The sequence below is a fragment of the Salmo salar genome, chromosome ssa09 (assembly GCF_905237065.1).
Source record: "Salmo salar chromosome ssa09, Ssal_v3.1, whole genome shotgun sequence".
NCBI classification, from domain to species: domain Eukaryota; kingdom Metazoa; phylum Chordata; class Actinopteri; order Salmoniformes; family Salmonidae; genus Salmo; species Salmo salar.
In genome coordinates this window covers 5,305,121-5,366,068 of record NC_059450.1, presented here as the reverse complement: position 1 = coordinate 5,366,068, position 60,948 = coordinate 5,305,121, and the positions used below count along the sequence as shown (strand labels likewise).

Genomic DNA, 60,948 nt, shown 5'->3' with positions numbered 1-60,948 from the left:
CCAAGGTAAGGATGGAAAGTGTAATTTAACAATTAGCAGGTCTATTGTTATCATGTTTGGTAACATTTGCCATTGGATTTATTTGAGTTAAAATAACTTTTAAAAATGTTTCAGAACTCTGCTGAATTCCCTCAATTGAAGGTCAGTTAACACAGGCTACTTAACGTTACCAGCTTGGTATTTTAAGTTATCATTAGTAGTCTATCAGGTAAAAACATGTTCTTTAATATTCATAATTTATCTAATATTTATAAGCTAATCATTCAGTCGAATACGCTATGCAACAGCCATTGAATCTGTCTTTAATCGTTAAGGGACGTTAATGTCTAGCTCTGTCCACGACATTGTTATTATATTTTTAAATACAAGGGCAAATGTTATTAATAATTGACTGACATTTCGCGCTACGTGGTATTTACTTCCGGACTTAGAGAGCGATGAAATCGTTGTACAACGCCTCTCTGAATAACGGGGCGTGATTTTGGCTGAACTGTGTTGGGAAAAGGGGAGACGTGGGTGGACTTGCGGCTATTTGCGAGTGTACCCATAGAAGCAACGCACGAAGTAAAATCGTAGAACCATAGAACTAGAAGCAGGAAGTATACCCATCAACCTGTAATGTGATTTGTTGAATGAACTCAATTGCCGTTACAAAAAATACATTCCATTGCATGAGCCACGTCAGTTAGCATCAATTGAATTGACATTCTACATTACCAGGCAGCCATTGAGAACGTATCCATGAGCTTACCGGTCAAATTGCCGTGGTTAGCGGTTCCATAACCGTTGGTTTCATTATATTTCTATAATTTTAACCACGCCCCAATTATCTCACAGTAACCAATGAAACTGATGCGCCAACGCGCCTGCTCGGTGGATGATAACACGTGGTTCTTGGCAAGTAACGCAGACGGACGCATTGCTTCAATAATGGCGGATGATGGATACAATTCTTCGTTACGTCTACCCTGCGTTTTCTCGCCAAAATCACGCCAATACCTAGCTTCATTTGCTCAAGATGGCAGACTCCGTATATGGAACACAGATAGTAAAGTACTACATCAAGAATACGTGCCTTCAGCCCACTTGAGTGCCACTTGTACCTGTATAGTTTGGGGACCATGCCGAATCGCAAAGGTATGTGTGGGGGAGGCATAGGCCCGGGTGAGCCTGCTAGGAAATAACTTTCTAATAAGTTGATCAAATGTATTTATGAGAATATTTACTTTATTAGCTGTATGCTTGTGAAGTATTATCTTTAGTCGTTTACCGTTATGTGGACTGCGTAGCAAAGTAATTACCGTGTTAGTTTCGTTAGCAACGAGCTAAAGTTAGTTACAGAAACTGTCCTGCAGGACGCACATGTTTTTCGCACATGGTGGTCGCCCCAAAAATTTGCCATAGGTCTCCTTTTGAAGGTGTCTTGATTATTACCAAAAAGGGACTTTTCAGTAAAACAAATGCGTATAGTGACCACCAGTAATAATGAGTTTATTTCAAATACGAACACGTTAAATGTAGCTAGCAATCTCCTTAGCGAACCGTAAAGGGTAACTACCTAGCTAGGTTAGCTCCTCTAGTTAGCTATTCACCGTAAATGACGCAGATTCAGATTTCCAAAGCCTTATTTTTACTACCTCAATGGTTTACTTTGTAGAAGTTAACCGTAACACAGAGCAATACACGACTGACTTAATTATTTTAATAGCATTGAGTTTTACTAAATACGTTTTTGAGTCCTCCACGTGTAAAAAGGGCTTTATAAATACATTTGATTGACAATTTCCTAGCCAACTAACGTTGTGACTTACGCACTGACAATTTACCTAACTAGGTAAGTATGACAAAGTGCATTGTACCCCCAATCAGCATTCCACGGCCAATGTTCCTAGTCTTAAATTGTCACAAACTCTAAGAACAACCTGTAGGAAAACCCTTTTTGGTTCGTTGTTTAACCTATAACCCAACTAATTGTTTGGTGAAAAGGGTTCCTGGAACCAGAAAGAACCAAATAACCCATTGTAGTTCTAGGTAGGATACATTTTAAAATCTAGAAGTGTAGCTAGATGCTAGCCAATTGTTTACATGTGAAATTGTGTGATTTGTGACCGTAAGTCTTTGACAACAGTATACTTTTGTGATTTAGCATGTACTTTTGATGTTAGTCTCATTATTTTGGGTTCTTGTCAATGCAAGGTTTAAACTTCAACACTATGGAAGTTCAGACCACCCATAGATGAGGCCGTCTAAACAGAAAAGGAAAACTGAAGTCCTGTGTCAAAGTCAATAAAAAACGTGATTGACTTAAACTGTATTCTTTTACTTCAGGAGGGACCTCGGAGGAAGAAGAGGAAATCAGAGGCAGGGCATGTGGAGGAGTTGGCGGATCTGTTGGCTCTGGGAACAGTGGCGGGCAGCATTATCATTTACAGTGCAGTGAAGGGGGCACTGCACTGCACACTGGTAATGACTGGGATGTAGCTTGACTTTCATTGACAATTTGGGAAGTACCAAAAATAATTTTCAGATGAATGTTGCTTGCTCAATGCACCTAAATGGTTGACTTTGTGGTTGAACATGGTACTTAAAAAAAATATGTATTATTGAAGACTGCAGTGACAAGTCACGGGTTCAAGTTCTGTCACCGCGATGGATTTCCATGAAATGCATTTTGGAGAGGTTATTTTTTTTTAGGTCAGTGTAGATCGGCAACAATTTCATTGTTCCCTTAAAATCAGGGACTGATTTAGACCTGGGACACAAGCTCTGTGCAATTAATTATTTGGTAGGACAGAACCAGCAGGCTCCTGACCTTGTAGGTTAAGAGTTGAATACCCCTGAAATAGCCCATGCGTGGTCCAATATGTTTAAAATAAGTGAAGCAGTTTAATAGTTAGTTTATTGGGCAACATTTCTGGAGGTGAAAGTTATATTTTAGATGGTGTCCGTATCCTTTTATTTGTTAGACATTCTACTCAAGTTATAAGTCACCAGAACTTAGCTTCTCACTCCTTCAACATATCAATTATCCTGCGGAGGACCCTGCATCTTCTAAGCAAGGGGACTGGAATTGGTCACACTCGCAGTTTAATACATGTACAAAATCATCCTTTTCCCTAAAAGCATGATGGTCATGACTCTTACATGAATGGGGAGGTTAACTTGGCCCCAGGCAATCGAGCTGAGATCGAGAGATCGCCAAAAACTCTTTTAGTATTTGTTTCATTTGTCCATTGTTGACACAGTCCCAAATTGTTTTGCTTGTCAGCCCTTAACTTTTCAAGAGATTTTAACTTTGAAAATACAGAAATCATCCCTGTATGATGCGTTCATTTCCAGTCATGGGATTTTTTTGGGTAATTTCACAATTACTTTTTGGTTATCAACCTTGCATCTCAGGTAATATAGAATTGTTATTGAAATGTCTGATACTATGTCTATCCAAACTATGAACCGTATGAATAATTTCCTTGGAGTGACATGTTCTCTCACATTATTAAAGCTCATATTTGACATCTGCTCCTTCCCAGGATGGAGGTCACAATGGTGGAGTGAACTGTGTTGAGTGGCACCCTGAGGATGGCCTGCTCTACAGCGGCTCAGACGACTCATACATCGTAGAGTGGGACCTGCAGACAAGCAAGACCCGCTGGTGGGTACCTTCCCTTTCTGTGTTTGTTGAAATCAATCAGTTAGTTAATGCCAGACTACATTCACAATCAAAGTGCATTTGAAATCTGTTATGGCGTGTCAACCAACAGACTGCTCACAAAGGCAAATGTCCCCGAGGAATCAAAGCATCAGGAAGAATAGTTACATTGTGCATCTGTGTCAATGCACTTGGTGACTTAGAATGTAGTAAACCTTTGTGTTGGGTGGTGTAGCTGTAATTGCCGCCGCCCCCCCCAGCACACATATACGCATGTTGGTTAAAACCTGTCCCGCTGCCCATTGACACTCCAATCCTATCTTTTTCTCTCTCCCACTCTCTTCAATAAACAATATGGGGGTAGGAATGGTTTCTTTATTTTATGGAAGACCCATTAATTGTCGCTTTTCTCAACAGTAAGTGGAAGGCGGACCGTGCGTCAGTGACCAGTCTGTGTGTGAGTCCTGATGGCAAACTGCTGCTCTCAGCGGGACAGACCATCAAGATGTGGGACCTCAAGACCAAGGAGGTGTACCGGGTAAGTTAGTGGGACCTGTCCAGCAGTGACATGGCCTACATTCACATGAATTCATCCTGCCAATATCCAGGGGAACTGACACAACAAGGGTCCTATCCTCACCTTTTAGTTAATTTACAGCGCATTTGGACAGTATTCAAACACCTAGACTTTATCCACATTTTGTTACATCCTTCAAAAATGGATAATTATTTTTTCCCCATCAGTCTACATACAATATCCCATAATGACAAAGGAAAAATGGGTTAAGGCATTTTTGCTTATGTAAAAAAATAAAGATTCAACTGTTCATGTTTTCAGACCCTTTACTCAGTACTTTGGCAGCGATTACAGCCACAAGTCTGCAGAATATTTTAGTATGTGTTACCACCCTAGTACTGTTCCAGCAGTGTCAGATTTGGGTCGTGTTCAGTAGGTAACAAAACAGAAACGCAGAGGTAGTACCTGGACTTGGCCAATAAGAAAGCCTCTTCTGTTGTGTCCTATTGAACATGATCCAGATTAGTGATTACCTCACGGAGGAGAAAATTATTCATATGCCCCCCTCCCCCCCGTCTTTAAGATGTCTAACTCCCACTTGTTTTCATCAGAAGTTCACAGGTCACTCCACAGCTGTGACGAACCTGCGCTTCGCCACCACTCGTCCCCCGGACAGCAATGGCCTCTACTTCGTGTCCGGGGCGGCCCACGACAGACTCATCAGCGTGTGGTGAGAACGGACCGCCATAATGCTTCTCTCAGTTGATCCGTTATACACAGGAATTGTGTTGCGTGTGATTTGAAGTGACTTGTTTGAAGGAGCTCTTTTGTAAAAGAGACCTGTCATTTCTCGACAGCCTGATTCTATAAAGAATAGGGCTGTCAAATTATCTAAAAATAATTAGTCACAAATAATTGCTTGACTTTCTGTATTTAATCGAGATCAATCGCTATTTTTGAATATGCTCGAATTTTGCCCAAAACATTTGGAAAGCAGTGCATTGGGTTACAGGCATGCTTTGTAAGGGGCATGGAAACAATAATCTGTATCAAAGTGCTCCCAATGTTTAAGTCTGCAGGTCCTTAAAGTCTTTGTTACACTCTGATTTAGAGGACTTAAGTTATTTATTTTCAAAGGTCTTTAAACATGCGAAGGAGATGATTAGTGCTTCCATTATATTGTGCCTCATCTTAATTGTTGCTCCTGCAGCAAAAAAATCGGCTAAATTTAACATATTGGCAATGGCAATAGTTACAAATATAAAAGTATAATTTTAGATTTGATTAACCATATGAAATTGATTTTGAGATACTTGAGGCGCACTTTCAAGATGTTAGCGCTATCGACATTTGCGCCTCTGTTTACGTCAAGTGCGTGTGCCAATGTGTGTCAGGCTGTTGCCCGAGGCGAGAACAAGGTGGCCTATACAGTTTGATAGACAACACCAACTACAGCTGGGTTGATGAATTGAAAATGACCTACAAAGACATTGCCCTCTTTCGGAAGCAATTTTCCTTATGTCAGTGATTAGGCTTCACAACGTTCCTGCAGATTTTCGGCTTTTAAAACCATTTTTTGGTCTACATTAATGTGCGTTAACCTGCTTCCTGCAATGACAATCTGCCCTGTCCCTGTTGCGCTGCTGGTTCTGTCTTGCTACTAGAGGTCGACCGATTTATGATTTTTCAACGCCGATACCGATTATTGGAGGACCAAAAAAAGCCGATACCAATTAATCGGTCGAATTGTTTATTTTATTATTTTTAATTCTTTGTAATAATGACAATTACAACAATACTGAATGAACACTTATTTTAACTTAATATAATACATACAGCCTCAAATAAATAATGAAACATGTTCAATTTGGTTTAAATAATGCAAAAACAAGGTGTTGGAGAAGAGAGTAAAAGTGCAATATGTGCCATGTAAGAAAGCAAACATTTAAGTTCCTTGCTCAGAACATGAGAACATATGAAAGCTGGTGGTTCCATTTAACATGCGTCTTCAATATTCCCAGGTAAGAAGTTTTAGGTTGTAGGAATTATAGGACTATTTCTCTCTGCGATTTGTATTTCATATACCTTTGACTATTGGATGTTCTTATAGGCACTTTAGTATTGCCAGTGTAACAGTATAGCTTCCGTCCCTCTCCTCGCTCCTACCTGGGCTCGAACCAGGAACACATCGACAACGGCCACCCTCGAAGCAGCGTTACCCATGCAGAGTAAGGGGAACAACTACTCCAAGTCTCAGAGCGAGTGACGTTTGATACGCTATTAGTGCGCACCCGGCCAACTAGCTAGCCATTTCACATCGCTTACACCAGCCTCATCTTGGGAGTTGACAGGCTTGAAGTCATAAACAGCGCAATGCATTGCGAAGAGCTGCTGGCAAAACGCACAAAAGTGCTATTTTGAATGAATGCTCATGAGCCTGCTGGTGCCTACCATTGCTCAGACTGCTCTATCAAATCATAGACTTAATTATAACATAACACAAACACGAACCTTAGTTTCCGGATTCAACTATATTAATGACCTATCACGTTTTATTCTTTCAGTGAAATATGGAACCGTTACGTATTTTATCTAACGGGTGGCATCCATAAGTCAAAATATTCCTGTTACATTGCACAACCTTCAATGTTATGTCATAATTACGTAAAATTCTGGCAAATTAGTTCGTAGCGAGCTGGGGGCCCAAACTGCTGCATATACCCTGACTCTGTTGCAGAGGTGACACATTTTCCCTAGTTAAAAGTAATTCATGTTAGCAGGCAATATTAACTAAATATACTTGTGTATTGATTTTAAGAAAGACATTGATGTTTATGGTTAGGTACAGGTTGGCGCAACGACAGACCTTTTTTAGCGAATGCGCACCGCATCGATTATATGCAACGCAGGACAGGCTAGATAAACTAGTAATATCATCAACCATGTGTAGTTAACTAGTGATTCTGATTGATTGTTTTTATAAGAAGTTTAATGCTAGCTAGCAACTTACCTTGGCTTCTTACTGCATTCGTGTAACAGGCAGGCTCCTCGTGGAGTGCAATGTAAAGCAGGTGGTTAGAGCATTGGACTTGTTAACCGTAAGGTTGCATCCCCAAGCTGACAAGGTAAAAATCTGTCGTTCTGCCCCTGAACAAGGCAGTTAACCCACCGTTCCTAGGCCGTCATTGAAATAAGAATGTGTTCTTAACTGACTTGCCTAGTTAAAAAAAAAGTTTTAGATAAATATTTTTTTTAATCGGCAAATCGGTGGCCAAAAATAATGATTGTTATGAAAACTTGAAATCGGCCCTAATTAATCGGCCATTCCGATTAATTGGTCGACCTCTACTTGCTACCCTTTCCATCCATGACTGCACCCCTGCCCAGTCATGTGAAATCTATGGATTGGGGCCTAATGAATTTACTTCAATTGACTGATTGTACTGTAAATCACAACAATTTTACTAAGTGTTGTATTTATATTTTTGTTCAGTATAACTGTTGGGAAGAGTTTTTAAAATAAGTACTGTTAATGTCAGCTTTGAGTATAGAGGCAATGATACCACTTTAGAGTATGTCATTGAGATGAAGCACTAGTGGAACTGAGCCGTGCACAGCATTTACGGTGAATCTAGTAGCCTATACAGTGCATTCGGAAGTATTCAGACCCTTCGACTTTTTACACATTTTGTTATGTTACAGCCTTATTCTAAAAACAATTAAATAGTTTCCCCCCCTCATCAATTTACACACAGTTACCTCATAATGACAAAGCAAAACAGGTTTTTAGAAATGTTTTCAAATGTATAAAAAATGTAATATCAGATCTACATAAGTATTCAGACACTTTACTCAGTACTTTGTTAAAGCACCTTTGGCAGCGATTACAGCCTCGTGCCTTCTTGGGTATGACGCTACAAGCTTGGCACAACTGTATTTGGGGAGTTTCTCCCATTCTTCTCTGCAGATTCTTGCAAGCTCTTTCAGGTTGGATGAAGAGCTTCACTGCGCAGCTGTTTTCAGGTCTCTCCAGAGATGGTCGATCGGGTTTGTGTCTGGTCTCTGGCTGGGCCACTCAAGGACATTCAGAGACTTGTCACGAAGCCACTGCTGCGTTGTCCTGGCTGTGTCCTTAGGGTTGTTGTCCTGTTTGTAGGTGAACCTTGACCCCCAGTCTGAGGTCCTGAGTGCTCTGGAGCAGGTTTTCATCAGGATCTCTCTACTTGACTCATCTTTCCCTCGGTCCTGACAAGTCTCCAGGTCCCTGCTTCTGAAAAACATCCCTACAGCATGACGCTGCCACCACCAGTCTTCACCGTAGGGATGGTGACAGGTTTCGTGACGCTTGGCATTCAGGCCAAAGAGCTCAATCTTGGTTTCATCAGACCAGAGAATCTTGTTTCTCATGGTCAGATTCCTTTAGGCGCCTTTCGGCAAACTCCAAGCGGGCGGTCATGTGCCTTTTACTGAGCAGAGGCTTGCGTCTGGCCACTCTACCATAAAGGCTGCAGAGATGGTTGTCCTTCTGCAAGGTTCTCCCATTGCCACAGAGGAATTCTGGCGCGTTGTCGGTGACCATCGGGTTCTTTGTCACCCTCCTGACCAAGACCCTTCTCCCCCTATTGCTTAGTTTGGCTGGACGGCCTACCTCTAGGTAGAGTCAAACTTCTTCCATTTGAAGAATGATTGAGGCCAATGTGTTCTTGGGGACCATCGATGCTACAGAGATGTTTTGGTACCCTTCCCCAGTTCTGTCTTGACACAATCCTGTCCAATCAATTGAATTTACCACATGTGGTAACAATGAAGTTGTTGAAACATCTCAAGGATGATCAATGAAAAGGATGAGCTCAATTTCAAGTCTCATAGCAAAGGGTGTGAATACTTATCCTCTTATGGAAGTGCGAATCCTGCTCAAATTCCATTAGCGGGATTGATTTGACATCATCCAGTGAAATTGTAGCGCGCTAAATTCAAACTACAGAAATATCAATATTCAACATTCACGAAAATATAAGTGTAATACATCAAAATTAAGCTTAACTTCTTGTTAATCTAGCCGCTGTGTCATATTTCAATAAGGCTTTGCAGCGAAACCAAACCATGCGATTATCTGAGGACAGCGCCCCGCATACAAACACATGAAAAACATATTTCAACCAGGCAGGTGCGACAAGAGTCAGAAATGGCGATATAATAAATGCCTTACCTTTGCAAAAAGATCTTCAATCTCAAATGTCTGTGACACAATGAATAGTCATTTTGTTCCATAAATTCCTTATCGAACAAAATGTTGATTTATTTGGTGCGTTTTGATTCAGAAATACACCGGTTCCAACTCGCCCAACATGACTACAAAGTATCTAATAAGTTACCTGTAAACTTGGTCCAAACATTTCAAACAACGTTCCTAATCCAACCTCAGGAATCCTAAAATGTAAATAAATGATCAAATTTAAGACTGAGTAAACTGTTTCTAATACCGGATAAAAACAATGTAAAGCGCGCTCCAGTTCACTCGCAACAAAAGACTAAAGCCCTTCATAGTGACACCAACAAAGAACAGCCCTACTTCATTTCTCAAAAGAAAAACAAACTATTTCTAAAGACTGTGACATCTAGTGGAAGCCATAGGAACTGCAATCTGGGCCCTAATAAATCAGGTCTCCCATAGAAAACCATTGGAAAACACTGACCTCAAATGTTTTCCCTGGATGGATTGTGCTTGGGGTTTTGCCTGCCAAATCAGTTCTGTTATACACAGACATTATTCAACGTGTGCGTGTACATATACGTGTGCGTGTGTGTGTGTGTGTGTGTGTGTGTACGTGTGTGTGTGTGTATACGTGTGTATACGTGTGTATGTGTGTGTATACGTGTGTATGTGTGTGTATACGTGTGTGTGTGTGTGTATACGTGTGTGTGTATACGTGTGTGTGTATACGTGTGTATGTGTGTGTATACGTGTGTATGTGTGTGTATACGTGTGTATGTGTGTGTATACGTGTGTATGTGTGTGTATGTGTGTGTATACGTGTGTGTGTGTGTATACGTGTGTGTGTGTGTGTATACGTGTGTGTGTGTGTGTATACGTGTGTGTGTGTGTGTATACGTGTGTGTGTGTATACGTGTGTGTGTATACGTGTGTGTGTGTATACGTATGTGTGTGTGTGTGTGTATACGTATGTGTGTGTGTGTGTGTATACGTGTGTGTGTGTGTGTGTGTATACGTGTGTGTGTGTGTGTATACGTGTGTGTGTGTATACGTGTGTGTGTATACGTGTGTGTGTATACGTGTGTGTGTGTATACGTGTGTGTGTGTGTGTATACGTGTGTGTATACGTGTGTGTATACACGTGTGTGTGTGTGTGTATACACGTGTGTGTGTGTATACACGTGTGTGTGTGTATACACGTGTGTGTGTGTATACACGTGTGTGTGTATACACGTGTGTGTGTATACACGTGTGTGTGTACGTGTGTGTATACGTGTGCGTGTGTGTATATATACGTATGTATATATACGTGTGCGTATGTATATATACGTATGTATGTATACGTGTGTGTATGTATACGTGTACGTGTGTGTATGTATACGTGTACGTGTGTATGTATATATATATCCTTTCATTCAGTGAATCAGATATCAAATAGCTATGGGACGCCCAATCACGGCAGGTTGTGATACAGCCTGGATTCAAACCAGGGTGTCTGTAGTGACGCCTCTATCACTGAGATGCAGTGCCATAGACTCTTAGACAGTGGCCTAGCTCCAGATGGCGAGTTGCCCATAGATTTGATACACTGAGTGTACAAAACATTAAGAACACCTTCCTAATATTGAGTTGCACCCCACCTTTGCCCTCAGAACAGCCTCAATTTGTTGGGGCAAGGACTCTACAAGGTGTCAAGTGTTCCACATGGACGTTGGCCCATGTTGAATCCAATGCTTCCCACAGTTGTCAAGTTGGCAGGATGTCTTTTGGGTGGTGGACTATTCATGATACACACGGGAAATGGTTGTGTGACAAACCCAGCAGTGTTGCAGATCTTAAATCAACCCGGTGTGCCTGGCACCTACAACCATACACCGCTCATAGGTGCTTAACTTTTGTCTTGCCCGTTCACCCTCTGAATGGCACACATTCACAATCCATATCTAAGTTGTCTGAAGGCTTTAAAATCCTTATTTAACCTGTCTCCCCTTAATCTACACTGATTTTGAAGTGGATTTAACAAGTGACATCAATAAGTATCGTGTCTTGCATCTGGATTCACCTGGTCAGTCTGTCATTGAAAGAGCAGGTTTTCATAATGTTCTGTACATTAAGTGCGGTATATATTACTATGGCATTTTTCAGTGTTATCTTTGTCTTATTGTGTCGTCATACTAAGCTAGTATTGATATTGAAACCCAAATTCTGAAATGTGTTTTTGATTAGCCCCTTAGGGTAGCCTTAACACATGCGTATGGCCAACCCCATGCTTTAGACATCTATAGCCTAGCCACAATGCTACTACAGCCTAGGGATGGGCATGGTTATCCGAACGCACGTTAGTATTCGATTAGTTGCGAGAGTATTAATTGGAGAAATAAGCCCACTTTTAATGAGGCTTTGTCTAAAATGTAAATCTGAAATTGCTACATAAGTCAGCGGTCACATTTAGCTTTCAGAAATCTGCATTTTCAAAAAGCAGACATAAAAAAACAATGTCACATGTTTTCTTTTTTTCTTCAATAGTGTTTAGGGGCATGTAACTGGTTTTTATTCACACAAAATACATTAGTGCTACACATTTGGCAGAAGGTAGTTCATCAGGTCACAACCGAAGTGCAACACTGTTTGGCTAGCAGCCACACATAAATAGGCGTACAATGAAAAGGCGAGGGATTTTTTGCCAAAATGATACATGGCCATATTTCTACATTTTATCGTAGGAAGACTGGGCCAGCTACATTCCTTATGTTTTGCTTGAAGTTAATCTTGCATTTTGGAAAGTACCGGAGAAAAGTTGCCTACGCATCAATCGGAGCGGAATCCCATGATCCAATAACGAGAGCAAATATTTTTTCATTTGGAGCAAACCGAGTGAAGCCAAGCAGAATTTACACTAAAAAGCCTTTTAGATCTGCGTTTCTTTCCTTTTCTGTGTTTGCAACGCGACCCCTGCAAGGATAGGTAATGACATTTGATATTTTTATTAAACAGTTGGGAATTTGAGTGCACCCCATAAAGGTAACATTAAAAAGGTGATTATTTTCTTCCCTGTCGTTAACTTTGACATCCCAAATTAACATTTTTTGTATTTTTTTTATCTTCAATTGATTTGTATTGGTCACTGCCAAATGGCTCGTCTTTGGGCTGGTGTGTGTGCGCTCTTCATCTTCATGTCTGTCTATCCACCCCTCAGGCAAGTCCAAGAGGACAGCAATGACAAGAACTCGGTGGTGTCCTTCACCCTGACGGACGACCCCCAGCACATTGACCTCTTTACTTCCAACAGCAAGGAAGAGGTGAGTCGACCTTGCCTCACTGGAGGTAGAGTAGGGGTCCGTTTTACTTAACAAGTTTCAGTTCACCAAACATCCCCCAGTGAAGGATCCAGGGGCACTGTCTGTGGAAGGTTATCTTCATCTCTCGCTCACTCTCCACCCTGCTCTCTCAATCTTCATCTTCTATTCCCTTCTTACCTCACTATGCCCTGACCTAATGGCCGTGAGATTGAGATCTGAGGGGATGTAGCGTATCCTCTGTAAATAATATAGGGGGTGTTGACGGAACTTGATTCACTGATTAGTGCCTACCTTGGTTCAAGACATTCCTTAGAAACTCTGGGTGTGCATTTCGGGTCTTAGGCAAGGTTGTGGTGGGTGATTTGGGACTGGACCTCTGACACATGCCTAATGTTATTTCTCCATCTCCTAGGCGGTGAGGCTGGCGGTTGTGTGTAAGGATGGGCAGCTTCATCTCTTTGAGCACTTTCTGAACGGGTTAGTCTCTAAAACCTTGTCCCTTCCTGTCACTGTGCAAGGCGGACTCTTCTTATTCCTCAACACAACTCAACTCAGCACAACAAGGATCATATTAATTTACAGCCACACATTAATTTACAACACACCTTTCCCCTGTCACTGGGCAAGGCGGAGTACTTAAATGGCACTGAGTCTTATACAGTATCTGGCAGGGAAAGAGAATGTTCAATGAGGGAAAAGGCTGGTTTCTGCTATGGGCACAGATGTATAGTAGTATGACAATTGCCAATTTCAGGGATGAAGTGATGTTAATAGGAGGGTAAAGAAAATCCTTTGGGATAAAGAGGCCATAAAACTGTTACATGGTAGTTAGACAGCGTAATTAGTGGTAGTTAGATTGTTATATAGTACTGACATTTTATTAACTCTACTTATAGTGCTGGTACACATTATCATGGTAAACCAGTGTTTTCCACAAACACACGGAGTAGCCAGCCAAATAGAAGAAGTAGCCAGCCAGATTCCCAAAATGTTTGCCGAAGAAGCTTTATTTTGGTGGCCTCTAGCACATTCTATTGCTAGATTGGTATTTTCAACTAGCAACCAGGGTTGGAAATTAACACCCTGCAAATGTGGGTAGATTTTGTCATTGGTGGCTAAGAATGTATATTTCACCAGCCACGTTGGGGGGTGGTTACACAGAGCAAATGTCCAAATCTCACATGGTTAAGTTGGTTAATTGACGAAGGCTATTAGTGTGACATTATCTTGTTTCCTGGCCAGTTACATCTTTCTGTTCACATGCTAGGTTGTTTTTCAATGTTTGAGTTTGCAACTGTTTGCTGCTGAAAAGACATCGCACTCTGAGATTTTTTTTTAATCAGACAAGCGTGTGCCCATGTTAGGACTGTAACGGTCCGTCCCTTAACCTCTATGGGCAGGTCCCACCTACTCAACATCCAGTGTAATCCCGTGGCGCGATATTCAAATACCTTAGAAATGCTATTACTTCAATTTCTCAAACATGACTATTTTACACCATTTTAAAGACAAGACTCTCGTTAATCTAACCACACTGTCCGATTTCAAAAAGGCTTTACAACGAAAGCAAAACATTAGATTATGTCAGCAGAGTACCCAGCCAGAAATAATCAGACACCCATTTTTCAAGCTAGCATATAATGTCACATAAACCCAAACCACAGCTAAATGCAGCACTAACCTTTGATGATCTTCATCAGATGACAACCCTAGGACATTATGTTATACAATACATGCATGTTTTGTTCAATCAAGTTCATATTTATATCAAAAACCAGCTTTTTACATTAGCATGTGACTAGCATGTGACTAGCATTCCCACCGAACACTGCCGGTGAATTTACTAAATTACTCACGATAAACGTTCACAAAAAGCATAACAATTATTTTAAGAATTATAGATACAGAACTCCTCTATGCACTCGATATGTCCGATTTTTAAAGTAGCTTTTCGGTGAAAGCACATTTTGCAATATTCTCAGTAGATAGCCCGGCATCACAGGGCTAGCTATTTTGACACCCAGCAGGTTTAGCACTCATCAGTCAGATTTACTATAAGAAAAATGTTCTTACCTTTGTTGTCTTCGTCAGAATGCACTCCCAGGACTTCTACTTCAATAACAAATGTTGGTTTGGTCCAAAATAATCCATCGTTATATCCAAACAGCGGCGTTTTGTTCGTGCGTTCTAGACACTATCCTAAAGGCTAAATAAGGGTGACGAGCATGGCGCAATTCGTGACAAAAGAATTCTAAATATTCCATTACCGTAATTCGAAGCATGTCAACCGCTGTTTAAAATAAATTTTTATGCCATTTTTCTCATAAAAAAGCGATAATATTCCGACCGGGAATCTGCGTTTAGATAAAAGGAAAAAAAAAACATTCGGTCGAAGCGGGCACGCGCCTAAGCCCATAGTACTCTGAGTGGCCACTTGCCAAAAGCGATAAAGGGTTTCAGCCAGAGCCTGCCTCGATATCGTTCAACGTTTTCCCGGGCTCTGAGACCCTATGGACGACGTAGGAAGTGTCACGTTATTGCACAGATCCTGAGTCTTCAATAAAAAGAGCCAAGATGAAACACTACTTCTCAGACGGGCCACTTCCTGCTCGAAATCTTCTCAGGTTTTGGCCTGCCATCGGAGTTCTGTTATACTCACAGACACCATTCAAACAGTTTTAGAAACTTTAGGGTGTTTTCTATCCAAAGCCAATAATTATATGCATATTCTAGTTACTGGGCAGGAGTAGTAACCAGATTAAATCGGGTACGTTTTTTTATCCAGCCGTGTCAATACTGCCCCCTATCCCCAACAGGTTAAAATCAATTTTTATGCCATTTTTCTCGTAAAAAAGCGATAATATTCCGACCGGGAAAGCGTGTTTACGTTCAAAGAGAAAATAAAAACATCTCGTGCACGAGCCCCAGTCTGATGGTCCTCTGACCGGCCACTATCCAAACGCGCTAATGTGTTTCAGCCTGGGGCTGCCTCGATATCATTCAGCTTTTTCCCGGGTTCTGAGAGCCTATGGGAGCCGTAGGAAGTGTCACGTTACAGCAAAGATCCTCAGTCTTCAATAAACAGAGCCAAGATGAACAAGAACTTGTCAGACAGGCCACTTCCTGTAAAGAATCTTCTCAGGTTTTTGCCTGCCATATGAGTTCTGTTATACTCACAGACACCATTCAAACAGTTTTAGAAACTTTAGGGTGTTTTCTATCCAAAGCCAATAATTATATGCATATTCTAGTTACTGGGCAGGAGTAGTAACCAGATTAAATCGGGTACGTTTTTTATCCGGCCGTGCAAATACTGCTCCCTATCCCCAACAGGTTAAAGGTCCCGCTGATCATATTTTCCTCTAGTAAGCAAACAAAATGCTCAACTAGAGGCAGCCCTCCTAGTGGCCAGTGATTTTATGCAGGTATACTAAACTCAGTTTTGGCTCATTTCTACCAGCATGTCACATGTTCAACAAGAGGCAAAACAACTCAAGATCACCTTTACTCCACACAAAGCTTTCTCTTGCCCTCCATTTATCAAATCTGACAATAATGCCATTCTCCTGATTCCTGCTTACATGCTAAAGCTGGAAGTACCAGTGACGGGCGCAATATGAAATTGGCCTGATGAAGCGGATGCTAAACTACAGGATTGTTTGCGATCACAGATGAGGATGTGTTCCGGGATTTGGCCTCCCGGGTGGCGCATTGGTCTAAGGCAGTGCAAGCTGTGCCACCAGAGATTCTGGGTTCGTGGCCATGCTCTGGGGCGGCGCGCAATTGGCACAGCGTTGTCCGGGTTAGAGAGGGTGTGGCCGGCAGGGATATCCTTGTCTCATCGTGCACTAGTGACTCCTGTGGCGGGCCGGGGGCAGTGCACGCTGACCAGGTGTACGATGTTTCCTCCGACACATTGTTGGCTTCCGGGTTGGATGGGCATTGTGTCAAGAAGCAGTGTGTCTTGGTTGGGTTGTGTTTCGGAGGACGCATGGCTCTCGACCTTCGCCTTTCCCGAGTCCATACGGGAGTTGCAGCGATGAGACAAGACTAACTACTACCAATTGGATACCACGAAATTGAAAGAAAAAAAAATGTTTTTCGGGGATCATCCAATGGCACATTAAGTGTATTGACAATGTTGTCCCAACTGATAGACGTTCATATCCCAACCTGAAGCCATGAATTACAGGCAACATCCGCACTGATCTAAAGGCTGGAGCTGCCGCTTTCAAGGAGCGGGTCCCTAATCCGTGCACATAAAAGAAATCCCACTACGCCCTCCGATGAACCATCAAACAGGCAAAGCGTCAATGCAGTATAAGATCGAATCCAACTACACCGGCTCCGACGCTTGTCGGATGTGGCAGGGCTTACAAACTATCAGTGATTACAAAGGGAAATCCAGGTGAGAGCTGCCCGGTAACTCAAGCCTAAAATATTAGATAAATGCCTTCTATGCTAGCTTTGAAGCAAGCAACACTGAACCATACGTGAGAGCACCAGCTGTTCCGGATGACTGAGATCATGCTCTCCGTAGCCGACGTGTGTAAGACAGGTTAACATTCACAAGGCCGCAGGGCCAGACGGATAACCAGGACACGTACTCTGATAATGCGCTGGCAAGTGGCTTCACTGACATTTTCAACCTCTCCCTGTCCGAGTCAGTAATACCAGCATGTTTTAAGCTGACCACCATAGTAGTCTGTGCCCAAGAAAGACAGGTTACCTTGGCATAGGTACTATCCTGTGCCCAAGAAAGACAGTACTTTTGCCAAGGTAACCAATTGTACCGTGCACTCACATCTGTAGCCGTGAAATGCCTCAAGGTTTGTCATGGCTCACAGCATCATCCCAGAAACCCTGGACCCGCTTCAATTAGCATACCGCTCAAACAGATCTACAGATGCAATCTCTATTGCACTACACACTGCCCTTTCCCACCTGGACAAAAGGAAAACTGAATGCTTGTCATTGACTACAGCTCAGCATTCAACTCCAATGTACCCTCCAAGCTCATCACTAAGGTGCATGGGACTGAATCCCTCCCTCTACAATTGGATCCTGTACTTCCTGATGGGCTGCCGCCAGGTGTTGAGGGTCAGTGTGGCGGAGGTGTTGCACATCCTCAACACCTGGCGGCAGCCCAACGGTAAGTACAGGATCCAATTGTAGAGGGAGGGATGAGGCCCCTCGGGTGCATGCCTAGTCCCCTCCTGTACTCTGCTCACCTACGACTGTGTGGCTGTGCACGACTCCCAACACCATGTTTGCCGATAACACGGTGGTGGTGGGCCTGAGCGACGATGAGACTGCTTATAGGGAGGAGGTTAGAGACCTGGCAGTGTTGTGACAGGACTACAACCTCTCCCTCAATGTGGGCAAGACAAAATATGGTTATAGTGGAATACAGGAAACTGAGGGTCCAACTTCCCCCCCCATTCACATCGACAGGGCTGTAGTGGAGCAGGTCGAGAGCTTCAAGCTCCTCGGCGTCCACGTCTAAGGCCCTATCATGGTCCAAACACACCAACATGGTTGGAATAACCTCTTACCCCTCAGGCTGAACATTTTGTCACGGGCGCTCGGATCTTAGTTCTACAGCTGCACCATTGAGAGCATCTTGGCTGGCTGCATCCCCGTTTGGCATAGCAACTGCTTGGCATTCGACCACAAGGCTCTACAGAGTAGTGTACGGCTCAGTACATCACTGGGGCCAAGCCCCCTGCCATCCAGGATCTCTATACCAGGCGGTGTCAGGAAGAGTCCAGCCACCCATACGGCAAATGCTACCCGAGCACTAAGTCCGGGACCAAAAGGCTCCTGAACAGCTTCTACCCCCAAGCCATAAGACTGCTAAATGGCTACGAGGACTGCAGTGACCCTTTTTGCACTCTTTTTGACTATGCCACACCCCATAATGACAAAGCAAATGTTGTAAATGTATTAAATAAACTGAAATGTGAAGTATTCACTCTTTTACTCGGCACATTTTGGCAGCGACTATAGCCTCAAGTCTTCATTTGGTAGGACGCTACAAGCTAGGCACACCTGTATTTTAGGGAGTTTCTCCCATTCTTCTCTGCAGATCCTCATGCTCTGTCAGGTTGGATGGGGAGCGTTGCTGCACAGCTATTTTCAGGTCTCTCCAGAGGTTGTCGATTCGGGTTTATGTCGGGGCTCTGGCTGGGCCCACTTTCAGTCGATCCTGACTAGTCTATCCAGTCCCTGCTACTGAGAAACATCCCCACAACATGATGCTGCAACCACCATGCTTCACAGTAGGGGTGGTGCCAGGTTTCCTCCAGACATGACGCTTGATATTCAGGCCAAAGAGTTCAATCTTGGTTTCATCAGACCAGAGGATCTTGTTTATCGATCAGTCCTCTAGTGCCTTTTACTGAAGAGTAGCCTCTGTCTGGCCACTACCATAAAGGCCTGATTGACAACCATCTCTGCACAACTCCACCATTCTGGAATGTTCTCCCATCTCCAGAGGAACTCTGTCAATGTGACCATTGGGTTCTTGGTCACCTCCCTCACCAAGGCCCTTCTCCCATGATTGCTCAGTTTGGCCGAGTGGCCAGCTCTAAGAAGTCTTGGTGGTTACAAAGTTCTACCATTTTAATAATGGCGACTGTTGTTGGATACCTTCAATGCTGATGCACTGTTTTGGTACCCTTCCCCAGATCTGTGGCACAACACAATCCTGTCTCGGAGCTCTACGGACAATTCCTTCCACCTCATGGCTTAGTTTTTGCTCTGACTTGCACTGTCAACTGTGGGACCTTTTATATAGACAGGTGTGTGCCTTTCCAAATCATGTCCAATCAATTGAATTTACCACAGGTGGACTCCAATCAAGTTGTAGAAACATCTCAAGGATGATCAATGGAAACAGGATGCACCTGAGCTCAATAATAACTGAACTTATTTACTTTATATTTTTTTCATTTGTAATAAATTAGCAAAAATGTTAACCTGTTTTCGCGTTCGCATTGAGGTAGTGTGTGAAGATTGAGGAAGACAGTTATTTTTTTATAAAAAATATATACTCCCCCCCCCCAATTTCGGGGTATCCAATTGGCCGTTAGTCTTGTCTCGTCGCTGCAACTCCTGTACAGTGTAGCTATTCCCGCCGTAAGTCAACAGTCAAAATGTTTATACAGAGAAGTGGAGTCGCAATTCAACGGCTCAGACACTAGACGTATGTGGCTGGGTCTACAGTTGTGGCCAAAAGTTTTGAGAATGACAAATATTAATTTTCAAAGTTTGCTGCTTCAGTGTCTTTAGATATTTTTGTCAGATGTTACTATGGATGTTATGAAGTATAATTACAAGCGTTTCATAAGTGTCAAAGGCTTTTATTGACAATTACATGAAGTTGATGCAAAGAGTCAATTTGCAGTGTTGACCCTTCTTTTTCAAGACCTCTGCAATCCGCCCTGGCTTGCTGTCAATTAACTTCTGGGCCACATATGACGGATGGCAGCCCATTCTTGCATAATCAGTTTGGAGTTTGTCAGAATTTATGGGGTTTTGTTTGTCCACCCGCCTCTTGAGGATTGACCACAAGTTCTCAATGGGATTAAGGTCTGGGGAGTTTCCTGGCCATGGACCCAAAATATCGATGTATTGTTCCCCAAGCCACTTAGTTATCACTTTTGCCTAATGGCAAGGTGCTCCATCAGGCTGGAAAAGGCATTGTTCGTCAAACTGTTCCTGGATGGTTGGGAGAAGTTGCTCTCGGAGGATGTGTTGGTACCATTCTTTATTCATGGATCTGTTCTTAGGTAAAATTGTGAGTGAGCCCACTCCCTTGGCTGAGAAGCAACCCCACACATGAATGGTCTCAGGATGCTTTACTGTTGGCATGACACAGGACTGATGGTAGCGCTTACCTTGTCTTCTCCGGACAAGCTTTTTTCCGGATGCCCCAAACAATCGGAAAGAGGATTCATCAAAGAATTACTTTACCCCAGTCTCGATCCCTGTACCTTTTACAGAATAGTAGTCTGTCCCTGATGTTTTTCCTGGAGAGAAGTGGCTTCTTTGTTGCCCTTCTTGACACCAGGCCATCCTAAAAGTCTTCGCCTCACTGTGCGTGCAGATGCACTCACACTTGCCCCCTGCCATTCCTGAGCAAGCTCTGTACTGGTGGTGCCCCGATCCCGCAGCTGAATCAACTTTAGGAGACGGTCCTGGCGATTGCTGGACTTTCTTGGGCGCCCTGAAGCCGCCTTCACAACATTTGAACCGCTCTCCTTGAAGTTCTTGATGATCCGATAAATGGTTGAATTAGGTGCAATCTTACTGGCAGCAATATCCTTGCCTGTGAAGCCCTTTTTGTGCAAATCAATGATGACGGCATGTGTTTCCTTGCAGGCAACCATAATTGACAGAGGAAGAACAGTGATTTCCAAGCACCCACCCTCCTTTTGAAGCTTCCAGTCTGTTATTTGAACTCAATCAGCATGACAGAGTGATCTCCAGCCTTGTCCACGTCAACACTCGCACCTGTGTTTACGAGAGAATCACTGACATGTCAGCTGGTCCTTTTGTGGCAGGGCTGAAATGCAGTGGAAATGTTTTTGGGAGTTCGTTCATTTTCATGGCAAAGAGGGACTTTATAATTAATTGCACTTCATCTGATCACTCTTCATAACATTCTGGAGTATATGCAAATTGCCATCATACAAACTGAGGCAGCAGACTTTGTGAAAATTAATATTTGTCTCATTCTCAACTTTTTGGCCACGACTGTATATTTAAAAAGAGGATCCCTTCAGCTTTTTTAGAGGCCATCACTCTGTTTCCTCACTCAATTGCATAGCCTATAGGAAAGTTGTGCAGCTCTCATGAAGTGTTTGATTAGGTTTTCGACTTGCATCGATGTCAGTGTTTTAGAGGAACACAATCGAGTGCTGGGCATGAGGAAGTTAGTAAGGTTGGTATGCTACTAATGACAATCAGCAGCAAGAACTTGGAGAATCCTAGTTACCGTTACTAAACGGTCATGTGGATTTTGACTGCGGTCATGACTTTTGACTGCCGGTGGCTGTAATACGGTCACCGTGACAGCCCTATCTGTGACCATCAGATACATTTCTGTATTCCCAGTCATGTGAAATCCATATATTAGTGCCTAATGAATGTATTTCAATTGACTGATTTCCTTAGTCCATAAAACTCAGTAAAATCTTCAGAAATTGTGCATATTTTGTTCAGTATATTAAAAAGCTGTGTAAACATCTACTAGCTTTGCAAGTCATTATTCTTTACAGTTGCGTTCATTAGTTTCAAAAGTATATAATTTTTTAGAAGTTCCAGACCGTGTTTTTACTTTCTGTAGGCCATCGTTAATGTCGGACCCTGCACACGATACAAAATACATTAATGTGCCGGGAAACAATAGGTTGAGTGGATTTTGACGTGTGACGTGTAAATTCACGTACAACTCCATGCTCTCTCCAGGGTAAAAAAAAATTTTTTCAATGTTATTTCCTGATATCCAATTGGTAGTAGTTAGTCATGTCCCATCGCTGCAACTCTCATATGGACACGGGAGAGGCGACGGTCAAGAGCCGGGTGTCCTCCGAAACACAACCCTGCCAAGCCGCACTGCTTCTTGACACACTTCCCGCTTAACCCGGAAGCCAGCCGCACCAATGTGTCGGAGGGAACACCATACAAGTAGTGACCGAAGACGGCGTGCATGCGCCTGGCCGGCCAAAGAGTCGCTAGAGCGCGATGAGCCTTAGACCGGTTTGCCACTTGGGAGGACCAGTGTAAAGAGATTCAAATGCAACAGCGCACACTCTTACCGAGAGGTGGTTCAGACGGGAGACTGTCAAACCAGCAGTGTTTCCATGTTAACCCACACTTTCACTGACAGGCGCCTGTCCTCTTGATAGATCGCTAGAATATGCATATTGTTCATTCTAGCTAGAGAGGGCTCGGCAGACTTATCTGACTAGCGAATTGCAAAGTAGCCTGCTTCATTTATGTAGAAAAGGTACCCGGTTGAAAATGATTTCTGTAATCTACTGTATTGCTGGCTAGTGGGAAAACACGTACACTTCCGATACCTAGGTTGTGTTCAGCAGGCATGAAATGGAAGGAAACGGGAGGGGCTCATCTGAACCTGTCCAATAAGAAACCATGTTGTTTTTCTGTTGCCCACTGGTTTGTTACGGTGTGCCCTTCTTAAAAGACCCTGTTTATTTGAAATGCCCTTCTCCACCTTTACTTTTCTGTAGGCCTTGTAAGAAGCCGCTGTCCCCCTCCTGTACAGTCCAGATGTCTGGGCTTGAGGACATCCCCGTGCCCGTTCCCCTGTTGTCCGCGGCCCTCACCGCAGACACACGCAGCCTCCTGCTTGCCTATGGCAGCTACCTGCAGCCCGTCATGGAGAGATTGGTGAGTGGTGCAGTTCATTTGAATAGTGTCTTCTCCAACACGCAACTGTAACCTGTCAAGTAGATGTTTACAGCTCAAGGTTGCAGTGCGGGTAGCTAATAAAGGACAGTCTTTATTAAGTCTAGGCTGATGATAATAGGCGAGCAATATTCCTGAGTTGAATATCGTATGTGCCGTGGCTTGTCAATGTACAGGTCTCACTTTGGTTTTTGCATTGGTTTCAGCAGAGCACTTTACTTTCTTCCCAGTTAGAAAATGTGAACATACTAAAAAAATTGAATGCAAAAGAAAATATGGACATCAATGAATTGCGACCACTATGAAGGAATATTCAGCAAACATGTTACCTGTGTTAATCTGTCAGTAAATCAGTCCGACACCATGCTCCCTTGCTAAGGGCACATGCTCTCCTGCGCCTCACCCAGTCAAGAAATGATTTATAGCACAGAAGATAAAATTCTACACATTTTTATTGTTCAGTGCATTCGGAAGGTATTCAGACACCTTGACACCTTACAAATCTTTTTTACGTTTCAGCCTTATTCTATAATGGATACAATAAATCTCAATCTACACATTTTAAATACAAAAAATATACCTTATTTACATGAGTATTCATACCCTCTGCTATGAGACTCGAAATTGTGCTCCGAATGCATCCTGATTCCGTTGATCATCCTTAAGATTTTTCCACAACTTGATTGGAGTCCACCTGTGGTAAATTGAATTGATTGAACATGTTTTGGAAAGGCACACAGCTGTCTATATAAGGTCCCACAGTTGACAGTGCATTTTAGAGCAAACACCAAGCCATGTCGAAGGAATTGTCGTAGAACTCCGAGACGGGATTGTGTGGATGCACAGATTTTGGTGAGGGTACCAAAACATTTCTGCAGCATTGAAGGTCCCCAAGGACACAGTGGCCTCCATCATTCTTAAATGGAAGAAGATTGGAACCACCAAGACCCTTCCTGGAGCTGGCCGCCCAGCCAAACTGAGCAATCGGGGAAGACCAAGAACCCGATGGTCACTGACAGAGCTCCAGAGTTCCTCTGTGGAGATGGGAGAACCTTCCAGAGGACAACCATCTCTGCAGCACTCCATCAATCAGCCCTTTATGGTAGCGTGGCCAGATGGAAGCCACTCCTCAGTAAAAGGCACATGACAGCCCACTTGGAGTTTGCCAAAGGGTATCTAAAGACAGTCAGACCATGAGAAACATTCCCTGGTCTGATGAAACCAAGATTACCCCTCTGGCTGGGGTGAAGGTTCACCTTCCAACAGGACAACAACCCTAAGCACACAGTCAAAACAACGCAGGGGTGGCTTCGGGACAAGTCTCTGAATGTCCTTGAGTGGCCCAGTCAGAGCCAGGACTTGAACCCGATCAAACATTTCTGGAGAGACCTGAAAATAGCTGTGCAGCAGCGCTCCCCATCCAACCTGACAGAGCATGAGAGGATCTGCAGAGAAGTATGGGAGAAACTCCCCAAATACAGATGTGCCAAGCTTGTAGCATCATACCCAAGAGGACTCGAGGCTGTAATCATAGCCAAAGGTGCTTCAAAGTACTGAGTAAAGGGTCTAAATACAAATGTAAATGTGATATTTCTGTTTAAAACATTTAAAAATAATCTAAACCCGTTCACTGTCAATATGGGGTATTGTGTAGATTGAGTAAAATAAACAATATATTCCCTTTTTAGAATAAGGCTATAATTTAAATGTGGAAAAAGTAGGTGTCTGAATACCTTCCGAATGCACTGTATATAAAAAGAGAACATGTTTATACAGTTACTGCCATTTTTGTCCCTTCCCTTGTCCCCCATATAGGATGTGAACACAGCAGACAGACACGTCTGCCTAACCCGAGATGTCCACACCACCCTCATCCTCGCCATGGAAACCACTGTTTCCAAGGTAATGCCCTGCGGATGCCATTACTCTGTTCTAAATGGCTCGTTTCTGGTATAAACGCAACGTGAAGTGTTTGTTTCATGATAATCCAGCTGAACTGCATGATCATTACACAAGTGCATCTTGTGCTTGGGACAGGCCTCTTTAAAATGTGCAGTTTTTTCACAATGCCACAGAAGTTGGAAGTTTTGAGGGAGCGTGCAATTGGCATGCTGACTGCAGGAATATCCACCAGACCTCTTTCCAGAGAATTTATTGTTAATTTCTCTACCATAAGCTGCCTCCAACATCTTATTAGAGAATTTGATAGTACGTCGAACTGGCTTCACAACCACAGACCACGTGTATGGCGTTGTGTGGGCGAGCAGTCTGCAGAGTGCCCCATTATGGCGGTGGGGTTATGGAATTGGCAAGGCATAAGCTACAGACAACGAACACAATTGCATTTTACCAATTGCAATTTGAATGCACAGGGATTCCGTGACAAATGATCACAATAGATACGGGCTGATTTTCTAATCATCAACCTAGCTAAAAAAAAAAAAACATTTTTGGGGGGAGGTATCTGACAAATATTCCCAGTCATGTGAAATCCATAGATTGGTTCTTAATACATTTATTTCAAATTGACTGATTTCCTTAAATTAATTGTAAGTCAGTAAAATCTTAAATTGTTGAGTGTTACCCTGTGTATTTTGTTCAATATACATGCTCTTGTCTTTCAGGTGAAAACCCCAGTAGTTAACGCCAAGAGCAAAGCTCTTTTCCCTGGTCTTCCCGGTCACCAAGCGCCGGTCAAAGCAGCTTTGGGATCCGAGAAGAGGAAAAAGGGCACAGACACCAAAGAGGTATGTCAACCTGCCCCTCTCAACTGTTGGTGATTGCAATAAAACCTCTACTTTTTTAAGATTTGTCTTAGAAACCCAGAACATGAATATTGTCTAGTTGTGTCAGATTTCTATTTTTATTTATTTAACCTTTATTTAACTAGGCAAGTCATTTAAGAACAAATTCTTATTTACAATGACGGCCTAGGAACAGTGGGTTAACTGCCTTGTTAAAGGGCAGAACGACAGACTTTTACCTTGTCAGCCCGGGGATTCGATCTAGCAACCTTTCGGTTACTGGCCCAACGCTCTAACCACTAGGCAACCTGCCACCCCAGATGCTTGACTTAGTTCTGTGGGCAGACATGTTAGAGAAGATGGTAGAATAAGGAGAGAGAATGTTTATTTGTATTTTTTTTTTTACTGAACATTGTACATATGTCATCAACATGCTGAATTGTGACTAACTCGCATTTAAATAAAAAAAATGGCAATACAAACTAAAATGCAATAAACAGCAGGTATAGGCAAAGTATGTTGCTTAAGCAGAGCGCTAGTTCCACTCTTGTCGATCTGCCAAATGTCCCTTTCTGAAATTTGAAAGATAAACACCTGCGAAATTGTAGTTTGATCAGTGTCATTCTGCGCACCAGAACAAAGTTTATCGTTAGTTCTCGCATCCCTGAGTCTGACAGACGCTACGATAAGTTATATTAGGTGCATCTGTCCACGAGAGATTCGATTTTAAGCGATGATCTGACGGCTTTTCACTCAGCATAATGTTTAAATAATATATGATTAGCAGACTCTTAACCAAAACTTAGACGTGTGCATACAACTTATAAGTGTCCCTAGGAATCAAACCCACTATCCTGGCGTTGCAAGCAATGTTCCCGCAAATTTCACTTCTGCTGTGCACAAACTTGAATGTTGTGAAATTTCTGTAACTTCCAGCGCACGTTTACTATGAACACTGAGGCTGTACCCGCTTTAAGTTAGTTTCAGACAGTGGTCAAGTAGGTTTTTGTTGCAATTTGATCATATAAGTGGCTTACCATCCAAAACCATGGAGAAAATGCATCCCAGAACAGCTATTTCCATGTTAAATCATTGAGTCTACAGTAGCAGCCAATGTGTGGTGATCATTGTAGGCCGACATTCCATAAAACAAATATAGAAAAAGCTGCAGTGCTTGACATTAACCTGTTTATCCACTTGTCCTTCAGACAAGGTGACTGAAAATGTGGTGTTTGCAAGAAATTAAATGCGTTATTCCCTCAACATTATTACTGAGATTCAGACAAATTGTTCTATCCTCTGCCTATTGGCTACTTAGCTTATTCAAAATGCAACACTGCCCCTTAGACAAAGATCTTTACAAATATGACTTTTTGTGCTCTTGTAAGCAATCACTCCTCATTTCTGACTATAAAGCATCTATAACTGGGCTAATAACTCACTAACTTGCAAAGGATATGAAAAATGCCCACACGTGGCTACATACAGCTCTCACTGATCTCAAAAGAAGCCCATCTGCTCATTCTGTGAACACAGTCCAGTTCAAAGTGAATGGCAATGGTCTGTTTGCATGTAGGCCTTCTGCAGCTCTGATTTGGCTTTGCCGCACTGAGTCCTGCATGTCAATGCAATACTGAGTCCTGCATGTCAATGCAATACTGAGTCCTGCATGTCAATGCAATACTGAGTCCTGCATGTCAATGCAATACTGAGTCCTGCATGTCAATGCAATACTGAGTCCTGCATGTCAATGCAATACTGAGTCCTGCATGTCAATGCAATACTGAGTCCTGCATGTCAATGCAATACTGAGTCCTGCATGTCAATGCAATACTGAGTCCTGCATGTCAATGCAATACTGAGTCCTGCATGTCAATGCAATACTGAGTCCTGCATGTCAATGCAATACTGAGTCCTGCATGTCAATGCAATACAATCCTACTCCGGTGCGTTCTGCCTACAACCAAATTTATTGCGTAGTTTGTTTTTCCTTTTGAAATGTTGCTTGTGTTTTGCTGAGGGGTGAAACTCGCATCTCGTGCTTCTCTGTGCGGGCTGATATTTATTCTGTGGAAGTCCCAGGGGAGCTGCGTGCCTGCGCACTGTTTAGAGTGAACATTGGTTGCAAGCAGTATGCTCTACTAACTGAGCTACAGAGGACCTGTTGCTGCCATTAGGCATGGACGAATTCTGTGTTACTCTGTCAGTAGTAAATGCAGTCAGACACCATGCAAAAGTATCGTTTCACTCCTCTCTTACTAAGGGCGAGTGCTATCCTGTGTCTTAGCCAGTCAACGGAGGAGTGAACACATTGTAGCACAGCAAATAAAATACTATATGCCCTTCTCTCAAGTTGTATCTGTTAGCAGCAAACTGCTAGTGCGTTGTCTCATTTACTTCACTGTTAACCCATCCACTGCTACTCCAACTTTTTCCTCCCCAGATGTCCATAGAGGAGCGACTGGGAGAGATCGACTTGTCACTTGAGAAGGGCGGAGTCAAGGAAACCCCCTCTCTGCAGACAGACCACTTCGCGGTGCTGCTGGTGCAGGGTCTGGAGAGCAAGGACGCCAACATCCTCAATGTGAGCGGACCCTTTTATTTGTGATATATGGGCTCCGATATGCCAAGATAAGGCACTAGCAACACACCACAAGATCCCTGTAGTGTTCAGAAAATGTATGAAATATTTATTTCCCAGATTTAGGGGTTTGTAATATCCTAAGGCTCCAGTGATCATGTGATGTCAAAACATAATTTTCTTCCACTATAGTGAATGCTTTGAGCAACAAAACAGACGCGTGCGCAACTAGGGGGCAAAACAGATTGACATTTAAACTATAGTGCATTCGGAAAGTATTCAGACCCCTTAACTTTGTCCACATTTTGTTATGTTACAGCCTTGTTCTAAAATTGATTAAATTAATAGTTTCCCCCCTCATTAATATACACCATAATGACAAAGCAAAAATAGGTTTAGACCTTTTTGCAAATGTAGAAACTGAAATACCATGTTTACATAAGTATTCAGACCCTTTACTCAGGACTTTGTTGAAGCACTTTGGTAACAATTACAGTCTCGAGTCTACTTGGGTATGACGCTACAAGCTTGGCACATCTGTATTTGGGGAGTTTCTCCCATTCTTCTCTGCAGATCGTCTCAAGCTCTGTCAGATTGAATGGAGAGTGTCGAAGCACAGCTATGTTCAAGTCCGGCCTCTGGCTGAGCCACTCAAGGACATTGAGACTTGTCCTGAGGCCACTCCCGCTTTGTTTTGGTCGTTGTCCTGTTGGAAGGCGAACCTTCGCCCCATTCTGAGGTCTTGAGTGATCTGGAGCAGGTTTTCATCAAGGATCTCTTTGTATTTTGCCTCTTTGCCTCGATCCTGACTCGTCTCCCAGTCCCTGCCGTTGAAAAACATCCCCATAGCATGATGCTGCCACCAACATGCTTCAACGTTGGATGGTATTGGCCAGGTGATAAGTGGTGCCTGATTTCCTCCAGGTGTGATGCTTGGCATTCAGGAGAAAAGAGTTTATGCTTGATTTCATCAGACCATACAATATTGTTTCTCATGGTCAGAGTTCTATAGGTACCTTTTGGCAAACTCCGAGCGGGCTGTCATTTGCCTTTTACTGAGGAGTGGCTTCCGTCTGGCCACGCTACCATAAAGGCCTGATTGGTGGAGTGCTGCAGAGATGGTTGTCCTTCTGGAAGGTTCTCTCATCTCCACAGAGGAACTCTAGAGCTCTCTGTGACCATTGGGTTCTTGGTCTTCTCCCTGACCAAGGCCCTTCCCCGATTGCTCAGTTTGGCTGGGCTGCCAGCTCTAGGAAGAGTCTTGATGGTTCCAAACTTCTTCCGTTTAAAAATGGAGGCCGCCACTTGGGGACCTAAAATGCCGCAATTTTTTGGTACCCTTCTCCAGATCTGTGGCTCGACACAATCCTGTCTGAGCTCTATGGAGAATTCCTTCGATCTCATGGCTTGGTTTTTGCTCTGACATGCACTGTCAACTGTGGGACCTTATGTAGACGGGTGTGCCTTTACATATCATGTCCAATTTGAATTTACCACAGGTGGACTCCAAGTTGTAGAAACATCTGAAGGATGATCAATGGAAACAGGATGCACCTGAGCTCAATTTGGGGTCTCATAGCGAAGGGTCTGAATATTTATTTAAATAAGTTATTTCTGTGGTTTTATAAATATTCGCTTTGTCATTTTGTGGTATTGTGTGTAGATTGAGGAACGCAATTCATTTAATACATTTTAAAATAAGGCTATAACATAACAAAGTGGAAAAAGTGAAGGGGTCTGAATACTTTCCAAATTCACTGTTTAGTCTCAATGCATATCGAACGTAAATACATTTGCACAATGAGCACCTGTCTTTAAAATACTTTAGTTGTTGGTTAGCTAGCTAGTGGATTTTTGCCATCTTAGCATTAACATGAAGTCAATCAACATTACATGGTAACAAGAACTTGCTGAAATTAGCAACCTACGATTCCACACATGGCAGCCTCTTGTCATTGTTGCTAGTGAGGTTGTGATGTTTAAATGTTAATGTTGGGCGAAATAAAATTCCGCCGTGCAGTGATCACCAAACTACCACTAACATAGCGTTTCCCAAACTGTCCTGGGGACCCCAAGGCGTTTTTGGTTTTGCTCTAGCACTACACACAGCTGATTCAAATGATCAACGCTGGGTAATGAGTTTGAATCAGATGAGTAGGTGTTTGGGAAAGCTGCACCAGCAGGTCCCCATCCTAATAAAAAGGCACAACAATTTTCACCAATACAGTTGAAGTTTACATACACTTAGGTTGGAGTCATTAAAACTAGTTTTTCAACCACTCCACAAATTTCTTGTTAACAAACTATAGTTTTGGCAAGTCGGTTAGGACATCTACTTTGTGCATGACACAAGTAATTTTTCCAACAATTGTTTACAGACAGATTATTTCACTTATAATTCATTATCACAATTCCAGTGGATCAGAAGTTTACATGCACTAAGTTGACTGTGCCTTTAAACAGCTTGGGAAATTCCAGAAAATGTCATGGCTGTAGAAGCTTTATTAGGCTAATTGACATCATTTGAGTCAATTGGAGGTGTACCTGTGGATGTATTTCAAGGCCTACCTTCAAACTCAGTGCCTCTTTGCTTGACATCATGGGAAAATTTAAAGAAATCAGCCAAGACCTCAGAAAATGTGTACACCTCCACAAGTCTGGTTCATCCTTGGGAGCAATTTCCAAACGCCTGAAGGTACCACGTTCATCTGTGCAAACAGTAGTACGCAGGTATAAACACCCTGGGGCCACGCAGCCGTCATACCGCTCAGGAAGGAGACGCTTTCTGTCTCCTAGAGATGAACGTACTTTGGTGCGAAAAGTGCAAATCAATCCCAGAACAACAGCAAAGGACCTTGTGAGATGCTGGAGGAAACGGGTACAAAAGTATCTATATCCACAATAGAACGAGTCCTATATCGACATAACCTGAAAAGCCGCTCAGCAAGGAAGAAGCCACTGCTCCAAAACTGCCATAAAAAAAGCCAGACTACAGTTTGCAACTGCACATGGGGACAAAGATTGTACTTTTTGGAGAAATGTCCTCTGGTCTGATGAAACAAAAATAGAACTGTTTGGCCATAATGACCATCGTCATGTTTGGAGGAAAAAGGGGGAGGTTTGTAGCCGAAGAACACCATCCTAACCGTGAAGTACGGGGGTGGCAGCATCATGTTGTGGGGGTGCTTTGCTGCAGGAGGGACAGGTGCACTCACAAAATAGATGGCATCATGAGGCAGGGAAAATTGTGGATATATTGAAGCAACATCTCAAGGATCAGTCAGGAAGTTAAAGCTTGGTTGCAAGTGGGTCTTCCACATGGACAATGACCCCAAGCATACTTCCAAAGTTGTGGCAAAATGGCTAAAGGACATCAAAGTCAAGGTATTGGAGTGGCCACCACAAAGCCCTGACCTCAATCCTATAGAAAATTTGTGGGTAGAACTGAAAAAGCGTGTGTGAGCAAGGAGGCCTACAAACCGGACTCGGTTACACCAGCTCTGTCAGGAGGAATGGGCCAAAATTCACCCAACTTATTGTGGGAAGCTTGTGGAAGGCTACCCGACACGTTTGACCCAAGTTAAAAAGAAATGCTACCAAATACTATTTGAGTGTATGTAACCTTCTGACCTACTGGGAATGTGGCGAAAGAAATAAAAGCTGAAATCATTCTCTACTATTATTGACATTTCACATTCTTAAAATAAATTGGTGATCCTAACTGACCTAAGATGTTTTTTTTCTTCTAGGATTAAATGTATTTGGCTAAGGTGTATGTAAACTTACGACTTCAAATGTACTTAACGGAGATCAAGCACTCCGCACGTCATCGTTGAGTTGAAAAATGGCAGTGAGACAGCAAAGCAACAGCAGCAAAGTCCTTTATGGCTGTACTATAATAAGAAAATGCCAAATTTTGAGAGTTCAAAATGAGCTACATTGGCAGTACAGGTGTAATGCTGTACAAACCGTTGCTGACCGATAAGGGACTGAGTGAGAAAATAACAGCGCTGATTATAGAAGTGCAGTTGATATTCAGCCATTGTGAATGGTTGAGGATGTCCGCTTCAATACCCTAATGGTATATCTGGAGCATGACTACAATTGCCATGTTGAGAAAAACGTGACGGCCCTGGTGGAGTAATTGTATAATGATGGCTTTGCAAGTACAAAGCACGAGCTCTCATACCATATGTGGCGATAACACATTGTTGGACGTTGAAGAATATGTGGACATGCATCACTGCAATCATCCATCACATTGAGAAGTGGGACATGAAGTCCCATTTACTGAGAACTTCAAGGAGAGGCACACAACAGAGATCCTAAAATATACCATTGTTGCTGAGTGGGTGGGGGACAGCAGTAAGGTGGGCGCCAACTGGTAGGTTGCCAGGACTGCTGTAGATCCAACTGCATTGCCCCCTAGTGGTCATACGCAGGGCCATATCTGAATTGTGAATGCATGTAAATATTATAAAAAAAGTTTAATTGACAATGGTACTTTGAAACATTGAAACTTTTAAATTTGTCACATCGCTAATTGGTATCTGACGTTAAGAATCATAAAGCATGTCTACCGCCCCTATCGCATCATTTTCGTGGCGTTTCAGCCATCCAGTCTTGATCTTCTGCTTTATTTCTAGCTTATAGAATATGGAGTTTATTGGTCAGTAAGATCCCTGACCCTTCCGCTTTTTGTCAGTGACATTTACAATTGCCATACTTGATAGCACTTACAACTTTTGGTTTCTCTAAAATCTGTTCATTTGACGTTGGTCTCTCCTCCGCCCCACAGAACGTGTTTCAGACCCGGAAGGATAACTTAATAAAGAAAACCGTTTCCCGGTTACCCATCCCTGCCATCTTGCCATTGGTGGAAGAGATCACCAAGAGAATGCAAGGGCATCCATACACGTAAGTGAACACCCCCGAATCGTATATGATCAGATGTTGATTATATTCACATTCCCGTTGATGCAAGACAAAGACCAACTAAATTGTGCCGCTAAATCTATATTTACCTTGAGTCATTTAGCAGACATTCTTATCCAGAGCGATTTACAGGAGCAATTAGGGTTAACCTCTCTAGGATAGGTCGCACCAAATCGTCCCACCTACGTAACAGCCAGTGTAATCCCGTGGCGCGTTATTCAAAAACCTTTGAAATGCAAAAACTTTTCAAACATATGACTATTTTACACCATTTTAAAGACAAGACTCTCTTTAATCTAACCACACTGTCCGATTTCAAAAAGGCTTTACAGCGAAAGCAAAACATTAGATTATGTCAGCAGAGTACCCAGCCAGAAATAATCAGACACCCATTTTTCAAGCTAGCATATAATGTCACATAAACCCAAACCACAGCTAAATGCAGCACTAACCTTTGATCTTCATCAGATGACAACCCTAGGACATTATGTTATACAATACATGCATGTTTTGTTCAATCAAGTTCATATTTATATCAAAAACCAGCTTTTTACATTAGCATGTGACTAGCATGTGACTAGTCCCACCGAACACTGCCGGTGAATTTACTAAATTACTCAAGATAAACGTTCACAAAAAGCATAATGAATTATAGATACAGACCTCCTCTATGCACTCGATATGTCCGATTTTAAAATAGCTTTTCGGTGAAAGCACATTTTGCAATATTCTCAATAGATAGCCTGGCATCACAGGGCTAGCTATTTAGACACCCAGCAAGTTTAGCACTCACCAAAGTCAGATTTACTATAAGAAAAATGTTATTACCTTTGCTGTCTTCGTCAGAATGCACTCCCAGGACTTCTACTTCAATAACAAATGTTGGTTTGGTTCAAAATAATCCATCGTTATATCCAAACAGCGCCGTTTTGTTTGTGCGTTCAAGACACTATCCGAAAGGGTAAATAAGGGTGACGAGCATGGCGCAATTCGTGACAAAAAAATTCTAAATATTCCATTACCGTACTTCGAAGCATGTCAACCGCTGTTTAAAATCCATTTTTATGCCATTTTTCTTGTAAAAAAGCGATAATATTCCAACCGGGAAACGTCCTTTCCGTTCAAAGACTCAAAATCTAAAATGGACTCTTCACGTGCATGCGCGCCCCCGTCTCATTGTTCTCAGATCGACCACTATCCAAATGCGCTACTGTTTTTCAGCCATGGCCTGCAAAGGCATCATTCAACGTTTTGGCGCCCTATGGGAGCCGTAGGAAGTGTCACGTTACAGCAGAGATCCTCAGTTTTCAATAGAGTGTGTAGAAGGCCAAGAAATGGTCAGAGGGCACTTCCTGTAAGGAATCTTCTCAGGTTTTTGCCTGCCATATGAGTTCTGTTATACTCAGACACCATTCAAACAGTTCTAGAAACTTTAGGGTGTTTTCTATCCAAATCAAACAATTATATGCATATTCTAGTTTCTGGGCAGTAGTAATAACCAGATTAAATCGGGTACGTTTTTTTATCCGGCCATGCAAATACTGCCCCCTACCCTAGAGAGGTTAACCACGAGGCTACCTGCAAATCAGGTTTTTGTCTGTAATACCCATACCAAAGCATCCATGTTCCTTTTGGGTTGTGTTTAGTTAAATCCAGAAGGCATCGGTCCTAAACCCTTCACCCTGATATTGTTGCCTGAAGGGAACCTAACTGCACCACAACTAAACTAGTTTCTCCTTTTCCCATTTGTACTACAGGGCAGTGCTGATGGTGCGATGGCTCAAGGCTGTTCTCATGCAGCACACCTCCTACCTGTCCTCGGTGAGTCTCTTTTTCGGTGTCTTCAGCTAGCTGCTAACTTCAAACCCAAAACATGGTTAGTTCTGGGGAATGTATAACGGAAATACTGTTCAGCTCATTAGCTCACAAACTTTTGGAGAGTTGTTTTGTTTTTGTTCTACAGTTGTACACACTTACACAGTCAGATTATTGACCCAGGACCAATGTCTATACTTCCTCAAACGAGGAGTGATTTAATTTTTTTTAATAATGATCTATGCTTTTGTTCTATCCCCGTACCAGTTGCCAGACCTGGTGTCTCAGCTGGGAGTGTTGTACCACGTGATTGAGAGCAGAGTCAAAATGTTCCACAAACTGACCAAGCTGCATGGCAAGCTCTATCTGCTCATGACACAGGTATGTCATGGCACTAGTTGTTTTTACTCCACAGTTAATTCAAGTGCTACTCCCAAAAACTCTAAACGGTGAACCAGGTCCAGAGAAACTTAAGCTTTCTTTCCCGAACCAACAAGCCCTCAGTCCAGCCTCTCTCAACGTATTGATGACAGTTTGTGCACCGAAGGAGGGATTGTGCATTCCTGGTGTAACTCGGGCAGTTGTTGCCATCCTGTACCTGTCCCACAGGTGTGATGTTCGGATGTACCGATTCTGTGCAGGTGTTACGTGGTCTGCCACTGCGAGGACGATCACCTGTCCGTCCTGTCTCCCTGTAGCGCTGTCTTAGGCGTCTCACAGTACGGACATTGCAATTTATTGCCCTGGCCACATCTGCAGTCCTCATGCCTTCTTGCAGCATGCATAAGGCACGTTCACACAGATACGCAGGGACCCTGGGCATCTTTCTTTTGGTGTTTTTCAGAGTCAGGGCACTAGAGGCATTTCTACTAAGTTTTCATAACTGTGACCTTAATTGCCTACCGTCTGTAAGCTGTTAGTGTCTTAACGACCGTTCCACAGGTGCATGTTTATTAATTGTTTATGGTTCATTGAACAAGCATGGGAAACGGTGTTTAAACCCTTTACAATGAAGATCTGTGAAGTTATTTGGTTTAAGAATTATCATTGAAAGACAGGTTCCTGAAAAAGGGACTTTTTTTGTCAGTTTACATGCAGTTGCTGTAATGATGGGCTATGCGGTTCATGAGACTAGAGTAGCTAACAATTTGTCAGCCAACATAACGTGTAACTTAATTGAAAAGTCATTACTTTATTACAATGCTAAACATTTTTTTAACATTTGTCAATAATTAAAGCAATGAATTTGTAACCACTCTCGTCGGACTTCAGCTGCATATTTTCCTCCATTTAAAAAAAAAAATCTTAATTTTGAAGCCATGCCCATTTTCTGAAGAATTGTATTATGGGCTCCAAAAGCACAGTGTCCACTGCTTGTTTTCATATGACATCTGGGAACTTTTGGCATACTAACTATATCCATACCAGTAAGCATACTCTAGGTACTCATTTTACTTTACAAATAGTGCGGTTAGTACGAGTATTGCAACAGCTCTAGTCTACTAGTCAAGGATTTGATGATGGGTTGTCTAGTTGAATAAGATGTTAGCACTACAATAGCTCAAATAAGTGGAACTGGCTAGGATACTTGGAGAGGTTCGGGAAACGTCAGTGGGACGCAGCGTCTCACCTCGACAACTTCCGGTGAAATTGCAGAGCGCCAAATTCAAATTAAATTTGACTTTCATGAAGTCACAAGTTCAATACATCAAAATAAAGCTTAAGTTGTTGTTAATCCAGCCGCCGTGTGAGATTTCAAAAAGGCTTTACGGCGAAAGCAAACCATGCGATTATCTGAGGACAGCGCTCAGCACACAAAACATTACAAACAGTTAGCAGCCAAGTAGATTAGTCACGAAAGACAGAAATAGTAATAAAATCAATCACTTACCGTTGATCTTTGTATGGTTACACAATAAATGTTCATTTTGTTCGATAAAGTCCCTCTTGTATATCAAAAAACCTCCATTTTGTTGCCGCGTTTTGTTCAGTAATTCAATGGCTCAAATGCGGTCCCAACGGGCAGACAAATTCCAAGTAGTATCCGTAAAGTTCGTAGAAACATGTCAAACGATGTTTATAATCCATCCTCAGGTTGTTTTTAGCCTAAATAATGAATAATATTTCAACCGGACAATAGCGTCGTCAATATAAAAGAATAACAACGAAAGGCGCGCTCTCGGAATTGCGCACCAAACGGGTTGGGGAATTTCCACTGGCCTCATTGAAACGGCTCATTCTCCCTAATTTTTCAGAATCAAGGCCTGAAACAATGTCTAAAGACTGTTCATAGCTAGTGGAAGCCATAGGGAACGGAATCTGGGTCCTATCCCTTTAAATGGTGGATAGGCTTTCAATGGAAGAACACCCATTTCAAAATGATAGCACTTCCTGGATGGATTTTCCTCAGGTTTTCGCCTGCCATTTCAGTTCTGTTATACACAGACATTATTTGAACAGTTTTGGAAACTTTTGAGTTTTCTATCCAAATCTACTAATTATGTGCATATCCTAGCTTCTGGGCCTGAGTAGCAGGCAGTTTACTTTTGGGCACGTTTTTCATCCAAAATTCCAAATGCTGCCCCCTATCCCAAAAAGGTAAGAGGTTTTAAGATGGATAAGACAGTGAGGTCACTTCTACACTGTGGCCGTTTTGGTGGCCAGGTCATTGATAGTACAGGAACAGTGAAATGAGAGCCTTTCCTGTGTTTGATGTGCCCTTTGTCCCTACCAAACCCTGGTTCTCTCATACATCTTTTTACAGGATATTTAATGATTCTTCTAGTTTATTGGACAGGCACTGCAGCACCTGACTGCATGTGCTGCCATAGAATGAATAGAACAGGTGTCCCTATTCAAGCCAATGATGGCATAATGTGTAGGCTGGTGGCTATTGCGAGTGTACCCATAAGAGCAGGAAGTAAAATACAATGCATTCTGTAAGTATTCATACCCCTTCACTTTTTCCACATCTTAGTTACGTTATAGCCTTATCCTAAAATTGATAACATTTGTCATTATGGGTTGTTGTGTTTGGATTTAGGAAACAAAGTGAAAACAGGTTGAGACATTTTTGCAAATGTATAAAAATATAAACAGTGCATGTCAGAGCAAAAACTATGCCATGAGATCGAAGCAATTGTCCATAGAGCTCCGAGACAGGATTTTGTCGAGCCACAGATCTGGGAAAGGGTATCAAAACGTAGTTTTGAAGGTTCCCAAGAACACAGTGGCCTACATCATTCTTAAATGGAAACAGTTTGGAACCACCAAGACTCTTCCTAGAGCTGACCGCCCGGCCAAACTGCGCAATCGGGAGAAGGGCCTTGGTCCAGGGAGGTGACCAAGAACCCGATGGTCACGCTGACAGAGCTTCTCTGTGGGGATGGGAGAACCTTCCAGAAGACAACCATCTCTGCAGCGCTCCACCAATCAGGCCGTTATGGTGTGGTTCCCAGAAGTAAAGCACATTACAGCCCGCTTGGAGTTTTCCTAAAGGACTCTGATCATGAGAAACAAGATTCTCTGGTCTGATGAAACCAAGATTGAACTCAATGGTCTGCATGCCAAGTGTCATGTCTGTAAGAAACCTGGCACCATCCCTACAGTGACGCTTTTCAGCGGCAGGGACTGGGAGACTAGATTAACGGAGCAAAGTACAGAGGGTTCTTTGATGAAAACCTGCTCAGGACCTCAGACTGGGGCGATGGTTCACCTTAAAACAGGACAATGACCCTAAGCACACAGCAAAGACAATGCAGGTTTGGTTTCGGGACAAGTGTCAATGTCCTTGAGAGGCCCGGACGAACATCTCTGGAGACCTGAAAATAGTTGTGGAGCTATGCTCCCCATCCAACCTGACAGATTTTGAGTGGATCTGCAGAGAAGAATGGGAGAAGCAGGTGTGACAAGCTTGTACCTAAGAAGATGTGAGGCTAGACATTATGGGTTATTGTGTGTAGATTGAGGGGAATACACTTTTTAATTTTAAAATAAGTCTAATGTAACAAAATGTGGATCAAGTCAAGTGGTTTGATTACTTTCCAAATGCACTGTGTTTAAATTATGCTGTGTATTTATTCAGCTTAACTGACAATACAAAAAGGCATTGCATTGCCACATCAGTTAACAACATTTGAATGAACTTTCTATATCGTCTTGAAAAAGATTGCATCACAATACCAGGCAGCCATTGCGAGTGTTCCCGTGAAATGACCAGTCAACTGCCAGGGTTAGAGGTTCCAAACCAAGTCCATTTCTGTGTGCTGCTGCATTGTTGCAAAGGCCAGTGTTTCCCATGACTATCTGCAGCCCTGTGCTCAACATGACAATGCCTTCATTAGACAAATGAAATTGTCCATTCAGCTTTTCCCCCACCTGTGGCAACTGCTGCCTCCTAAAGCGTTTTTCTCTTTCACCAGGTGGTGACGGGTGACAGTGGTGTCACAGACGTGGACCATAAGGCCAAGCTTGTCTACGAGGACGGTAAGGGCTCACTGTTCACTTTTCTTTTTTCTCTTTATACTTTTATCACTCTCTGTATCCTCTTTTTATATATTTTGCTTGGTTAACAATGATTTGAAAAAAGATAAGCAGGAGAGCAATGGGGGGGGGGGGGGGGGTAGGATTTGCATACCCTGAATGGCATGCCAAATCACAACTACCGCTTTTGCTGGGCAGCCAGCGAACATCAATGGTACACACTTACACTCATTACGGCACTGTATAAAACTGCATAAGAAATTGCCGTTTGATTAAATAATTAGGGCCGGTAGCTATTTCCTATTAGGGCTGGGAAATATGGCCAAAATATCAATGTTTTAATGTTTGGAAGCTATTTAGCAGGTTTTTATGTTTGTGAATAATACATGTTCTATATATGGTTTATGAATTGTAGGCCTGGGTGGTATTCTGTATATTTGGAAATAGCCACGGGACGATCTTTCAATACCTTTGGAACTATTGCTGACCGTTTTTCAATGTTTGTGTCAACGTAAGTAAATACCTGCAGTCAACTTGAGCGGAACGTTAGGCGGAACGTTAGGCGCACATTATTTTACATTATGAAGCTTACCGTAGTTCCCCAGAACAGTTGAGCCAGTCACGTGTTTGTAAATAGAACAATGGGGGAGGGGAGCGGGAGCAGCTGAGTCCAGCTGTTTGGCATGGGGTGTGTTTTATATTGAAAGTCAAGTTTTTTTTCTTTTCTCCAATATAGTGATCTGGGACATGCGACTTTAGTTTTTCTTCACAGAAAATGCATTAGCGCAACACAATCGGCAAAAAATGGCTTCATTTTCATCAAATGACAACAGAAGTGCAATGCTATTTAGTTGGCAGCCACAAGTAAATGAGCTTACAATGAAAAAGCAAGTTTGTTTTTGTAAAAAATATATTTTTTTAAATAAATAAAAAATGCATGGCCATCATATTTAATGTTTATCATAGAAACTGGATTATATACAATTCCTAATGTTTTGCTTGAAGTTAATCTTGCGTTTTACTGGTGAAAAGTAGGCTGGCTACACAGAGGTAGCTACACAAGTCAGAGTCGATTTCGGATGAAAAGCGTTCCCACAGTAAACTGCCTAATACTTGGGCCCAGAGTCAAATATTTGCATATTATTAGTAAATTTGGATAGAATACACTGAAGATTCTAAAACTGTTTAAAAGAAGTTCCTTCTTTTTCTCCTGGAATGAATACAGTATTGTCCGGTTGGAATATTATCGACGTTTTATGTTAAAAATACCCTAAGGATTGATTGTAAACAACGTTTGACATGTTTCTACGACCGGTAATGGAACATTTTGACTTTGTCTCTGGTACTGCGCTCGCACGTTATGCCTTTGGATAGTGATCTGAATGCACGAACAAAACGGGGGTATTTGGACATAAATATGGAGTATTTTGAACAAAACAAACATTTCTTGTGGAAGTAGGAGTCCTCGGAGTGCATTCTGACGAAGATCAGCAAAGGTCAGAGAATATTGAATAGTGTGGGACGGTCACGTCCCACCTAGCCCAGAGGTCAAGTGTGCCTTGAATTTTAAGTAAATCACAGACCGTGTCACCAGCAAAGCACAATCACACCAGCTTCACGGTGGGAACCACACATGCGGAGATCATCCATTCACCTACTCTGCGTCTCACAAAGACACAGCGGTTGGAACCAAAAATCTCATTTGGACTCATCAGACCAAGGACACATTTCCACCGGTCTAATATCCATTGCTCGTGTTTCTTGGCCCAAGCAAGTCTTCTTATTATTGGTGTCCTTTAGTAGTTGTTTCTTTGTAGCAATTCAATCATGAAGACCAGATTCACGCAGTCTCCTCTGAACAGTTGATGTTGAGATGTGTCTGTTACTTGAGCTCTGAAGCATTTATTTGGGCTGCAATTTCTGTGGCTGTTAACTCTGCTGCAGAGGATAAGCTAAGAGTTAACTCTGGGTCTTCCTTTCCTGTGGCGGTCCTCATGAGAGCCATTTTCATCATTGTGCTTGGTTTTTTTGCGACTGCACTTGAAGAAACTTTCAAAGTACTTAACCTGTTAGGGCTAGGGGGCAGCATTTGCACGTCTGGATAAAAAAAATGTACCCGATTTTAATCTGGTTACTAATCCTACCCAGTAACTAGAATATGCATATACTTATTATATATGGATAGAAAACACTAAAGTTTCTAAAACTGTTTGAATGGTGTCTGTGAGTATAACAGAACTCATTTGGCAGGCAAAACCCTGAGACATTTTCTGACAGGAAGTGGATACCTGATGTGTTGTATTGACTTTAAACCTATCCCATTGAAAAACACAGGGGCTGAGGAATATTTTGGCACTTCCTATTGCTTCCACTAGATGTCACCAGCCTTTACAAAGTGTTTGGAGTCTTTTACTGTGAGATCTGACCGAACAAGAGCCATGGAACGATGATGTCCCATTAGACACCTGGCGCGCGAGTTCATGTTGGGTACCCTCGTTCCAATACGTTATAAAAGAGTATACATTCGTCCACCTTGAATATTATTCATGTTCTGGTTAAAAAAGGCCCTAATGATTTATGCTATACAACATTTGACATGTTTGAACGAACGTAAATATATTTTTTCCCCTCGTTCATGACGAGAAGTCCGGCTGGCTTAGATCATGTGCTAACAAGACGGAGATTTTTGGACATAAATGATGAGCTTTTTTGAACAAAACTACATTCGTTATGGACCTGTGATAGCTGGAAGTGACATCTGATGAAGAGAATCAAAGGTAATGGATTATTTACATAGTATTTTCGATTTTAGATCTCCCCAACATGGCGGCTAGTCTGTATCGCAACGCGTATTTTTCTGGGCGCAGTGCTCAGATTATTGCAAAGTGTGATTTCCCAGTAAGGTTATTTTTAAATCTGGCAAGTTGATTGCGTTCAAGAGATGTAAATCTATAATTCTTTAAATGACAATATAATATTTTACCAATGTTTTCTAATTTTAATTATTTAATTTGTGACGCTGACTTGACTGCCGGTTATTGGAGGGAAACGATTTCCTCAACATCAATGCCATAGTAAAACGCTGTTTTTGGATATAAATATGAACTTGATAGAACTAAAAATGCATGCATTGTCTAACATAATGTCCTAGGAGTGTCATCTGATGGAGATTGTAAAAGGTTAGTGCATCATTTTAGCTGCTTTTATGGTTTTGGTGACCCTGTCTTTGACTTGACAAAACATTACACACAACTCTTGTAAATGTACTGTCCTAACATACTCTAAATTTATGCTTTCGCCGTAAAACCTTTTTGAAATCGTAAAACGTGGTTAGATTAAGGAGATGTTTATCTTTCAAAGGGTGTAAAATAGTTGTATGTTTGAAAAATTTGAATTTTGACATTTATTTGGATTCAAATTTGCCGCTCTTGAAATGCACCTGCTGTTGATGGAGTGCACCACGGGTGGCACGCTAGCGTCCCACCTAGCCCCAAGAGGTTAATGTTCCGCATTAACTGACCTTGTTTTAAAGTAATAATGGACTGTCGTTTCACTTTGCTTATTTGAGCTGTTCTTGCCATTATAAAGACTTAGCCCTATTAGGCAAAATACCATCTTCTCTATACCACCCCTACCTTGTCACAACACAACTGATTGGCTCAAATGCTTTAAGAAGGATAGAAATTCCACATTCACTTAACAAGGCACACCTGTTAGTAGCAAGGCATTCCAGGTTACTACCTCTTGAAGCTGTTTGAGAGTGTGAAAAGCTGTCAAGGCAAAGGGTGGCTACTATGGATTTTTTTTTGGTTACTACATGATTCCATGTGTTTAATAGTTTTGAGGTCTTCACTATTATTCTACAATGTAGAAAATAGTCAAAATAAAAATCCTTGAATGAGTAGGTGTCAACTTTTGACTTGTACCTATCAAAGTTTGTCACAAAATATATTAAAGTGTGTCTGGTTCCATTTTACATCGAACACAAGTAGGATCAAAATCTGAGAAAATTCTTCAGTTTGGCCCTGGACCGGTGAACCACGTTGAATTGAGGCAGTCTAGTGCTGTAAGAGGAAGAATGCACACAAATTCCCATGTGTCATCCCCAAGTTCCTCCTCAAATAATTTTCCGATCGCGACTTTAAAGGCAACAGAGTTCTTCAAGTCATTCATGTTACATCTAACATATTCCGGAAGCAGTGGGATTGAGGGAGGTTGAACTTTTCCTGTAGATAAGCAAAAAAGGCAAATGTATCAAAGAATAATTGAGCAAGATAGAGGGCTAGTGAGTGCCAGGTGCCAAAAGCCCCATTTTAAAGATGGAGGGAATAGAATGTTCTAATTGATTCCAAATTTTAAGAGACTGCTTTGCAATTGGGTTAACACTTTTTGCCTTGGGACACTGGCAGAAAGGTGCACAACCAAGTGCAGCAGGTGTACATGATTAAGTCTCCGTCTGGACACAGAGTGGTGAGTAGGGTCAGTCTGTAGCCAATACAAAAGGGCTCTAAAATTTGCAGCCCAATAGTACAGTCGTGGCCAAAAGTTGAGAATGACACACATTAATTTCCACAAAGTTTGCTGCTTCAGCGTCTTTAGATATTTTGTCAGATGTTACTATGGAATACTGAAGTATAATTTAGAAGTGTTTCATAAGTGTGAAATGCTTTTATTGACAATTACATGAAGTTAATGCAGAGAGTCAATATTTGCAGTGTTGACCTTTCTTGTTCAAGACCTATGCAATCCGCCCTGGTGTGCTGTCAATTAACTTCTGGGCCACATCCTGACAGATGGCAGCCCACTCTTACATAATAAATGCTTGGAGTTTGTGGGTTTTTGTTTGTCAACCCGCATGTTGAGGATTGACCACAAGGCTAGGCTTCCCGCTAGCGGGACAACTTCCGGTGAAACTGGAGGGCGTGCAATTCAAATAAATAATCATAAAAATGATGGATATTAAACATTTAGGTACATGGTACAAGTGTCTTATATCTGTTAACCTCTGGGATATGTAGGACGCTAGTGTCCCACCTCGACAACAGCCAGTGAAATTGCAGAGTGCCAAATTCAAAACAAATCTCATAATTAAAATTCCTCAAACATACAAGTATTATACACCATTTTAAAGCTTAACGTCTTGTTAATCCAGCCACAGTGTCTGATTTCAAAAAGGCTTTACGGCGAAAGCATACCATATGATTGTTAGGTCAGCGCCTAGTCACAAAAAAACATACAGCCATTTTCCAGCCAAAGAGAGGAGTCACAAAAAGCAGAAATGGAGAATGAATCACTAACCTTTGATCTTCATCAGATGTTACTCATAGGACTTCATGTTCGATAAAGTTCATATATCCAAAAATCTGTTTACATTGGAGCGTTATTTTCAGTAATGTTTGCCTCTAAAACATCCAGTGATTTTGCAGGGAGCGACATCAATTTACAGAAATACTCATCATAAATGTTGATATAAGATACAAGTGTTTTACATAGAATTAAAGATACACTTGTCCTTAATGCAACCGCTGTGTCAGATTTCAAAAAAGCTTTACGGCAAAAGCACACCATGCGATAATCTGAGTACAGCGCTCAGCCACCAAAACAAGCCATACAGATACCTGCCATGTTGTGGAGTCAACAAAAGTCAGAAATAGCATTATAAATATTCACTTACCTTTTGATGATCTTCATCGGAATGCACTCCCAGGAATCCCAGTTCCACAAATGTTTAAGCATATAATGTCACAAAAACCCAGAAGACAGCTAAATGCAGCACTAACCTTTGATCTTCATCAGATGACAACCCTAAAACATTATCTTATACAATACATGCATGTTTTGTTCAATCAAGTTCATATTTATATCAAAAACCAGCTTTTTACATTAGCATGTGACGTTCAGAACTAGCATACCCCCCGCAAACTTCCGGGGAATTTACTAACAATTTACTAAATTACTCACGATAAACGTTCACAAAAAGCATAACAATTATTTTAAGAATTATAGATACAGAACTCCTCTATGCACTCGATATGTCCGATTTTAAAATAGCTTTTCGGTGAAAGCACATTTTGCAATATTCTCAGTAGATAGCCCAGCCATCACGGGCTAGCTATTTAGACACCCAGCAAGTTTAGCCTTCACCGAAATCAGATTTACTATTACAAAAGTTTGATTACCTTTTGTTGTCTTCGTCAGAATGCACTCCCAGGACTTCTACTTCAATAACAAATGTTGGTTTGGTCCAAAATAATCCATCGTTATATCCAAATAGCGGCGTTTTGTTCGTGCGTTCCAGACACTATCCTAAAGGGTAAATCAGGGTCGCGAGCATGGCGCAATTCGTGACAAAAATCTAAATATTCCATTACCGTACTTCGAAGCATGTCAACCGCTGTTTAAAATCCATTTTTATGCCATTTTTCTCGTAAAAAAGCGATAATATTCCGACTGGGAATCTCCTTTTAGGTAAACAGAGGAAAGAAAACAAGGCTTTCGGTCGACGCGGGCACGAGCCTGAGTCTCACAGTACTGTAACCAGCCACTACCCAAATGCGCTACTTTGTTTCAGCCAGAGCCTGCAAAGCCACGATTCAGCTTTTTGCCGCCTTCTGAGAGCCCATTGGAGCCGTAGGAAGTGTCACGTTATAGCAGAGATCCTTTGTAATGGATAGAGATAATCAAGAAGGGGAAGAAATGGTCAGACAGGGTACTTCCTGTACAGAATCTTCTCAGATTTTGACCTGCCATATGAGTTCTGTTATACTCACAGACACCATTCAAACAGTTTTAGAAACTTTGGAGTGTTTTCTATCCAAAGCCAATAATTATATGCATATTCTAGTTACTGGGCAGGAGTAGTAACCAGATTAAATCGGGTACGTTTTTTATCCGGCCGTGTCAATACTGCCCCCTAGCCCTAACAGGTTAAGAGAAATTGGTGCACTTCAAGGGGCTTTTATACAGTTTAGTCCCCTCACTTCTCTTCGGTCTGTTCCATTTCTCTGGCCATCTCTCCCCTTTTTCTGTGGTATGACTCATGTCTCTCTGATGTAATAAAGCTGTCAAGTGGTTCTGTAAAGTGTCTCAACTGTGTCTTTGTGACTGACTGGTTTGTCTTGTCCCTCCACTCTATAGCGTCATCTGATGAAGACAAGGCTTCAGGCGATGAAGGTCTTCCAGACGAAGATTCTGATGTAAGTGTTACTGCGACAAAGGGGCTGTGGGTGGGAGGGAATGCAGGTGGGTTGTGAAACGCCTACTCAAGTTTATACGACGGTGTTGTAAAGCACGCTTTTGGTCTTGAACAAACACATTCTCACAGATCATTACGTTTGTTAGTTTGCCTTGTGAACTGCAGTCTTTTACTAAGTTGTGGGGTTGACCTGGGAATTTTGTCTGCAGAACTGGGAGGAGGATGAGGCTATGGAAGATGAGGATAGAGAAGAAGAGACGGAAGGCATGAGGACGGAATCCAAAGCTAACGGTGATTCCGACATGGAACCGGGAAACGAGAGCGAGGAAGAGTGATGCTCTTCAAAGGAAATGATCTCAAAATGAACACACAAAAACGGACCTGAGAATTATGTACTTTCATTATATTTTCATGCTTTGTTTTTATTGTATCAGAACAAAATGGTTTTACAAAAACAAATGGACAGGCATGTGACCGGCTGAACGAGGCCATGTCTTTTCTCGGGACAGCCACAAAGGTGGGAACGTTATATCCCCACAACCAAGCTGAAAGCCCCATATTTTGAATCTTTTCCGGAGATTCAAGCCCCATGTTTCTGTCCCAATCTCCTGATTTCTCCACTTTGTCTGTGGTTCTGGGTGTAAATCAAGTGTGACCCCCCCCCCTCCGCCCCACTGCTTGTTCCAGAGAAATGGTGGCCTTGTTACCTGGCATGGGATGCATCCAAATTTTACATACACTTAGGTTGGAGTCATTAAAACTCGTTTATCAACCACTCCACAAATTTCTTGTCAACAAACTGTAGTTTTGGCAAGTCTGTTAGGACATCTACTTTGTGCATGACACAAGTCCTTTTTCCAACAATTGTTTAGACTGATTATTTCATTTAATTCACTGTTTAACAGTTCCAGTGGGTCAGAAGTTTACATACACTAAGTTGACTGTGCCTTTAAACAACTTGAAAATTCCAGAAAATTATGTCAGAAGCTTCTGACATAATTTGAGTCAATTGCAGGTGTGTCTGTGGATGTATTTCAAGGCCTATGGGAAAATCTAAAGAAATCAGCCAAGACCTCAGGTCTGATGAAACAAAAATAGAACTGTTTGGCCATAATGACCATCGTTATGTTTGGGGGGGGGAAAGGGAAAACCATCCAAACCGTGATGCACGGGTGGCAACATCATGTTGTGGGGGTGCTTTGCTGCAGGATGGACTGGCGCTCTTCACAAAATAGATGGCTTCGTGAGGAAGGAAAATGATGTGGCTATATTGAAGTAACATCAAGACATCAGTCAGAAGTTAAAGCTTGGTCGCAAATGGGTCTTCCAAATGGACAATGACCCCAAGCATACTTCCAAAGTTGTGGCAAAATGGCTTATGGACAGCAAAGTCAAGGTATTGGAGTGGCCATCACAAAGCCCTGACCTCAACCCTATAGAGAATTTGTGGGCAGAACTGAAAAGGCGTGTGCGAGCAAGGAGGCCTACAAACCTGGCTCTGTCAGGAGGAATGGGCCAAAATTCACTCATCTTTTTGTGGAAGGCTACCAAATACTAATTGAGTATATGTAAACTTCTGACCCACTGGGAATGTGATGAAAGACATAAAAGCTGAAATAAATCATTCTCTACTATTATTCTGACATTTCACATTCTTAAAATAAAGTGGTGATCCTAACTGACCTAAGACAGGGAATTTTTACTAGGATTAAATGTCAGGAATTGTGAAAAACCGAGTTGAAATATATTTGGCCAAGGTTGATGTGAACTTCTGACTTCAACTGTAGCTCACTACTTGCTCTGGCCCGTAGTGTTCTGGTTGAAATTAGTGAACTATATACAGTGCCATTTTGGATGCAATCATGACTAATAGATAATGTCCCCTTGCAATGTAAATCTGTATGAAAGCTGCAGTGGTTGTAGGTGTCCCCAGCTACCCACCAGTATCCTTGAATTAAAGTCTTCTGGTAAGTCTCCAATTGAACCCTGTTTTTTTTGTTTCTGCCAACCCTCTTCTGTTTATCCTTCACTCCTTTTGCGCAATGAGATTTTCAGGGCATGGAGATCATTCCACTGCCTAAAATCATAGCTTGAGGGGCGACCAGAGAAAATAATGAACTTTGGTCAATTAGGTGAATTAATGGGTTTTCAAAATGGTTGCAGTTCACTCTGTTCATTTATACATCGGTCAACAAATTTTGATTGAACATCACTCTCTTGTACTCAGCTGTTTGCTACTTTACTTTTTCTTGAGAGGAAAATACAACTGACTGAATGTTCCTTGACGTAGTTCAGCACTTTGTGGGCAGACTAAAAATGTAATTGATATAAATTATGCTCTTGGGACCTATTTACAGGTTGGTTATTCAAAAAAATGCAACCAAGGGTTAGTAGTACAATAGAAACAACCTGACGGGGGTAGTATTTGGGGCTGAGATGAGCAGGGTTGCACATGGGTATAAGGACTAACATTAAGTTATCTGCTCTGTAGACGACTAAAGCAAGATTTAATAATACTCCATTAGGACAGGTGAAGGAAAACGACAACTGTTGAATCTACTAAAAGGCGGAAGTTTAAATCTCTTCACACATTACAATGTAGGATAATCTGATGAAAGGCACAGAAAATAGAACTGACAAAAGATTCAAGATAGAGCCTGCAGGACATTACTGTCAGTAGCCATGTTTCCATGCAAGTAAAACCATACCGTATACATTTTTTTTTTTTTTTTTTTATAAAATCATGACAGCTGTAATGTAAAGTGTTTTTGTACGATTTTATAAATGCTGACAGATCATTTGTCTGACTTGGTTGGATCTTTTTGTGTTAGTAAAATGTAATTATGCGAGAAGTGTTTGGAAATGCCTATGTGCAGATATTGATAACCATATCGGCGTAAACTTGGAGTCACGTTATTACATGGTGTGTAGTCCTCCCACTATGACTTGGGAAACCATGCTGTTTATTAGGCTACAGATTAAATAAATTATGAATTTCACAGTGGTGGAAGTGTGCACTGATCTGATGCTCCTTTCCAATAAATATTGAGGGTCTTATTCTGTTGTCATGATTGATGCTTGACTACTGTCTTATTTATCAATCTCATGTAGACTAGCCTACCCGCACTGTATCTGCGAGCTGTTTTTTAGAGCGTACATGCCAAGACTAGAGTTGGCACATTTGCTATTTAATGCAAGTTTTTGACTAATTGGTAGAGTTGAAGAGTCGTTGGAAACACATTGAACTTCAGATTTGTATTCAGTACATGGAAAACTTGTGTGCACTACATCACACACTGATTTTTATCTGCATCAAGTCAGTTTGGTGGTAAAAGGTGCATATTTTCTTTATGCAGATTTTTTTTTATATTTGCATAGAAATCTCTGCCAGTTGGTTGGAAACCTAGCTACGATTTCTCGAGTGTTCATACCACAAGGCTGAAAAGCACGTTGGCTATTAGACCTGGGAGTCTCAAGTGGGGATTCAACTCCCACGGCGCCATATTATACCATCTAGAAACCTGAAGATTGATGCTTTCTAAAGAGCACCCTGATGTATTCCTGAAAGTCCACTGAACACCTTCCCATTTTAGCTGAGCAAACCTCTGGGGGCGGAGAGAACAAATCCGAATGTGCTTCAACTGCTAACGAGTGTGTCATTCATCATATATGTGGTGGTAACCCAAATTCCTTTTGTAACGTGAAATTAAGTGAACCAGGCCTATAAGGTTTTTATATATATAATGAGCTAGACTCTTTAATGGGTAAATGAATCGACTATGCATTATACATGACTTCAAGTAAATTACACGGGATTGAGTTTGACCACTTTTTTTAAAGGTCCAATGCAGCCTATTTTATCTATTTCTGATTGTCCCTTTTAAAGGCCCAGTGCAGTCAAATGTGATTTTCCTTTGTTTTATATATTTCCACACAGGTTGGAATAATACTGTGAAATTGTCACAAATTAGAATGCCCTATAGCCTCAACATGGTTAACGCTATAATTTTGATATCATGGATGGTCAGTGGTTACATTTCTTCAGCCCCATCCTACAGTTTTTTTACCAAAATGGTAGACTTTATTTTAATTTTTTTTATTGATCATTGTCCGCTGTCCAGCATCTGTCAATGGATCCCTCCCATTGGTAGGTGTGGTTTTGTTTCCCTGTCCAATGAATGACAATCTATGAAAGACTAATGCAGGCACAAACTAGTCGGAACTAGAAACAAAAAAGTATCTGACTCGCTAACTGGTTGAACGCGGCACGTGTAAACAGCCAGTCGGACATTTCATTGTCTCCTAGTTCTGACTAGCACGTGAACATGGCATAAGGCCAAGATTAAAGCAGATCAGTGATAACCGGCGGTAACCGACAATTGCATAGCATATGAATGTCTTTTTTGGGGGGCGATTTCAGAGGTGTAACGAAGTTGGAGCTGTCAAATCAGTGAGCGGCTGCTCTTGTCATTGTCACTAAGCCACACCAGTGCTTATATACCACCCACCTTAGAAATTCAGCACGATAGTGTAGGCTATATAGAAATTGTCCAGGTCCCGCCATGGTTAGAATCTACGTGAATACATTTTGAGTCACTTGATTATAGTGACTCGCGGCAGGTTGGGCCAGTAACCGAAAGGTTGCTGGATCGAATCCCTGAGCTGACGAGGTAAAAATCTGTCATTAAATCACATTTTATTGGTCACATACACATGGTTAGCAGATGTTAATGCGAAATGCTTGTGCTTCTAGTTCCAACAGTGCAGTAATATCTAACAAGTAATCGAACAATTCCCCAACAACTACCTAATACACACAAATCTAAAGGGGTGGATGAGAATATGTACATGTAGTATATGGGTGAGCGATGGCCGAGCGGCATATGCAAGGTGCAGTAGATGTGATATGTAAACATTATCAAAGTGGCATTGTTTAAAGTGACTAGTGATCCATTTATTAGTGTCCAGTGATTGGGTGTCCATTGTAGGCAGCAGCCTCTCTGTTAGTGATGACTGTTGAGCAGTCTGATGGCCTTGAGATAGAAGCTGTCTCTCAGTCCCAGCTTTGATGCACCTGTACTGACCTCGCCTTCTGGATGATAGCGGGGTGAACAGGCAGTGGCTCGGGTGGTTGTTGTCCTTGATGATCTTTTTGGCCTTCCTGTGACATCGGGTGCTATAGGTGTCCTGGAGGGCAGGTTGTTTGCACCCGGTGATGCGTTGTGCAGACCTCACTACCCTCTGGAGAGCCTTACGGTTATGGGCGGAGCAGTTGCCGTACCAGGCGGTGATACAGCCCGACAGGATGCTCTCGATTGTGCATCTGTAAAAGTTTGAGTGTTTTTGGTGACAAGCCGAATTTCTTCAGCCTCCTGAGGTTGAAGAGGCGCTGCTTCTTCACCTGCGGGATCGTTAGAGGGGGGAGTGGGGGTGCGGAGGAGTATTTCGGTCTGTAATAAAGCCCTTTTGTGGAGTAAAAACAAATTCTGATTGGCTGGGCCTAGCTCCCCAGTGGGTCGGCCTGGCTCCCAAGTGGGTGGGCCTATAGACCAAGCTGCGCCCCCTGCCCAGTCATGTGAAATCCATATATTAGGGCCTAATGCATTTATTTCAATTGACTGATTTTCCTTTTATGAACTGTAACTCAACAAAATCTTAGCAAACTTTCTGGATATGTGCTGTTATATCAGGGTAAAATTTCTCTTTTTCCCCTCAAGAAATAAAATGACACCTGTTTCTCTTTGAAAGTAGTCATGCCGGATAAATTGGCCTGTATAACTGACATTTTCCATGCAGCGCTACTTGACATTTTGAAATGGACCATCTGGTGGCGTGACACTAAAATGATGTGATTGCACACTCACTCCCCCCCACCCCTCCTTATCCTTCACCTTGAGACTGAGAGGAAGGACACGACTCAGAGAAATATCATGCATATTAACTAAAAGAGCTGAATATCCCTTTTCCTCAAATCCTAATGGTGCTAAATTGATGCGCTTATGGTTATAATGGAGGCGGTGTGACAAGCAAAATGAGAGCCCATGGTTTACATATCATTAGCACTGCTGGTGCTCCATTTAAATGCTGGGCCCGAGGGCAGGACGGTGGTATTATGTGTATTAGCACCTGGAAATTTGAGTCATTCACTTTCTAGAGTCCAAGGTTGAATCTAGATTGTATTTCCTTGATTCCTCACGTCCCCTTTCCTCACCTTCTCAAAACACATTGGAGGAGATGTGATCCTCCAAGGTATTGTTATGAAACCAATAACTAGCCAACGGATATTGTTGCACTCGCTTTGTCTGGAGCAGGTATTCCCAAACTGGGGTACGCAATGCCGTCGGGGGTACGCCAAATGAAAATGTGATTCACATTAAAAAAAAGAAATGAGCCTGTAATCAAACTCCCTTCACAGAACAGAGCACACTGGCTCTAACCAGAATAGAAAGAGGAATGGGAGGCCCCGGTGCACAACTGAGCAAGAGGACAAGTACATTAGTGTCTAGTTTGAGAAACAGACAAGTCCTCAACTGGCAACTTCATTAAATAGTACCCGCAAAACACCAGTCTCAATGTCAACAGTGAAGAGGTGACTCCGGGATGCTGGCCTTCTAGGCAGAGTTGCAAAGAAAAAGCCATATCTTAGACTGGCCAATAAAAAGAAAAGATGGGCAAAAGAACACACACTGGACAGAGGAACTCTGCCTAGAAGACCAGCATCCTGGAGTCACCTCTTCACTGTTGACGTTGAGACTGGTGTTTTGCGGGTACTATTTAATGAAGCTGCCAATTGAGGACTTGTGAGGCGTCTGTTTCTCAAACTAGACACTAATGTACTTGTCCTCTTGCTCAGTTGTGCACTGGGGCCTCCCACTCCTCTGTCCCTCTAACCACTCAGACATTAATGCAAATGCATTTGAAAATCTGTTTAATGCATTTTAAAACGCACTGTTAGGCTACATTGTCTCACTCTGATCAATCAATTTGAAAGAAATTCAACAACAGGTTGAAACAGTGGAAAGCATGGTTGTTGTGGATGTTGTTTCAAAGTCTAACACAACGAAATGGACAGCGCTTTCAAAGGTGATTCATTCAAAACATTTAAGACGTTGCATGTAGAACACCCATACCCATATTAGAGTTTACGCATAGGCCTATATATACTGAATTAAAATAATGATTGTGCTGTTATCCAATACATAGCCTAGTAGCCTACTGCATATTACGCTTGGCAGAAACTTAAAAAAAATCATTGGTCTAGCCTATACTCCAAAATTAAACATTCTAGTAATGGCCTTTGATTGTGGACTGTATTATTATGCATACTGAATGGGCTTGTTACCTTATGCTATATTCTAAACGTTCTATCCATGTAGTCTGGGCCGATGCTGTTTGTTCATTGATTGTGCAGGGCGGCTTGCAGAGTTAGCCTACAGTTATTGTTAACCTACAATTAAACAATTATTAGCCTACAGTGAATATCTATTTGATTTTGAATAGCCTAGTACAATTACATTTTTTATTAATAAGCTGACACATTACCTTTAGCTACAGAATATTTCACCACTGTGCGTTTCCATCTCCTCTCTCGAGCACGCAGAGAGAGAGAGAGAGAGGCTGCCAAAGGTTTAATGAAATATGTTTAGTTGTGAAAACATGTTACTATCGATGTTCCTGAACTGATTTCCCTTGGTTTCAGTAGGTAGATGCAAGAACAGGGTTAGCATACAGTTGGTTGGAATATCACCTGTCACGCAGGCGAGAGGCTGCATGCTCCTCAGTGGTTGATGCGTGGACTGTTTATAAACCCAGACAGTTCTATATGTAATCCTGTGTGAAAGTAGTGTTTTGATGGTTGCCACTAAAAATAAGATCCCAGCCTTCTACTGCTACTGTATGTATTCTCAGCTGATAATATTAAACATCACTCTGCTTTAACCTGTTAGGGCTAGGGGGCAGCATTTGCACGTCTGGATAATATTTTTTACCCGATTTAATCTGGTTACTAATCCTACCCAGTAACTAGAATATGCATATACTTATTATATATGGATAGAAAACACTCTAAAGTTTCTAAAACTGTTTGAATGGTGTCTGTGAGTATAACAGAACTCATTTGGCAGGCAAAACCCTGAGACATTTTCTGACAGGAAGTGGATACCTCATGTGTTGTATTACCTTTAAACCTATCCCATTGAAAAACATAGGGGCTGAGGAATATTTTGGCACTTCCTATTGCTTCCACTAGATGTCACCAGCCTTTACAAAGTGTTTTGAGTCTTCTGGAGGGAGATCTGACCGAACAAGAGCCATGGAACGATGATGTCCCATTAGACACCTGGCGCGAGTTCATGTTGGGTACCCTCGTTCCAATACGTTATAAAAGAGTATGCATTCGTCCACCTTGAATATTATTCATGTTCTGGTTAAAAAGGCCCTAATGATTTATGCTATACAACGTTTGACATGTTTGAACGAACGGAAATATATTTTTCCCCTCGTTCATGACGAGAAAGTCCGGCTGGCTTAGATCATGTGCTAACAAGACGGAGATTTTTGGACATAAATGATGAGCTTTTTTTGAACAAAACTACATTCGTTATGGACCTGTGATACCTGGAAGTGACATCTGATGAAGAGAATCAAAGGTAATGGATTATTTACATAGTATTTTCGATTTTAGATCTCCCCAACATGACGTCTAGTCTGTATCGCAACGCGTATTTTTCTGGGCGCAGTGCTCAGATTATTGCAAAGTGTGATTTCCCAGTAAGGTTATTTTTCAATCTGGCAAGTTGATTGCGTTCAAGAGATGTAAATCTATAATTCTTTAAATGACAATATAATATTTTACCAATGTTTTCTAATTTTAATTATTTAATTTGTGACGCTGACTTGACTGCCGGTTATTGGAGGGAAACGATTTCCTCAACATCAATGCCATAGTAAAACGCTGTTTTTGGATATAAATATGAACTTGATAGAACTAAAAATGCATGCATTGTCTAACATAATGTCCTAGGAGTGTCATCTGATGGAGATTGTAAAAGGTTAGTGCATCATTTTAGCTGGTTTTATGGTTTTGGTGACCCTGTCTTTGAATTGACAAAACATTACACACAACTCTTGTAAATGTACTGTCCTAACATACTCTAAATTTATGCTTTCGCCGTAAAACCTTTTTGAAATCGTAAAACGTGGTTAGATTAAGGAGATGTTTATCTTTCAAAGGGTGTAAAATAGTTGTATGTTTGAAAAATTTGAATTTTGACATTTATTTGGATTCAAATTTGCCGCTCTTGAAATGCACCTGCTGTTGATGGAGTGCACCACGGGTGGCACGCTAGCGTCCCACCTAGCCCATAGAGGATAAAAACCAAACCGGAGTAGGCCTCCATTTGCTATTCGAGTGCACATTCCTGCCCATTTGATAATAGACCATTCTAAATCTAAACGAATTTTACATATTGAAACCTCGGAGCGAGCTGCCCAGTGACGCGAGCCTACCAGACGAGCTAAATGCCTTTTATGCTCGCTTCGAGGCAAGCAACACTGAAGCATGCACAAGAGCACCAGCTGTTCTGGATGACTGTGTGATAACGGTCTCGGTATCCGATGTGAGCAAGACCTTTAAACAGGTCAACATTCACAAAGCCATGGGGCCAGACGGATCACCAGGACATGTACTCAAAGCATGCGCGGACCAACTGGCAAGTGTCTTCACTGACATTTTCTACCTCTCCCTGACCGAGTCTGTAATACCTACATGTTTCAAGCAGACCACCATAGTCCCTGTGCCCAAGAAAGCGAAGGTAACCTGCCTAAATGATTACTGCCCCATAGCACTCACATCGGTAGCCATGAAGTGCTTTGAAAAGCTGGTCATGGCTCCAATCAACCGCATCCTCCCGGATACCCTAGACCCACTCCAATTCGCATACCGCCCCAACAGATCCACAGATGATGCAATCTCAATCACACTCCACACTGCCCTTTCCCACCTGGACAAAAGGAACACCTATGTGAGAATGTTGTTCATTGACTACAGCTCAGCGTTCAACACCATAGTGCCCACAAAGCTCATCACTAAGCTAAGGACCCTGGGACTAAACACCTCCCTCTGCAACTGGATCCTGGACTTCCTGACGAGCGGCTCCCAGGTGGTAAGGGTAGGCAACAACACGTCTGCCACGCTGATCCTCAACACGGGGTATTCCCTGTTCACCCACGACTGCGTGGCCAAACACGACTCCAACACCATTAAGTTTTCTGATGACACAACTGTGGTAGGAATGATCAACGACAACTTTGCCAGTTCTCTGACCTCCTCCCTATAGGCTGTCTCAATGTGGTGCCAGGACAACAACTTCTCCCTCAATGTGAGCAAGACAAAGGAGCTGAATGTGGTCTACAGGAAAAGAAAGAGTTTCAAGTTCCTTGGTGTCTACATCACCAACAAACTATCATGGTCCAAACACACCAAGACAGTCATGAAGAGGGCACGACAAAACCTCTTCCCCCTACGAAGACTGAAAAGATTTGGCATGGGTCACCAGATCCTCAAAATGTTCTACAGCTGCACCATTGAGAGTATCCTGACCGGTTGCATCACCGCCTGGTATGTCAACTGCTCGGCATCTGAACATAAGGCGCTACAGAGGGTAGTGCATATGGCCCAGTACATCACTGGGGCCAAGCTTCCTGCCATCCAGGACCTATATAATAGGCGGTGTGAGAGGAAAGCCCATAAAATTGTCAGAGACTCCAGTCACCCAAGTCATACTGTTTTCTCTGCTACCGCACTGCAAGCACTATCGGAGTGCCAAGTCTAGGACCAAAAGCCTCCTTAACAGATTCTACCCCAAGCCATAAGACTACTGAACAATTAATATAATGGCCACTGGACTATTTACATTGACACCCCCCCCTCCATTTGTTGTGTACACTGCTGCTACTCGCTGTTTATTATCTAAGCATCGTCACTTCACCCCTACTTACATGTAGAAATTACCTCAACTACCCTACACTGACTTGTTACCGGTACCCCTTGTATAGCCTCGTTATTGTTATTTTATTGTTTTACTTTTTTACTTTAGTTTATTTGGTAAATATTTTCTTAACCCTTCTTGAACTTCACTGTTGGTTAAGGGCTTGCAAGTAAGCATTTCACGGTAAGGTCTAGATTTGATGTATTTGGCACATGTGACAAAGTTTGATTTGATTTGAGAATAGTCTGAAGAGTGAAAATATGATCACTTGATGAGACAACAGCGTGTGCAGCCTGAGGCAAGGAACATAGCACAAGCTTTTTATATTTTTTTCAAATCATCAAAAGCCTACAGTCCATCATGCACCCCATATATATTTTGATTTCAAAGACATTCTAAGGTTTGTATAAGTGAGAATGCCAGAGAAGTCGGTGTTTGGAGGATATACTGGCATGGGTGTTATTAGGCAAACCGTGCCAATATATCCTCCAAACACTGGCTGGGGGCATTATCACTTTTATACAACAGATTACCAACATATTTAAATAATGGTTGACATATATGCCATACTGGCTGGCAACGTTCTTATCCCTTGCTTGCTAGCTAGCCAACTATGGCTAAGTTACAGTCACGTCAAACAGTGCAGCCAGAATAACAACAGTAGCTGCATTGGCATTTATTTAAGCTGTTTTCTAGTGACATTTATTTGGACACATCCATAATGAGCTAATGAAGTGCGATTTGGCCTGGCTCTCTCTTCAGGACACTGCAGTTTCAGTTTGAAGTGGTTGCATTAGCTGTGTTGTTGGCTAGATCGTCTAAACAACAAAGACTGCAAACCAGCTGCACTTCGTTTTGTTTGACTTTTTCTCAATTTACAAGTCTGTACAGAACTGCTAGGATCAGTGAACACACTCAAGCTTTTTTTTATTCAATATCTCTCAACACCTTCACGAAAACAGTCATGGCCTAAACCTACTACTGCCTACTGGACCCTATTCCAACTAAACTACTGAAAGAGCTACTTCCTGTGCTTGGCCCTCCTATGTTGAACATAATAAAAGGCTCCCTATCCTCCGGTTGTGTACCAAACTCACTAAAAGTGGCAGTAATAAAGCCTCTCCTGAAAAAGCCAAACATTGAACTGTAAAATAAAAAAAAGATCTGCCCATATCGAATCTCCCATTCCGCTCAAACATTTTAGAAACAGCTGTTGCGCAGCAACTCACTGCATTCCTGAAGACAAATAATGTATACGAAACACTCCAGTCTGGTTTTAGACCCCATCATTATATTGAGACTGCACTCGTGAATGTGGTAAATTACCTTATAATGGCGTCAGAGCAAGGGTCTGCATCTGTCCTTGTGCTCCTAGACCATAGTGCTGGTTTTGACACCATTGATCACCGCATTCTTTTGGAGAGATTGGAAACCCTGATGGGTCTACACTGACAAGTTCTTACCTGGTTAAGATCTTATCTGCAGGAAAGATTTCAATTTGTCTCCGTGGATGGTTTATCCAAATCAAGGATAAGTGTCAATTCCTCAAGGTTCCGTTTTAGGACCACTATTGTTTTCACAATATATTCTAACTCTTATATTCTAACGCCGCAGCCCGTCTGGTGTTCAACCTTCCCAAGTTCTCTCACGTCACCCCGCTCCTCCGCTCTCTCCACTGGCTTCCAGTTGAAGCTCGCATCCGCTACAAGACCATGGTGATTGCCTACGGAGCTGTGAAGGGAACGGCACCTCCATACCTTCAGGCTCTGATCAGGCCCTACACCCAAACAAGGGCACTGCGTTCATCCACCTCTGGCCTGCTGGCCCCCCTACCTCTGAGGAAGCACAGTTCCCGCTCAGCCCAGTCAAAACTGTTCGCTGCTCTGGCACCCCAATGGTGGAACAAGCTCCCTCACGACGCCAGGACAGCGGAGTCAATCACCACCTTCCGGAGACACCTGAAACCCCACCTCTTTAAGGAATACCTAGGATAGGATAAAGTAATCCTTCTAACCCCCCCCCTAAAAGATTTAGATGCACTATTGTAAAGTGGTTGTTCCACTGGATATCATAAGGTGAATGCACCAATTTGTAAGTCGCTCTGGATAAGAGCGTCTGCTAAATTACTTAAATGTAAATGTAATGTAAATGTAAATAATGCAACACATTTCTCAAAAGTTGTAAATTTAAAGAGAAATGTACTCTGCTGTAGATGATTGTCAATTCAAAATAACACAGAAAAGTGTAAAATGGCAAGGGAGTTGATTAAAAATGACATTGATAATAAAATGGCAATTGGGGTTACATTTAAGGAACTCTCCGAGAGTTGGATGCTTACATTTTAACTCCAAAAATATCAACACCATGACCAGAGTAGTTTTAATACAAAATGGGTATTGTGTTTTCCACTGTGTATTCTACATAACAGAACCGAATATAATAGTATAGTATAACGTTACGGTAAGACAACACCACTATATTTTTCTCATGTGGCCAAAACAGCCATGCCACTAGGCACAATACACAGGTGGGCTATGCTACAGTTTATCACCAGCTGCTCTAAAATTTGATCATTGTACATCGTTCAAAACAACAATGTAGGCTACTTTGAAACAACACTGTATGAAACTGATTGAGATCAAATGGTTGGTTACTATGGATAAAACTGGAGGCGCGTGCAGTGATGTGGGCTGGTGTGGATTCTTGTCGCAGTCTGCCCCTGATCTATGTGTACAGTGTCTTGACTTTGGACAAACAAAACACAATTATCTGAAGATGTGCGTAGTCAAAGCATTGTTTACATCAACATATTCTATAATTCTCATTCCATGCTCAGATTGCTGTGACACCGATTACCAGGCAAAGTTATTAGGCTTTGCACAGGCAGCCCAATTCTGATCTTTTGCCACTAATTGGCCTGTTGACCAATCGGATCTGATCTTTTACAAATAATTGGGCAAAATATCAGTACTGATCTGCCAGAACCATTGTGTAATAGAGGTTAGTCACATTGCTGCCATGACCTGGATGGCTTTCTGCGTGAAGAGAAGAGAAGAGGTCAAAGGGGGATTTAGTGTAACAAGGTGGTTCG

At 42.1% G+C, this 60,948-nt stretch overlaps 1 protein-coding gene and 1 non-coding gene across 2 annotated transcripts; both read left to right on the top strand.

The window, feature by feature from the left end:
- Positions 1-871: 871 nt before the first annotated feature.
- LOC106610597 (WD repeat-containing protein 43) lies at positions 872-49,926 on the top strand. The gene is made up of 17 exons (XM_014209993.2): positions 872-1,137; positions 2,329-2,463; positions 3,531-3,652; positions 4,067-4,187; positions 4,778-4,896; positions 12,578-12,680; positions 13,093-13,157; positions 22,940-23,099; positions 24,933-25,019; positions 25,742-25,864; positions 28,305-28,445; positions 33,241-33,359; positions 35,135-35,198; positions 35,460-35,573; positions 39,614-39,677; positions 46,812-46,870; positions 47,079-49,926. The coding sequence occupies exons 1-17, from the start codon at positions 931-933 to the stop codon at positions 47,202-47,204; spliced, it is 1,929 nt and encodes a 642-aa protein (XP_014065468.1). The 5' UTR covers positions 872-930; the 3' UTR covers positions 47,205-49,926.
- On the top strand, positions 28,039-28,175 carry LOC123724179 (small nucleolar RNA SNORA15). The gene has a single exon (XR_006756857.1). It is a non-coding gene; the product is annotated as a small nucleolar RNA SNORA15 (small nucleolar RNA).
- Positions 49,927-60,948: the final 11,022 nt, after the last annotated feature.

Coding starts and splice junctions, on each gene's coding strand:
- LOC106610597 (XM_014209993.2), top strand. CDS start 931: ATGGCGGATGATGGATACAATTCTTCGTTACGTCTACCCTGCGTTTTC. Junction 2,464..3,530: donor GGGCACTGCACTGCACACTG/GTAATGACTGGG, acceptor GCTCCTTCCCAG/GATGGAGGTCACAATGGTGG. Junction 28,446..33,240: donor AGGACGCCAACATCCTCAAT/GTGAGCGGACCC, acceptor TCCGCCCCACAG/AACGTGTTTCAGACCCGGAA.